This window comes from Rattus norvegicus, chromosome 9 (assembly GCF_036323735.1).
Source record: "Rattus norvegicus strain BN/NHsdMcwi chromosome 9, GRCr8, whole genome shotgun sequence".
Classification (NCBI taxonomy): domain Eukaryota; kingdom Metazoa; phylum Chordata; class Mammalia; order Rodentia; family Muridae; genus Rattus; species Rattus norvegicus.
In genome coordinates, this window is record NC_086027.1 from 93,577,909 (window position 1) to 93,638,856 (window position 60,948).

The 60,948-nt window shown below is 44.8% G+C and overlaps 2 protein-coding genes and 2 long non-coding RNA genes across 7 annotated transcripts in view; 2 read left to right on the forward strand and 2 right to left on the reverse strand.

Annotated features, from left to right (window-relative positions):
- The window catches only part of Slc16a14 (solute carrier family 16, member 14), a 27,253-nt gene extending 19,765 nt beyond the window's left edge, over positions 1-7,488 (reverse strand). Inside the window, exons 1-2 of one of the 2 annotated variants that reach the window (NM_001108229.2) lie at positions 7,127-7,488; positions 1,013-1,290 (exon numbers count right to left, since the gene is read on the reverse strand). In NM_001108229.2, the coding sequence (NP_001101699.2) occupies positions 1,013-1,277 (265 nt within the window). In that variant the 5' untranslated portion in view covers positions 1,278-1,290; positions 7,127-7,488. The other variant, XM_006245389.5, reaches the window with a different exon arrangement.
- Positions 7,484-12,704, forward strand: LOC120094727 (uncharacterized). Of its 2 annotated transcripts, none has more exons than XR_005489253.1 (2): positions 7,484-7,621; positions 7,711-7,961. It is a non-coding gene; the product is annotated as an uncharacterized LOC120094727 (long non-coding RNA). The 2 variants fall into 2 exon arrangements; XR_005489252.2 differs by lacking the exon at positions 7,711-7,961 and adding an exon at positions 8,051-12,704 and having other exon boundaries at positions 7,487-7,621.
- An 11,408-nt stretch (positions 12,705-24,112) lies between these two features.
- Positions 24,113-42,647, reverse strand: LOC134480599 (uncharacterized). The gene is made up of 2 exons (XR_010055043.1): positions 42,514-42,647; positions 24,113-24,289 (listed from the first exon to the last, which is right to left on the reverse strand). It is a non-coding gene; the product is annotated as an uncharacterized LOC134480599 (long non-coding RNA).
- Csprs (component of Sp100-rs) lies at positions 35,926-43,056 on the forward strand. 2 transcript variants are annotated; one of them, XM_006245490.4, is made up of 2 exons: positions 35,926-36,387; positions 42,143-43,056. In XM_006245490.4, the coding sequence occupies exon 2, from the start codon at positions 42,166-42,168 to the stop codon at positions 43,054-43,056; it is 891 nt and encodes a 296-aa protein (XP_006245552.1). In that variant the 5' UTR covers positions 35,926-36,387; positions 42,143-42,165. The 2 variants fall into 2 exon arrangements, with proteins under 2 accessions (XP_006245552.1, XP_006245551.1); XM_006245489.4 differs by lacking the exon at positions 35,926-36,387 and adding an exon at positions 36,396-36,604.
- Positions 43,057-60,948: the final 17,892 nt, after the last annotated feature.

Consider the following 60,948-nt stretch of genomic DNA (forward strand, 5'->3'; position numbering starts at 1 on the left):
CAGCTGGTGTTCTTAACCGCTGGCATCACTCCAGCATCATTAATGTGTTTTTAGGTATGTGTGTTTGTGAATGGATGTGTGCATGTGAGCGCAGGGGCCTGTGAAGGCCAGAAGTGTCAGCTATTGCAGGAGCTAGAGTTAAGGCAGTTGTGAGCCACCGTAGATGGGTGCTGGGAACTGAATCTAGATTCCCTGCAGGAGCAGCACATGTTCTCAACCACGGGCCACTTCTTCAGCCCCTTGTCTAGAAGTGCATAGTTCAAAACACGAATATAAAGACTTAATAAGTTCTGACATTAGAGACAGCAATTCAGTTAACTTCTTATAACAGACTTACTACATACTAAATATATTTACATAGCACATGCCATATATTAAATATGTATACTATATAAATAACATATAAAGTAAGGCCATTGGTATGGGCATCTCAGAGAATTCTGGAAGTAACTGAAACTGAGATATCATAAGTTTGAAGATATCTCTCTACATACATTAAAGAATAAAATGCTCCTAACCACAGAGCCATATCTCCAGCCTCACATTTTAATTCTTATATATTCACACTCACGCCACCATGCCATAGTTGGGCGAACAAGTGACCCAAAATGGAACAAGCTACACACACACACACACACACACACACACACACAAGTGACATGAAACACACACACACTCATACACACACACTCACATGTAAGTGCCATTACACACACACGTGACATGACACACACAAACACAGTCTCTCACTCACACACATACATACAAATGCCATGACACACATATGCACACAAGTGCTATGACACATACACACACACACACACACACAAGTGCCATGAAACACACATACACAAACACACACAAATGGCTAAATGGTAAATTTCGTGTTCTGAATATCAATTTTAAAAGTTGATACCCAATTCCTAAGGTTACAAGAATGGATGCCTTGCTCACAACAGGGACTCGCCATTTTGTAACCACCCAGTCTTAGAACAGGTGCCAGCAAACGTACCCACGATCAAGGTGATGCCCATGCTTAGGGAGCTGACCCAAGCGGTCAGGCCACGGCTCTGGTGGAATTCTTCAAGCCACTCCACGTTGAGGACTCCTAGGGCCATCTGTGAGCCCATGATGAGGATGTGAACAAAAAAGGAAGAGAGGACCATCATCCAGGCCCACCCACCATCGATATCCGGGTGGGGCTTCAGGGTCTTCTTATTCTTAGCTTTTCGGTCATCCTCAAGGTCATACCCGATATCTTCATGACTTGTATACATTTTCTAAGGTTTTCTGAAATAGACACAGTAAATAATTTATCACACATGGAAACAAAAAACAGCTTCCCCCTACCCTGCCCGGACAGTTCTATCTCAGATCAAAGTCGCTTCAGGGTCAAATGATGCTCAAGTTAGGGTAGATTAGTGTTTGATACTTGTGGATACATGCTTATCACTTTAAAGCCCCGTCTTCATAATCACCTCACAGGTATTAGAAAAGGATTTGTTTATTATATTTATATAAGTACACTGTAGCTATCTTCAGACACACCAGAAGAGGGCATCGGATCCCATAACGGATGGTTTTGAGCCACCATGTGGTTGTTGGGACTTGAACTCAGGACCTCTTTTTTTTTTTCTTTTTTCTTTTTTCTTTTTTTTTCGGAGTTGGGGACCGAACCCAGGGCCTTGCGCTTGCTAGGCAAGCGCTCTACCGAACTCAGGACCTCTTGAAGAGCAGTCAGTGCTCTTAGCTGCTGAGCCATCTCTCCAGCCTGGGTTTTATAAACTTAAAGAAATGGGGGGAGAGGGTAGGGAGAGACAGGGAAGAAAGGAGGAAGAAGGAGATGGACAGAGGGAGAACACACATCCTGGATGTGATGGGTTAAGACAGACCAGTCTCGGGGTTGGGGATTTAGCTCAGTGGTAGAGCACTTGCCTAGCAAACGCAAGGCCCTGGGTTCGGTCCCCAGCTCCGAAAAAAAGAAAAAGAAAAAAAAAAAAGAATGGAGAGTGTGGAGAGTGTAAAGGGGTCTAAATGTGCAGGATAACAGAAGCGATTGCTGTCTACCCATAGAAATGGCTGCTGGGTCGTTCCTTAAGTCAAGTGGTACCATAGCAGGCTAGAAGCTAGGACACATCAGGGGTGCCTGCTACCCCAGAGCCTGTATAGGTGGAGTATATTATAGACAGATTGGACATGGACAGAGAGAAACTAAAATGACACCAAATGACTATAAATAATTTGATTTAATTTATTGGAACTGATTGCCAAAATTTCTAGGCAAAAACCTTAATAACTTTCCCTGGCCTGAGTTCCAAGCGACTCTGGGTTTTCATGTTATAGGCGTGCGTGTTTCAAATTTGCCTGTTTTGGTTACTCGTGTGTGTGTGTGTGTGTGTGTGTGTGTTCAGACATGCATGAAAACATGCGTGTATTCAGTTGTATACATGTCTAGGTGTTAGTGCATATGTTTGTGAATTTGTGAATGCATACAGAGAATGCATACAAGATGGCTGGAGGTGGCCATCTTGGATTTTAAGATGTCTCCCTGGCCTGGAACCCACAAATTCAGCTGTACTAAGTGGCCAGTGATCCCCACGGGTCCACCGGTCTCTGTCTCCCTGAGAGTTGGGATCACAAACATGTGCTGTCATGTTTCGCTGTTGCGGGTGCATGGAGTGTGTATAGTGTACACCTGTGGGTGTGTGAGCATTCGGAGTTCACAGCAGGCTACTCCTCTATTTCTGCCTTGCACTTTGAGGCAGCCTCTCATCGAACAGGAAGCTAGCTAGTGAGCTAATGCCGGGTGACAGGCACATGTTGCCATGCCTGGCTCTTCATATGGGCTAGGGATTGAACTCAGATCCTAGGCTTGTAGGAATGGCTTTATTGAGTAAACCATCTCCCCAGCCCCCTTATTGTGCCCCCAACCTTTACCATAAACTTATCCGGCAGTTACTTCAGAGACCCTCTAGCTCGACTTCACATACAAGTGGCCCTGACTCCCATGTTACTTGGGGAGTAAGCTCTTCCTTCCTTCCTTTCTTTCTTTCTTTCTTTCTTTCTTTCTTTCTTTCTTTCTTTTTCTCTTTCTTCCTTTCTTTCTTAAAGATTTATTTATTATTATATTTATATGAGTACACTGTAGCTGTCTTCAGACACACCAGAAGAGGGCATTGGATCCCAATACAGATGGATGTGAGCTACCATGTGGTTGTTGGAAATTGAACTCAGGACCTCCGGACCCACTGAGCCATCTCTCCAGCCCCCAGGCGTAAGCTCTTAAGAGTTTGGGCTGTGGGATCTCACCCTGAGTGACCTGTGACTATAGCCCATAAACTCTTGAGGTGAAGAGTATCTATCAGTCTGTTTGTGGCTGAGACAAAGAACCAGAGTGACTACACATCATCTATCACCCTACATGTCTGTGTGGAGATTTTATTTCTGTTTAAAATAGTGAGTGGAACTCCAGATGTGGTGGCTTGTGCCTTTAATCTCAGCACCCAGGAGGCAGACACAGGAGGATCTTCGTGAGTTCAAAGCCAGCCTGAGCTACAAAGTGAGTTCCTCAACAGCCAAGGCTACAGAGGAACCCTGTCTCAAAAAACAAAACAAACAACAATGAAAAAGAGAGCAGGGTGGAGCGGTGGGGAAGTGAGGGCAGGTGAGGGAGGTGAGAGGCTGGTTTGGAGAGTGGCATTTTCAGTTGATTCACACAAAAAGTGTTTCACTTACTTTGACTATGATCTTTGAAACTGAAATTTGCTTTTATTTATTTCAGAACAGAAGAAGGGATGCAGCTCAGTGGAAGTGCACTGACCTAGTGTGAGTGAAGCCCTGGGTCCCACCGCCAACGCCACAAAAATTAAATATATGAAGGAAAGCCAGGGTCTGGACAGATGGCTCAGTGGTAAGAGCACGGCCGTTCTTCCAGAGGACTCAGGTTCAGTTCCTAACACCCACATCACGAGGCTCACAACCGCCTGTAACTCCAGGTCCTTCCTCTGGCTTCTGCAGGTACCTCCTGCACACAGCACACGTAGGCATTTAGGCCCACCCACATACGTACAGGATAAATCTTGTTTTTAATACTAATAAAAAAACCCTAAAAGCATAACAAGTGAAAAAGGTAGAGAGCAATTAAGGAAAACACTGGACACTGATTTATGATCTCCATGACCAAAAGTGCGCACACTACACACATGGACACAAACATACACAACATAAAATGAGTTTAGACTCCACAGAAAAGTGCTTGAAATATTAAGCACTAATATTTAGCAGCTAAGAACTTTATATCCTTACTGAATTATTTATTTTATGGATTAAAAGATGTGGTTGCCATCTGCCTACTCTGGGCATTTCCAGTTTATCTGATCATAAATAAATGTATTAGCGTGTAATGGACACGTGTATGCAAGCGTGTAATGGACACCTGTATGCAAGAGGCCAAGTGCGAATGCAGACGATGGTACTGCATGCAGATGCCGCAATGCAGGTGGGGTTCATAGCTTACTAAGGCCCTCAAGGGCTCATCCGACTTTTCCCTAAAGAGTAAATGGAGAGGTATGGAGGAGCGTGCGTGTAATTACAGAAAATGGTAGGCTGAGACAGGAGGATTGCTGGGAATTTGAGACCCGCCTGGGGTACACAGTGAGTATTGGTCCAGGCAGGGCTATGTGTGCTGCTAACACTAGCATGTGAGAAGTGGAGGCAGAAGGATCAGGAGTTCGAGGCCAGCCTCAGCTATATGGCAGGTTTGAAGACAGCCTGGGTCTCAAGAGGTCTCTTTTCAAGAAACACACACACACACACACACACACACACACACACACACACACACACTGAGAGAGAGAGAGAGAGAAAGAGAAAGAGAGAGAGAGAGAGAAACAAACCCCCAAACAAACAGAAAGAAAAACAAGTATTTGCATTTTATCCTTCTATCTTTCTAAAAGCAATCATTCCTTGGTTTCACAATTCACTGTCTACCATGGTCTCTAAAGCAGAAGTCTACAGAAGAGCAAGTCTGATATGATATGACTTGACTGTTTCCTCCACAGGTCACATTGAAACCCAACTGCCACTGTAACCATAGTAACAGATGGACCCACTAGAAGTGTATGTCACAAGGGCTCTAACTTCAGGAATGGATTAAGGCCATTGTCCCCAGAGTGGGTTAGTTGTCTTGGGAATGATAAAAAGGGGATGGAAGTGACTTGATATCTATCCTGATGCCCTTTTCTGGTCCCTCTGACACTGCATGTGCAGTGTGCAAACATTCATGTGGGCAAAACACTCATACATATAAAATACATAATTTTTTCTTAAGGAGGCTGGAGAGCACTTGTGCCTTGTACAGAGGGCTGGTATTTACTTCCCGACACCCAGATAGAGCAGCTCACAACTATCTGTAGTTCTACAGGACCTGATGAGACCTTCTGGCCTCAGAGGAGCATGGTGCACACATGGACAAGCAGATACACACACACACACACACACACACACACACAAACTTAAAAACTGTGAAAGCTTTTTAAAAAATTTTAAAGTAAATAAAAAAAATAAAAGTCACAAATAAGAGAAGGGTGGCTACATGTCAAAATGTAAGTACGTAACTATGTAACAGAAAATGGAAATGTCAGTTTTTTCTGGAGTGTATTATAGATTAAAATATAATTAACATTTTTTTTTACAGTTCCGCCATGGAATGAATTTTTACAAGCAATTTATTTATCTTTAATTGGACTGTCACTATGTCGCACCCAATAAACTAATTATAATGAAAAGCAAGAAGGAGGTTGGGGTGGTGCGTGCAAGTTAAAACTAAAATTGCAATCTCTTCCCAAAGAGCTAGGTGAGTTCTTCAGCTGAACTCAGGGAATTTCAGGCCGGTAGAGGGCGCGCTCGAGGCCATGAGGCTGCAGAGCTGAAGAGGGTAGCAAGTGACTGGACAGTGAGTTCCAGCTGGCCTCATAATGTGTTAGGGGGTCGGGTGGGGAGAAGAAGATAAGGCCAATGGGTTAGGGCTGTGCTTAGTGGCTTTTGCCATGATGGTCTTGGCCTGTTGGTATTAAGGTCCTAAATTACCCCACTTTACAGATAAGACAACTGAGACATCTGTCTGTGTCTGACAAGTTCTCACTTAGCCTATGATGGCCTCAGACTTGGAGGATGACCTTGAATTCACGAACTCATCCTCCAACCCCCACTGCGAGAAAAGGGTATTGTATTACAGTGCTGGATTTAGGCAGTGCTGGGGGAATTGAACCCAGAACTTCATGCATCCTAGGCAGGTACCCTACAACCCGAGGTACATCCACGAAGCCCTGAAAGTGAGCCAGCTGCTTAATGGGTGCCCTGTGAAGTCCCAATATGAAGAGCATGGTCAGTTTCAATTTCTTCTTCACATTGCCCCCCCACCCCCACCCCTTCCCCTCTCTCCACTGACAAGGCGAAAGGGAGTCTTTTTAATCCCTTATGAGCATCCCCAGTCATCCTTGCTAATGAACCTAAGCCTGAACCAACTTTTCTGCAGGAAGAAAGGGCTTAATTGGTAAGCAGAGTTGAGCTCATAAAACCTTGTCAAGCTGTGGCAGCCTCTGCCCTTTAATGGCTGTGCTGGGTCCTCACTGTCCCCCTTTCCTCTCTGGAGATGCTGGAGCGGCTCCCGGGGGCTCAGCATTCATTGCCCTGGTCCAGCCGTGAGTGATGCCGCACTCTCCAATCCTCCATCTCCAACAGGGGACCCCGACACAGACATCCGCAACCACGGAGGTCACTAACTGTAGCCCCATCACTGCCTGATTCAAGTCATGAACTGGGGGCCTGGAAAGCACCCGAGCGCGAGGCCGGGCGACGGGGCGACGCGCGCTCTGTTGCCCTGGGGGCGCGCGCCACCCTGGACCGCGCGCATCCCCGCCTGCAGTTCGGGGGGACAAGGGAGCACCGCCGCCCTGCCCAGGCCCCTCTCTTCTCATACCCTATCCCCGGCTCTCAGCTCGCAAGGGTCTCAGGAAGAGCCGCGACCGCCAGTATCGACCGGTATCTACCAGTATTCGCTGGCTCGGAGATGCTCCAACCCTGCGGTAGCCTCCGGCCGCCAATCAACACAGCCCAGAGTACTCACTGCACGCAGCCCGAGAGGCTACGGTCTCACTCGGCTCCCAGTCTCGACCTGTGAACTTGCAGGTCCGCTCGGAGAACCCGGGTTCGCTGGGCATGGGGATTGGTGACAATGTCGACCAGCATCCTGCAGATACAGTGCCCGGGGCTCGGTTCTTCGCCTGCGCTCGTTGTGGGGGCTCCCGGACTCGCCCTGTGTTCACTGTCTGGCCAGGTGAACCTTCTGGAGCCTAAGGCTCGATGCTTCCGTCCCGGAGCCTTTAAAAAGGGTGCGTTTGGAAGGATCCGAGCCTACCCAGAGCTTCCTTCCAATCCGTGCAATTTCAGGTCTCCGCGTTGGTATATTCCTATACCGGCTAATTCTGGTTTGGCAGGGGAAAAAAAAATCTGCGGGCTCCTCACAGGCACACTCTTGTGGCCGGTTGAAGTTTATCGCCTTGGCTGAGATTCGTCAATGCTGTGCACATTTGCGACCATAGGAAATGTCCAGAAATCTCAGGTGTGTGTTTGGGAGGGGTGCCGGGGGAAGGGGACTCTTCCATTTCCTTTCCTTTCCCTTTCTTTTTTCTTTTTTTCTTTTTTGAGTAGGAGGGAAGTAACGAATCAGACCGTCATCTGAGTCTCAGCCAAAAAGAGAGCAGTTTGAAGAGTGATTTCAACACTCGTAGTCACTTTGGACTCAAAAATCTCTCATCTTTGTCCCAGTCTGGGTACTACGTCTTCCCATCTTTCTGAAGTACCTGTTATTTACACCCATAGGCAGGCAACATATTACTTTGTGCCCTTGGAGAGTTTTTAGTATTTTGTTAAATACATGAAACAAACATTCTTTTACCTAACCTGACCGGCTCTGTTTGTTCCTGTCATTGTTGCTATAAACTACCACAAACATAGTGACTGAAAGCAGCACAAATTCATTATTTTACAGTTCTGGCAGCCAGAACCTGAAATGGGCCTCACCGGACTAAGAGTCAGCGCGTTGGCACACTGAAGGCTGTGTTCTTCCTGGCAGCTCTAGCTGAGCCACCAGCTTCTGCACGCTGCCCACACGCCTTGGCCGGCAGCCACTTCCTCATCTTCAAAACCATCGACATTGCATCATTCCGTCTGTCTTGGGTACTCAGGGCACACTTTCTCCATTGTTTGCTTTTCTCTTCCCTTTTAACTTAAATTATTTCAAACATGTAGTGTGTGTGTGTGTGTGTGTGTGTGTGTGTGTGTGTGTGTGTGTGTGCACGCTTGCATGTGACAGCATGTGTGTGGAAGTCCCTCGGAAGGCAGTTTTCCTTGAACCTTGTGTGTTCTGAGGATTGGTCAGCATGGTAGTAAGCACCCTTTACTGTTGAGCGTTCTTTCTAGCCCCTTCTCTTCCATTTCCATGGACCCCACCCCCTGGGTTATCTTGGTCCTTCCTGGATAATTCACACATCTATTTTAAGGCCAGCTGACTAGCAATGTACTCCCATCTGCTACCTTGATTCTCTTCCTGCCATTTAAGGTCACATAGTCCCGGGTTCCTGGTTAGGATATAGATGTCGTTGGAGGAGCCATTTATGCTACCCACCATGGGTTTCTTTTCCTTTCTCCTTTCTTTCCAAAAGACATTCATGTGTATTTTATTGTCATTGGCTTTATTGGTTTCTTTAAAAAAAAAGATTTATTTTATTTTATTATTTATTTTGTCTGCATGTATGTCTATGTGTGAGTGTCAGATCCCCTGGAACTGAAGTTACAGACAGTTGTGAGCTGTTATGTGGTTGCTGGGAATTGAACTCAGGAGCTCAGGAAGAGCAGCCAGTGCTCTTAACCCCTGAGCCATCTCTCCAGTTCCCTCCCCCAACCACATGCCCCCCCCCTTTTTTTTAATTTTTGAGAGACAGTAGCTCACATGCCCCCATCCCCCCGGTGCCCTGGAAGTAGCTATGTGGCTGAAGATGGCTTTGAACTTCCGATCTACCTGCTTCCCTCTCCCAAGTGCTGGGGTTACAGCCATATACCAACAGTCAGTTTTTGTAGTGCTGGGAATAAGAGTTGGAGCTCGGTGCATGCTAGGCAAAGGCTCCCTGGACTGAGCCACAACCCCAGCCTTCCTTAGTCATCTTAATAACAGATGATTGTGGAGGACGACGAGATGACATTTGCAGGACCACTTTTCCGATGAAGATGGCAGAGCAAATGGACTTGTTGAGTACTTCCTCAGGCTGTTCTTCTCAGACACCGTGCGTTCCAAACACGCTTTTGTCAGTCAGTCAAGACTGGGAACTCAGGTGTGGTGGATCACACCAATTTTTCTAGCACTTGGGAGATTGGGGGGTTCAAGGCCAGTCTGCTGGGCTACAAGACAGCTTGTTTGTTCTCTTTCTCTGTCTCTCTCTGTCTCTCTCCCTGACTCTCTGTCTCTCTCTGTCTCTCTCTGTCTCGCTCGCTCTCTCCTTTCTTTAGGAATAGAGTCCCACACAAGTATCTCAAGAACAGATGATCCTTCTGTTTTTAAAAGAGGTGTTATGGATTGAGTTTAGTGTGAGGCATCCCCCATAGGCTCATGATTCTGGAGGCTTGGTCTCCAGCCATCCGTGATATCTGGGCAGGTTCTGGAACATTCGGGACACGTGGTGTGTGTGGCTAGCAGAAGTGAGTGGGCTGTGGGCAGGCTTTGAGGATTCCGTCTGCTTCTGGTGCTGTCCTGAGCACTCTACTTTCTGATCCATAAGAAACAAAGGGTTACTGACACGGGCCGCTACTGTCATGGGTAGAACCTCTCCGTGTGGAGCCTTCTTTGTCACTGAAGATGGACCTGTGAGACCTTAAGCCAAAGTAAATCCTTCCTCCTTTAAGCTGCTCCTGTTGGAATTTTGTCAGTGAGAAGAAAACGAATACAAGAGGTCTGTAAGATCAAGATCCTCTCTTGACCTCCCAGGCCTGCAATCTTGCAGATCTCTAAGAGCATGATTTATCATAAATATGGGGAACCATCGCCTTAGTCAGATAACTCCCAAAAACTCCCTGTGCCTCCTTGGCATTTGGGCTTCATTCCTTCTAATGTCCTCAGGCAGCCTCTCACCCATCTACTAAATCTATTTTTTCTTATTTTACTTTATTTCATGTTTGAGTGTTTTCCTTCCATGTATGTCTGTGTACCAGGCATGCGCCTGGTGTCCCCAGAGAAGAAGGCATTGGAACTACAGTTATATAGATAGTTGAGAGCTGTCACATGGGTGTGGGAAACAGAATCTGGGTCCTCTGCAAGATCAGCAAATGCTCTTAACAGCTCTCCAGTACCCAAGTCCTTTTTTTCCCCCCGAGACAAGAGTTTCTCTGTGTAGCCCTGCCTGACCTGGAACTCACTTTGTTACTAGATTGACTTCGCCTGCCTCTGCCTCCTGAGTGCTGGAATTAAAGATGCTTCCAGGCTCTAAATCTGTTTTTTTTTTTTTTTTTGATGTAAAAAAAAAATTGCAATGCAAGCCGGACACATTGTCAGGAGGCCGAGGCAAGCAGATCTCTGTGAGTTGGAAGCCACCTTTATATACACAGTGAGTTACAGATAACCAGGGCTACACCGTGGGTTCCTGTCTGAAAAAAAAAGTGAAAAATTAGAAAATACAATAAAGTCTCCATACTGGGAAGGGAAATGTAAAATTATCTCTTATTCAGGTGATACGATTATATATATAGAAAAATAATGGAAACCCCAGAAAATGTTAGGACTGGCCACTGAAGTGCAGTTTCATTTTCAATAGCATCAAAAGGAACTTTTAAGGTTGGAAATGAAGTTCAGTGAAGTACTGAACTGTGTGAATGTAACTTTTATTCTCCTGGTGTGTGGGGTCCAGGAGTCGTCCCACAGACTGCACGGACACTGATCTCAGTTAAACAGGGATGGTCCAAGACTGATCGACCAGGGCGACAGCTTAAAGCTGTGTCCTGGACATTTCCCAGGGCCAGCTTGTAAAGGCTAAAACTGCAAAAAACGCAATGAGCTCATAAGCAGGTACTCGAGTATTGCCTGGTGGTTGCCCCTGACATAAGCCATTTTAGACAGAACAATCCATATTGACCTTTAATTTGGTGAGTCCTACATGAAGATCATGGTTGTGGAATTTCTTAAGATTAACAAACCTCAGAACATACCAAACATAATGTATGTGGTCAGCACGACCCTGCTCTGAGTCAAGTCATTTTTCTGCGTCAATGACTGTAGGAATATTACAGCAACAATATGAAGTGACTGACAGCAGGCACGGAACAAAATGGCTACAGCTATGCTAGGGGGACAGGCTTCAACAGATGAAAGTGTCATCTCTGAGGCTTACTGCCTCTGTCTGCTAACCTAGGCCTAGTCCTGGAAGCTTCTAGCCTATGTACAACCTAACTTAGGGCCTAGAATGTTCTCAGCCTCTGGGATTTACTGGTGAATAAGCTCACCCCTTCCTTGTTCTTTCTGATCTCTGGCTGCCTGGTCAACTCAGCTGTCCTGGCTTAAACTCCTCTCCAAGCTGACTGATTCAATCTCTCTCTCTCTCTCTCTCTCTCTCTCTCTCTCTCTCTCTCTCTCTCTCTCCCCCATCCTCCTCCCTCCTTCCCTCCCTCCCTCCCTCAGATTCTCCTGAACTGCTCTGCTTGGCCTCCAACTAACCCTGGCAATCTGTTCTGATCTTCTGGGTCCTTCTCATTCTCTGGCTTGTTCTGTCTTCACTGGTGTCTAGCTTGTTCTTGCTTCAACCTGTCTATTAAACTCATCAGCAAAACTGCCTCCTCTCTCATTCTCTCTGCACTGCTCTCTTAAGTAGCTTCCCTTTCCTCTTTCTTCTCGTTGGAGTTGTGCATGTCCTATTCTGTATACTCTTTCTCTGATGTGTCACTTTGCCACTTAATTAGGCATTACTTCAAGCACAGGCACTTCCTTCTACAAGTGCTGGGATTGAAGGTGTGTGCTAGGACTGAGCCACACCAAAACTAGAAACAGGTTTTTCCACCCATAAGTAACACAATCTTGGGGTTCAGTGTGATCAAATACCCTGCAATAGAACTCTGAAAAGTGTCATGAGGTCATTGAAAGGAATGGAAGGAAAATCAAATAAATGCATAGATCTCTTTGGGTACTGGCAGCCTCCAGACCCAGGATGTTTCTGTAAGTGGCTTGTCAGGTTGGGTGCCCTGCAAGAGAAGGTCACAGAGTTTCAATATATTGTACAGGAAGAATGTCGGTATTGGGAAACTGTTAGCACTGTGTGGTCTAGCACGATGTAACCAAGGAACTGTCCTGTTCCTGGTAAGGCAGTAGAGCATGCACACAGAAGCCAGCAGTACATGGTTGTGGAGGTTCTGCCCTGACCTGCAAAGCAGGAGTTGCCGCATCAGCTGTTTTTGCTATCACAGCACTTGGTGGAATTTCCTTTCCCGAGTTGGGAGTTCCACTTTTGGCCTGCTAAGAGAGACCTGTGTGGAGAAATGGAAACCTATAACATCGGCTGCTGGCATGAGGTGATTCACGTCATCAGTCACGTCTGGGGGTCGGGCTTATGGTTTTTGCCTTTATATGCCTTCTGCTTTGCAATAAAGTTGAGCCTTGATCAGAACTTTATCTTGACTCCATTCTTCTCTCGTCCTTGTCCTTTAATTCCCAAAGTCCCATTCAATGTACCTACATTGACTAGTAGTCTCGGGTTGACTACAGGTGGCACCCAACGTGGGACTTGAAGACGGGGGACCCTCTGAGGAACACTGTAAGCACGTCACGTACAAAGTGAAAGTAAGTGTTGCACCCTCGAGTACCCGTTGTCACTCATCCTCGAGGGTTTAGCAGTGCAAGGGGACAGGGCAACAGCAAGCAGGCTTTTACGCGCACCCTGAAAGGGTTATAAATGAGAGGAGTGGGGTTTAAACGACACTCCTTAGAAAAATTTTTAGCCCAGGTGGATTTATACTGTCCTTGGTTTCCATATGAGGGGACTTTGGATACAGGCTACTTGGGAAAGAATGGGAGAAGTGCTAAAAAATGCACTGGCTGATCCTACTACCTTCTGTCTTTGGGCACTGGTAAAAGATGTCATTGATGATAATAAAGATAGGAAAATTTCTCGGGCTTTGGTGACAGCACATGAACAGATACTTGAATGCAAGGAGGAGCGTTTGTCTGAGAAAGCTCCTTCCAAAGCTAATTCAGTCAAGGATGGGCCCTATAAACATCTAGGGGCAGCATTAGAGGATTTGAAATTAACTGATGATGAATTAGATCCAGAGGAGGAAGCCAATCTGGAAGAAGCAGCAGCTAAATATCATAATGAAAATTGGCCTTCTTATGCTCCTTCTGCGCTGCCCCCTATGGCTTTCCCCGTAGTCCCAGCAGGGCAAAAAGACTTTGCCAAAGATGAAATGCAGGTTTGCAAATTAGAGTTAGAAATCCAATTACAAAAATTAACTAAAGAATTGCAGGAGTGGAAAAGTCTATCCAAGGTAAGAAAAGAAGGAAATGAGGCTCTTGTTTGCCACTCCCTGCTGTAATTGGCACTAGTTCAGGCCCGTAAAGAAGACAGGATACTTCCAAAGTCCTAGCCTTTCCTGTGGTTGAAGTAGTTGATTAACAGGGCAATAGAGTTAGACAGTATCAACAATTGGAATTTAAAGTAATCAAGGAACTTGAAAGCAACAGTTGCACACTATGGACCCACTGCTCCTTTTACTCAAACACTGTTAAACACAGTGGTAGAAGCAAATTTAACCCCATTAGATTGGAAAATCATATGTAAAGCCACTTTGTCCAGTGAGGACTATCTATTATGGAGTTCTGAGTGGTGAGAAGCCAGCAAATGCACTGCCATGATGAACACACAAGATGGAAATGCTAGTTGGGATCTTAATAGGCTCCTGGGAGAAGGCCCATATGAGGGTAATGCCAATCAGATTGGCCTGCCTGTCATTAGAATATATGCTCAAATTGCAGTGGCTGTGCGCTGTGCCTGGACTCAGTTACCTACGAAAGGGGATTTAAGTGGTAGTCTATCTAATATAAAACAAGGCCCTACTGAGCCTTTTCAATAATTTGTGGATTGCTTGTTAAAGGCAGCTGGCAAGATTCACAAACAGGTGTTCCTTTTGTCAAACAATTAGTTTATGAAAATGCAAATGCTGCTTGTAGAGCAGTAAGAGCCCTTAGAGGACTAAGATTTATCAAGCTACACTTGCCTTTATGCAGAAATTAGACCACCTTATACCAAGGCCTGGTCATGGCTGCTGCCCTTCAAGGGACAACAGAGCAGGCAATGGTCTCACAGCACAGAGGAGATAGAACTGCTTCAGAGGTGGTGGATTGGGATATTTTAAGAGAGATTGTCCTAAAAATAGAGGAACAGAAAAACAACAGAATCGCTTTCCCAGATTATGCCCCTGTTGTAAGAAAGGGAGCCATTGGGCCAATGAATATAGATTAAAACAGATAATCAGGGTCACCCATTTTATAAAGAATCAGGATGAGGTAGGAGAAGTCAGCCTTAGACCCACAAACATCCTTAAGCAGCTTATGGGCCACAAAGCTGCTGCCAAGCCAAGGAAATCCATTTCTGAACTTATCAGAGCAATTCCAGGAAGTGCAGGACTGGACCTCGGTTCTACCACCAGCACTAAATTCCAGAGATGGGGGTACAGACCTTGCCAAAAGGAGTTTTTGGCCCTTTGCCATCAGTGACTTGAGGACTATTAATTGGCCAAAGTAGTGCCATAGTTAAAGTGTTACAGATATATCCAGGGTAGTGGACAATGATTTTCCTGGAGAAATAAAAATTACAGACGCTTCCCCTTTGGGGGTCACTGTCATACCATCAATTAATTGCACAAATTGCCCTTTTACCTTTACATCCTTTGCCGTCTAAATTTGCAAAAAGAGAAAGAGGACAGGGTGGTTTCCATTCCTCTGACGCCTATGGGGTACAAACTATCTCATAAGAATGACCCACTCTAAGTTTAAAGTCGGATGGGAAAACTTTTAGTGAACTCATTGATACTGGTGCAGATGTCACCATAATAAAAGGATTGGATTGGCCATCTACCTGTCCTCTCAGAGCCTCCACTACCTATTTGCAAGGTATTGGACAATCTCAACACCCCCCAACAAAGTTCTAAAATGTTAACCTGGGAAGACGAGGAAGGGAACAAAGGCCAGGTATGTCCTTATGTTACAGCCCAACTACCAGTTACATTGTGGGGCAGGGATGTGCTGTCTCAAATGGGAATGAATATGTGTATCCTGAATGAAGTTATTACCAAGCAGATGCTGAATAAAGGGTATTTACCCCATAGAGGGTTGGGAAAAAAATAATCAAGGTATGACTCAACCAGCACAACCTAAAATGAAACTTGATAGGGTGGGTTTGGGACATTTTCAGTGGTGGCCACTGTCATTCCTGCCCCCCATGCAGATAAAATCCAATGGTTATCCAGTGATCCTGTGTGAGTTGATCAGTGGCCATTATCCTCAGGAAAAAAAATTCAGGCAGCCACCTCACTAGTGCAGGAGCAATTGGAGGCTGATCACCTTGTAGAATCCAATTCCCCCTGGAACTGTTATAAAAAAGAAGTCAGGAAAATGGCAACTGCTGCAAGATCATAGAAAGGTTAATTTCACCATGATGAATATGGGAACTTTGCAGCCTGGCTTACCCTCTCCTACAGCTATACCTAGAGGATACTATAAAGTGTTGTAGATCTTAAAGACTGCTTTTTTAACTATTCCATTACGTCCTAAGGACCATGAGTGTCTTTCACTGTGCCTTCCAACAACTTCAGGAAGCACATGAAATGGTATCATTGGGTGGTGTTGTCCCAAGGAGTGGCTAATAATCCTACTTTATGCCAGAAGTTCATGGCATCAGCTATTTTGTCAGTTAGAAAAGCATGGCCACAGTTGAACCTAGGGTTCATGTTAGGTGATAAGGCCATCCCTCACCAAAAAGTAGCCATAAGACGAGATCAACTAAAAACATTAAATGACTTTCAAAAATTATTAGGAGATATTAATTGGCTTAAACCCTATTTGAAATTAACTGCAGGACAGTTGAGGCCTTTGTTTGATATTTTGAGAGGTGATTCACATCCCAACTCAGCCAGAAATTTAACCTCTGAAGGACTGGCTGCTTTACAGCTTGTGGAACAGGCTATTCAACAGTAATTTGTGTCCTCTTGATTGTAATCGGTCTTTATAATTGCTTGTATTTCCTACTCTGTATCTGCCCACTGGATTGTTATGGCAGAATGTTCCCCTTGTGTGGGTTCATCTTAGGGCCTCATTTAAGAAATATGTAGTTTCTTATTATGAAGCCTTTGCTGAAGTGATTGTGCAGGGAAATGTTACTCTCTTGCTTATTTTGGAAAGGAGCCTGATTTTCTTGAGCAACCTAATAATGTAGAACAGAATGAATGGTTGAAACAGCACAGTGATGCTTGCTTCTCAAGTTGGCTTTCCAGCACAGATAGGTAATCATTACCCTCAAGATAAATTAATAAAATTCTTGACATTTCATGAGGTTCTTTTTCCTAAAGTGACCTCTTTAGCTCCTCTTAATAATGCCACTCTGGTGTTTTCTGATAGAACCTCTAAGGGTAGAGGTTATTATGCTGAAGATACGATAGCGATGATCAGTACTCCTGGATTGTCTGCCCAATTAGCTGAATTATTGGCCAGTTTATTAATGTTTTATAATATATCAGAAGTCTTTGATCTTCATACTGATAGTTTGTATGTGGCTACATCCATATCTCTCTTAGAAACCTGTGGGAGTCTTAATGTTCATATCCCTGCTGGACCCTTGTTTGCTAAAGTCCAGGCCTGTATTTTGGCAAGAAAAGCACCATTCCATATTGGTCATCTGAGGGCCCATTCGGGATTGCCAGGCTTCCTGGTCAAAGGCAATGCCACTATAAATCAAACATTAGTGGGAGAAATAGTGCAACAGGATCCTGTTTCATTGACTTTAAAAGATCATGGGAAATTTCTTTGGTCTAACCACACACTTCGACAAAGAACAGGCCGGGATCCTAGGACAGCAATGGCCTGAACATAGACTGCTCGCTCCTGGTCCCACCTGGGAGTCAATCCTAGAGGATTAGTCCCAAATCAAATTTGGCAAATGGATGTTACTCATTATCCAGACTTTGGCAAACTAAAGTATGTGTAACTTTGCATGGACACCTGCTCAGGGTTCATTTCCGCTCCCTGTACACTGAAGAAGCCTCCCAAAATGTTATAGATCATTGTCTACAGCCAATAACGTTATAGGGTTACCAAATTTGACTAAAACAGATAATGGACCAGCATACACTGGCAAGGGATTCGATGCCTTTTGTAAAGAGTTTGGCATCCAACATAAAACTGGAGTTCCTGATAATCCAATGGGACAAGGAACAGTGGAACAGGCCAATGGCACCTAGAAAACTTGGTTGAATAAAACAAAAAAAAGGGGGGGGGGGAGTTATACCCCTAAGTCTCCCAAAGCCAATCTTACTTTTACCCTTTTTATTTTAATTTTTTTCAAGTTGATAAGCATGGGTGTTCTGTGGCTGATCCGACATTGGCATCCTGAATCATATAAGAGTTGTGCTATGGTCAGATGGAGAGACACTCTAACCAATTCCTGGAATGGACCGACCCTGTACTCATATGGGGAAGAGGGCATGTCTGTGCTTTTTCACGGGAAGAGAATGGGGCACGGTGGTTGCCAGAAAGGCTGGTGCGACAAATGGAACAATTCCACAGAACTGCTGATTCCCTTACTGGTGATGAGGAGGAGGAGGGCTCCCGCACACAGTGAAGTCTAACGGGCCATGTTCCTGGTACATCCAGCAGTGTGGTCCAGACTAGAGATTCTTATGCTTGGATCTCCCTGGACAGAAGAGCAAAGATAACTCTCATAGATGCTGTTAGTCTTTGGATCCTGAGTAGAGATCATTTATTTGAGAGAGAGAGGGGGTTTCAGAAAAGCAGTCATGCCCCTGTCTGGGACACTTTGGCCCATCTAGTTCTCTTCCCTCTCTATTGTCTGTCCTTGGCACTCCAATCTGTCCATGTCTGTCAGTTTATGTGTGTGTTTTCGTTTTCCTTCGTGATTGTCGCTCTGTGCTTCATGTTCAAAAGAAAAATGGTTAAAACTTTACCCGCTGGCTACCGGAGCATTTGGTCCGACAGATAGGTGATGTGGCTGGTGAAGGTCCTGATCCTGATGCAACCTCCAATGACGATGACTGAAGATTTGTGGGCCCTGGTGCCTCCTCCCCCAATTTTAGGTTAGGTTTCCTTCTCCTGTTCTGCTGCGTGTGGAACATACAGTGTAGACAATGGGTGTCTCATCAGAAGGCCATTAATGTCATGATTGTCCTCAGAGATCGATGTCTGAATATGGACCAAATGCAGCTGAACGTGTGGCTTGTTCAGTTGAAGCATTCGACCCAATAATGCGTGGAAGGGTTCAGCAGTTGGTGACTTGATAGTTGATGGCAGGTAAGAGCTCACAAGGGTGGGCCAACCTAAGACAGGCAGAGTTGCCCCTATGCTGCTCTCTTGAATAGACGGGATAAGGAAAACGGCCTGATAAGAGAGACCTGTGCTGAGGATTGGAAACCTATAACGTCAGCTGCTGGCATGAGGTGATTTATGTCATCAGTCACATCTAGGGGTGGGGCTTACGACTTTTGCCTTTATAAGCCTGCTGCTTTGCAATAAGTTTGAGCCTTGGTCAGAACCAAACTTTGTCCTTTAATTCCCAGACTCCCATTCGAGGTACCTACGTTGATTAGTGGTTGAGGGTCAACTACACATGGTGTTTAGGTGTTTAAATCAACCAGACCTGAGTGCGAAACAAACTCTTCCACTGTGCATTTCTGTAGCTTGCCCATCAGCCCCAAAATGGAGATAGTCACACACTTACATTGTAGAGTTATTGCAAAGGTTAAATGATTTTGTGTGCTGAGTACGCTGTTCCTATATTGTTAAGAAATATGTTTGTTTATCTTTTTTACTTTTAAGTGTGTGTGCACGCGCGCCTGTGTGCACATGTGCGTGGGAGCAGGCACTCACAGATGCTGGAGGCATCAGATCTCCTGGAGCTGGAGTTACGAGCAGTTTTAAGCCAGCTGTGGTAGATGCTGGGAACCCAACCTGGTTTTTTTTGCAAGAGTTGTAGGTGCTCTTAACTACTGGATCATCTTTCCCACCCCTGGGTTGTGGTTTGTTTGTTTTGTTTGTTTGTTTGTTTTTAAGTAAGAATGGCCTACAAACCTCATGAATAAAACTGTCCAACGCTGGTGTCTATTTTTCCCCCTTTTAGACAGGGTCTGGCTATGTAGTACAAGCCAGTCTGAAACTCACGATCGTCTTGTTTCAGCCTGCGTTCTAGGATTCCAGACACTTCCCACCATGCCCAAGCACATTCCTTTGCTACCATCATCCTTTCAAGAGGCAGCATAAATTAAAAGGGAGGTCCAAAAACTTGGAGATTCAGCTGGGCATGGTAGACATTCTTTAAATCTCAACACTCAGGAGTCTCTGTGAATCTGAGGCCAGCCTAGTCTGGAACATAGCAAATTCCAGGACAGCCAGGGATATACAGTGAAACCCTATCTTAAAACCAAAAAAACCCACAAACAAACAAACAAACAAACAAACAAACAAAAACCCCCAGAGACACTTTGGACTCAATGAGATATCAGTTGTTATCATTTACTTTGGACTCTATGAGATAACAGTGCAATCCTTGGTGTGGGGGTAGGGGGTGTCACAGGGGGCAGGAGTGTGTTGTGTTCAATGTTGACCTTAGAGATGAGAATAAACTTCAGGAGCTGCAAAAGCATGCAAAAGACAGGAAAGCAACTGAGGTGCCCAGCTAGGCTAAAGTCAGCTTGCTTTGCCAGAAGCTAAAGACTCTTAGCAAGGTTGACAAAGGTGAGATTGCTGACTGGGATTTACACACCAGTGGGAAGTATTAAAAAAAAAGCAATTTAAAGAACATTGGTACATTGGCTACCACTGACCCCTTCGGCAGGCAATATAGGCCAGGAGCCATCAGTGAATGCCTTAAGTCTCCACAAATGCACAGGTTTCAAAAAAGAAGCCTAAAAACAAGACTCTTGGCCCTGCTGAAATTTGCTCTTGGGAGAAAAAAGCCCTTCATTTTCTGTTTAAGCCCCCTTTCTCCAACTGCAGTTTCATTTCAGGGAAAAGTAATTTTTCTCTTCATATTAGTTTTCAATTTTTATTTGTCTCACTTCAGCTCTGACAAGCCTTGATGAAAAGAAACACTGTAGACTGGAGGGCTCATGCAAGGCTGCATCTGGCTGAGTCTGCTTGCCTCGCCAAATCTTTTAATGATTCTTTTTAGGCAAGGTATAGTGGTATGTGCCTTTAATCCCAGCACTTGGGAGGCAGAGGCAGGTGGATCTCTGTGAGTTTGAGGCTAGCCTGGTCTACAGAGTGGAAGGAACAGCCAGGGCTATGCAGAAAGACCCTGTTTCAAAAAGCCAACATCTGTCTGGCTGTCATTTTAAATTTTAGGCTTATTTATGCTTATGTGTAGACATGTGTTACCTATAGGTAGTATATTTGTGTAACCATGTGTGTGCCTAGTACCTAAAAGACCAGAAACTGCACTTACAGGTGATTGTTAGCCACCATACGGGTGCTGGGAGTTGAACCTGGGTCCTTTGAAAGAGCAGCCAGTGCTCTTAGCCACTGAGCTAGCTCTCCAGTGCCCTTTGTACAATCCTTAACAAAAATTATGTAACATAACATCTGATAATTTATCTATCTATCTATCTATCTATCTATCTATCTATCTATCTTACTATGAGGTACCATCAGATAAACCAAGTTCATTGATATTTTTAGAACAGTTGCCCAGTACTCTTCCATAAGGCCAGTGTCAAGGGGATGAAACCGGTGACTCATAGAGGAACACTTGGCCAGCACACAGGCGGCCAGCACTGTGAAACAAAATCCGCAGAAATGAAAAAGTCTGAAGGACCACTTATTTGGGAATAGTCCAGATTAAAGGAGGCAGAAAACATGACATTTAGTGGAAGAGCTTGACCTGGGTCAGTTTAACCAATAATAATGAACTTGGTGGCTTCATCTGTCTGGGGTCTAGATGCTGGCTAATGATGCTATTGCTCTGTTTGACTTTGGACCTGTCAGAGTGGTGACAATAGTGCTGGGGTACATAAGAAGACACCTGTTGTGTCTCTTCAAAATTCTCCCCAAAGTGTAGAAAGTACATAAAGTTTTTGCAACAATGCTGGGCAGCAGGTCTCCATGAGACTTGGCAGTTGTTTTTAACATTTTTTTTCCCCACTCTTAACGTTGAATTCCCTGTAGCAAGCCCATGGTTCCCTGCTGACCTTCATTAACAATGTTCAGGAAACCAGTCCTCGTCTGACTGCTTTGCCTTTCCTGTTTTCCAGCCTTTGCTTCTCCATCTTGTGCGGTTCCAGAAAACACTGGGAAGCTCTTGGTTCCTCCTCATCGTGATAAGACTTCTGGTATTTATTACTCACTTTTCTGTTGCTGTGAAAAAAACACCATGACCAAAACCAACTTAGGGAAGAGAGAGGGTCTTTTTGGCTTATGGTCCACAGGAAAGAGAGTCCATCATGGTGGAACTGAGGGAAGACATAGAAGAAAGCAACAGGCCTGGTGGTAAGTCGGAGCATGATGTTGAGAGGTTACATCTTCAGGAGCAAGCATGAAACAAAAGCAGACTGAAATTGAGGCAAGGCTGTGAACTCTCAAAGCCTGCCCCCCAGTGATGTGCATCCTCCAGCAGGGCCACACCCCCTAAACTTCCCAAACAGCACCACCACCTGAGGACCAGGTGATCAGATACTTGTGCCCATGGGGGACATTTTGTTTCTTCTGGATTGAACTGCCCTTGCTGGTTCATGTGTGGTGTCTGTGGAGAGGACTGGACTGCAGCTGCTGATTCGTATTTTGTGTTTGCTATTGGACTGGACTGCTGATATCCTGACAACGAAGATTGGACTCACTCCCAAAGAACTATGCCTACTTCCCCCGTGTCCTAATAACTTTTCTTTTGCACGACCTCTGGTGGGTGGTGGGCTAGAGGGGAACCTGAATGCTTACTAAAATAGGTTGAGAAAAATGTATGACTACCTTTCGTGCCTTGGGCATCTAGAAGAGTCTTCTCATGTGTTACTTAGAGCTAGACTAAATGGATGAGACTCTGTGGTCCTGGCAGAGCAACCCTGTGCCCAGTATGGAGAAGGTTGCTTATAGAGAGAACCAATTATGGAGATTCCTTTCTGTGGTTGCCCTTTCCCCTGTGGGATGGGGCAATTGGATGGGATATGAGAATCAAGAAAAAGTGCGGCTTTCGAGTTCCTTGTATAAAAGCTCCCTGGGACCCAGGGCAAAAGAGCATAGCTGACAATAATGGCACACACCTCTAATGCCAGCCTTTGGGAGCCCAAGGCAGGAAGCTCACAAGTTTCAGACTGAAGTACAGTGTACATTTCAGGCCAGCTTAGAGCTCAAAGCAAGATTCCATCTCAAAGTCAATAAATAACGCTCTTCCTCTTCTTGTCCTCTTCTTGTCACCTTGGGGGCTGTGGTTGACTGTGAAATCATGGCACAGTCCTGAAAATAGCACAGGAGTTACATGAAGACATACCAGTCTCCAAGCTAGGAGTCTCTTGGGAGTCTCTCATTTTGCCAAGAACCTGAAGAAGATACAGCCAAGTGATGCCAAGCACTAGTCAAAGAGAACGTGTTTGAAGTTAAAAGCTCTCTCTCTCTTTTTTATTTTTTTCCAGTCAGGGTTTCTATGTGTATTCCTGGCTGTCCTGGAACTAGCTCTCTAGACCAGGTTGGCCTTAAACTCAAGAGATCCACCTGCCTCTGCCTACTGAGGGCTGGGATTAAAGATGTGTGCCACCTCTGCCTGGCAAGGTCTCTTTTTTCCTCCTAAGATTGATTTATTTTATTTTTTGTATATGAGTATTTGCCTACACGCATGTCTGTGTACTGTGTGCATGGCGTATGATGCTTGTGCAGGCTAGAAGAAGGTATGGGGTGCTCTGGAACTGGAGTTATAGACAATTATGAGACGCCATGTGGATGCTGGGAAGCAAACACAGGTCCTCTGCAAAAGCAACCAGTGCTAGTGCTTTTAACATCAAAGCTATGTCTCCAGCCCCCCCACCCCAGTTCCTGCATTTTAAAAGGCAAACATACTACTTTTCTGCAAGTTAAACTTCAGAGCAATTTATAGAACTTAGGACTAAGGGAAGTATGTGGGAATGGCGTATGATGAGACCTAGCTTATATAAGGGCACATTCCTGCCTGTAGGCACAGAGTTTGGGGATGCTGATACAGGATGATCCAGAGTTCAAGGACAGCCCTGGTCACAGTGCCAGCCCAAGCTACAGAACAAGACTCCAGCTGAAAAAGAAACAAAGGGTCCTGCCTGGTTCTGTAAATCTAAACGATTTAGCAGTGAGTTTTGTTTTGTAGTTATTTCCGTGAGTCGTCCCTGTCACGTTTAGAATGCGGGTCCAAAGGAATGGGGAGCAAGGAGGAGCAGGGGGAGTGAGAGAACAGAAAGTTCCTGTAAGGGACAAAGTCCCGAAGAAGTTGCCCCGCTGTATTTGCTGAGCTTGTCTCTTCTACTTTCTTTTCTGGGAACCAACTTCTCCCAATTGCAGGTGGAAAACAGCTGCTCCGGACAAACACCTTTTCGCCTCCTCAGTGTGGAAGTTAGCTCCTCCATGCCCTGTTTCTTGAGGGACTCCATCCCAGGGACTAGAAAGGCACGTGTTTTCCTCTAAGTTCTCAGACTGTTTAAAACACCATCACAGATGTTGTGAGTGGCTTAGTCAGAAGCAGGCGAACACGTTTGTGTCCTTTCACGGTGTCAGAACTTAACAGTAACAATACATTCATGAGATATGTTTGATTTTGTCGGGAGGAGTTTGCCAAGGATTACCCTGATAGTCAGCCAAGACAAGCAACAGGTTCTTTTATTCCAACCTTAACTATTAATATCAGTTCTCAGATCACACATCACACTGTAAATACGTCTGTTCGGATGGACGGATGTTACAAGAGCCACAGTAGAGTTCAGGGACTTTGAAGAGGCTGGATACAGTGGAAGCCAGAAGCCGATGGATCTGCAAAAGAGAGTGGAGTAGGAATGGTCAGATGACTGAGCCTGGGGAGATCTGGTTAAACACACTGCTGTGGGGCCCGGCCTTAGACTCAGAGTTGATTGGTCCAGTCTGGCTACAGAAATGAAGTGTGGGCTATGAAAGTCATAGAGGTAGCGTCCAGGTGGATTAACAGGCAGATGGATGGATGGCAGTTTGAATAGACCCTCCGAGCAGTTGGGACTGAGCTAAGCTGAGCTAAGGCCCTTGGGAGAGTTGAGAGTTCTTTACCTGTTGGTCCTTGGTGACCCTGTGGTGAGAGACAGGCTGGTGGGGCCACTGCTGTGGCAGAGTCAAGTGTAGGGAGTTCCACCCTTTCTTCAGTCTGGTGTACCTGGTAGGCTTAGGCCTGTTTGCCTGACATGACTTTACTATGTCTATGTGCTCCTATCAGCTCGATCTACTCTGATGGATTGATAAGGTAGCACCCTTTCCACTTAGGAAGGGGTTATCTATCAACCTGTGACTGGGGGTGGTAACAGAAAGACAGTGTTACATCATGTGTCCAACAAGGTGCAGAGTCAGCCTGCTGCTCTATCATACTAAAATATCAAGTCAAAAGGTGCTTGTAAAATGAAGTCACGAGGGGCATGGCGCGGCCTGGAACGCCATTGTTTTATATAATATGGAGTGACTGAGGGCAAGTGTTCTGGTTAGTTTTACTTTATCAGCTTGAATAAGCTAGAGTCATCTGGGAAGAAGGAACACCAATTGAGAATATGCCTCCATCAGACCTGCCTGTGGCAAGTCAGCGAGACATTTTCTTGATTAATGATTGACAGGGGAGGGCTTGACCCTGGGTGTCGAGGACACTCTGACCTCAGTCTGCCTCTCAGCAGGAGAGTTCTCATTACGTCCTGAACTGACCTGTCCCTTTGTCTGTACCTACTCATGTATCTGACACAGTCTAGCCTATGCTCCGCTGTTCTCCATCAAGGATGTCTCTGCAAGGGACCAGGGTTTATCCGTCATTGCAGAGCAGTGCAATAGAGTAGCTATGATCCTGGCTCCAGCTTGCGTGGCCTGGCCGTTCACTAGCTGTGCGATCTTGGGCACTTCACCAACATTTCTGGTTTTAGGTTGTGGGTTTTGTTGCTGTTGTTGTTGTTGTTTGTCTTTTTTTGAGTAAATTAGAATGAAAATAGCGTTTGTCTCATTGCATTGTTGGGAGGAGTAAGTACCATATGTAAAGATACGAGTAGTGGAACAGTGCCTGGTTCACAGTACCTACACATAGCATCTGCTCTCAGCGTCTACATCGGCACCAGCGTCAGCATCTTTCTCACCATCCTCTGCTCTCGTTCAACTGCGCCCGCAGAATGCTGCCGTGAGCCAGGCACTGCTCTAAATGGTGGGATTACAGTAATGAAACAGGGCAGGTCTCTAGCCTTGTGATGTCCATGCTGAGAGAGAAGGAAATGGAGATACACCAACAAACCTGACAATGGGTTAAATACAGAGACGACAAAATGACAGACACATCATGTGACAGTGAGGGCTCAGAGCTTCTTTGAGGTATCTTCAAGTTTTGTTTGTTTTGTTTTTTTTTTTTTTGTTGTTGTTGTTCTTAAAGACATTTAGAAAAAGCTTTAAAATGACATTTGTGTTCTGGTGTGTGTGTGTGTGTGTGTGTGTGTGTGTGTGTGTGTGTGTTTGTGTGTGTGTGTGTGTGTTTGTCTGTCTATAGTAACATGTGCTTGTGTACATTCATATCCCATGCCCCAAAACGTGCCTTGGTGCATGTGTGGAGGCCAGAGGACAGCTTGGCAGGAATTAGTTCTCTCTCTCCACAATTTGGGTCTCAGGAATTAAACTCAGGCCATCAGACTTGGCTGCAAATATTTTTACTGAGGCATGTCGAGAGGGCTTTAGAAGGACAACAGCACCACTTTCCTTGTCTTGTTTCTTCCTTAAACACCTCCCCCAACACACACACATACACATGGACTGTTTGAAAGCCATGAGAAACAGTGTTGACTGCTCACTTAAAGGGCAATCTAACCACGTAGGAGACAGACCTCTGGGCAGGCCTGTGAGGGAGCTTCTAGATTAGATTAATTAGGGAGATCCATCCTAAATGTGGGCTGCAGCATTTCATGGCCTGGGTCCCAGACTGAATAGAAAGGCGAAAATGAGTTGAACACCAGCATTCTTCCTCTGTGTGCCTTCTGACTGCAGACCTCATGACATGACAAGCTACCTCATGCTCCTGATGCCTTCTCTGCCATGATAGACTCCATACCCAGAAACTCTGGGCCAGAATAATCCTCTCCTTCCCTAAGTTTCTTTTGCTGGGTATTTTGTCACAGAAACAGTAAAAATGATGGCTACAAAGCTTGCCTCTTGGGACATTCCCAATAGTTCTTACTGATAGGTGCTAAGGAGAGGGGCCCTTATCCAGCTGAAAAAGTCCAACTACATCAGCTTCTCGATTCCTTGGCAAAGAGTAGGGAGCTGATTGCAGTGTGGGCGACAGAGTGTTTTCATGGAGGATGGATACGGCTAGAGATGCTTCGGGGTAGCTCCATGAGGAAGCTGCATGCCTGAACAGAGTGCCAGGGCTAAAGGGAGTCAAGCCAGGAAAGAGTGAGCGTGGAGGAAGGGGGAGCCAAAGAGCAGTCCAGGCAGGCTCAATCACATTCTGTCTCACATGAGTCTGGTCATGTTGTGAGTCTAAGTAGATTTAGGACTGACAGATTCATGAGTTCCAGTAAACGTCAAACAAAGCAGCTTGTTACCTATTGGGAGCAGGGATAAAATATTACTGGACTGATGTGCGTTCACTTTCGTATTGTCTTGAAAAGCTGACTTTATTGGCAATAAAGAGGAATAGGATGATGATGATGATGATGATGATGATGATGATGATGATGGTGGTGGTGGTGATGATGATTACTTTTCTTTATAAGTAGCCTGCTTCAGACAAAAAACTATCTAATACAGTAGGACAGTATTCCCAGGTAAAGGGAAGGGACTATGAAGGATTGTTAAATCAGGTTGACCTGTACCCTTGGCTTTGGAAGGGATTATCTTGATTGTGCTAATTGAAGTGGGAAGACTTGCCCACAGTGGGTGGCACCATTCCCTAGACAGGAACTGTATAAAAATAGAGAAATCCAGCTAGCTGCAGGCACACATGCATTAGCTCATTGCTCCCTATTCTTGACAGTAGATGTGACTTGCTGCTTCAATTTCCTGGTGCCTTGACTCCTCCACAGTAAAGAACTATAACTTACACTTATGAGTGAAATAAACCCTGTCTTTCTTTCTTTCCTTCTTTCTTTTTTTTTTTTGGTTCTTTTTTTTCGGAGCTGGGGACCGAACCCAGGGCCTTGCGCTTCCTAGGCAAGCGCTCTACCACTGAGCTAAATCCCCAACAAACCCTGTCTTTCTTAAAATTGCTTGTTTCAGGGTGTCTTGCCACCACAACAGGAAACAAAACTAAGACAACTATTGTCTTGGGAAATAAAAGATAGAAAATGCCTCATAAACATATGATTTTAACACATTATGTGTATATATATGTATATGTATATAAATATTTATCCCTAATAGCCTACTAGATATTTCTACCATTACATTTCCTCAGCACCTCCAGTTTAGTCTAATTCATTCCCTTTCAAAGTTTGGCAACACTTATTCTAACTGAATTCTATTTATTTTTTGATATAAGTGACCATCAACTCTTGGTTAACCTACAACAGATTGTTCACTTCCTATAACCACAAGATTTTTAATTCTAGAAGGTTTAGTTGAATTTTTTCCTTTTTCTTTTTCTTTTTTTCTTTTTTTTTCCGGAGCTGGGGACCGAACCCAGGGCCTTGCGTTTGCTAGGCAAGCGCTCTACCGCTGAGCTAAATCCCCAACCCCTGAATTTTTGATGAATTAAATTATTTTAATTAATTCTTTCTTTTCTTGGGTTGTTTTCATTTTCTTGTTTTTCTTTTGTTTTCTTACTTTGTTGGAAATCTAAAAAAAAAGTCTAGATTACCCTAGAGAGGTAATTTCTGGCGAGAGGACGATAAATATCTTCATGGACCAGGGAAGAGACTAAGGAGGAGGAAAGGAATTGACCACCTTTGAAAACACGCACTTCTAACATTCAGGTTTTTTGTTTGTTTGTTTTGCTTTTTTTTAAAGATTTACCTCTGTTACTTTGTAAATATCTATAGGGTATGACTGTGTGGATAGGTACATGTGAGTGCAGTGCCCATAGAGGCCAGAAGAGGGCATCAGATTCCCCTGGAGCTGGAGTTACAGATGGTTGTGAGCCTCTGTGTGGGTGCTCAGAATTGAACCCTGGTCCTTTAAGAGAGCAGCCAGTGCTCTTAACCATTGAACCATCTCTGCAGCCTTTTTGATTCAGTTTTAATTTTTGTTCCCACTATTAATCATAGATTATGTGGAATTTGACTCACTTGGCTAGTTATATCTTGTGGTGTCTTAGGTGGGCATAGTCAGATGTCAAGGGTTAGACCTGAAGGATGAAGCACTTCATGGTTCTCTGCTAGCTGGGGCTCAGCTGAGTTGTCAGCTGGTGCTCCTACTCATGACTCAAGCACGGTACCAGGGTTGGGGACACTGGACCACTTACAAGGGTATTCAGGGATCCCCATGCAAAGTTCTAAAACACAACAGACCTCTCTTTTGGTAGAGGCAGTCACTGACCTATTCAAGAGAGATGGAGTGTGTGTGGATCCCACCTTTTGATGATCAGAATGGAGAGGTTCCACTTCAGAAGAGCAGGTGGGAATGGCAGATACTTGTGTGACCGTCTCAGGAGCCTACAGTCTGGTACATAGATGGTTTTTATTCCCCGCCTCCTCAGCCATGTCCCAATCCAAACACCACCTGGGTAGGAGTAGCTTTGAAAGGTGCTTTCTGCCTATTCTATTCTTCAGTCTTTCTCTTCTCTATTGCTTCCCATACCTTGTGCACAATGAAGGCAGAAATGGGTCGCCTGGCACACGGCCAAAGCAGGGCCATTTGGCCTATTGATATTAAATTTATGTCTTTGCAGAATCAGCTCCATTCTCCACAGCATATGCTCAACAGCCTTGGCTTCCTGATGTTATGTCAAGTTGGATGGCAACAGAGAGCAATTAATCATTGTCTGGAAGGTCTCTTGGAGAATCTCCAGAAGGGCTTGAAGATCCATTTCCCATTCTCAACAGAAGTGGTCTCTACACACTAAGAAAGTCAGGCAGCTCTGGACTCCAGGATGACATGGCCCAGGACAATGTGCATGAGGCCTGCACAGGCCTTGACAAATTTTGTTTTGTTCTATTTTTGTTTGATTTTTGACAAGATTTCCCTATGTAGCCTTGGCTGTCATAGACCAGGCTGGCCTTGAACCTACAGAAACCCACTTACTTCTGCTTCCTCAGTGCTGGGATTAAAGGCAAACACCATCACACCTAGCCTAAAGACCATTTTTATTTAATTGATTCTCAGATTTTTGGAGGAATTGTTGGGGGGGTGCATTTCATGAAGAACATGTAAATTCACAAATCATATTTTTACTGTACCAGCAGTTTTAGTGTTCAGCAAGTTGTTTAGATCATGGATATAAGAACTTGGGGCTGGGAGTGGGTAGATGGTTGACTGATAAGTAAGTCATCACTTACACATTATTAAGCCGTGTTGTAATTTGACATAATTTAGATGTAAATCAGAAAAGAGAAAGTTTGCAAGGCCATATTTTATGAAGACATCCAACAAAGGTACGTGTGGGTGCAATAGACCCAAACCCTAGGATTCTCCCATGAGTTATGAATTCTTCCTGTTTGCTCACTACTGAGTGTTGGAATGCCTGCTTGCCATGTCAGCAAGACCAGCTTCTCCTTGATTTTCAGCCAAACATTTTGCACTAAGTCTTTCCCCCTGGCCTGTGCTAGTCCTGGCTGGTGTCAGAAAGTCTTGAGAACGGAAGAAGATATGGTTTGGCAGTGTATTAACTAACACCCAGCACCTGGTTTTTCCAACCTGGAGTTGAAGAGTCACTTCCTTATGCCCTAAATTCACCCAAACATTATCTGCACGAATATCACTACACACATTCTTAAACAGCATCCTGACGGGCTGGAGAGATGGCTCAGGGTTTAAGAGAACTGGCTGCTCTTCCACAGGATCCAGGCTTGATTTCCAGTACCCACATGGCAGCTCATGACCATCTGTAACTCCAGTTCTAGGGGATCCAATGCGTTTCTTCTGGCGTCCCTGGGCACCAGGAGTGCATATGTGCACAAACATATACCTAGGCAAAACACTCATATGCATAAAAATATAATTAAGTAAATAAATAAACAAATATCTAAGTGCCACCATACCTAGACTTAAAAAAATAAAATAAAATAAAAGGGCTTCCCAAGCCCCACCCTTGGAGACTGTCCATTTAGGAGTTTGGCTTGGCACCCAGGAAATCTTTCCCTCAGCCCTAAGTCATGTTTGGCTCAGAGTTCTGTTGAGCATAGCACCACACCCCTTTTCCTTAATGTCTTCTCTTTTTCTACTGATTGCTTCAAACTGAAAGTGTTGGGGTGGGGTTGGGGGGGTTACTGAGCAGCCCTGGGGGACAAAGACTGACCTAAGTCTCCTTCTCCAAAATACCTTCATCCCATTTAGCATGGGCCTGATTTTTTAGTTCAAAGATTATCCGGCCAGGAGTAGAACTCCACCCAAATGAGCAGTTTGGCAGTCCTCTGTCTTCATCCTGCCAGTGTTTTGTTCGGCAGGTTTTGTGGGGCGCAATCTGGCAATGCCGATTCAGTTCTTTCAGGGACAGTGAGAGGTGAGAGCTCTCTTGTCTCCCCAGCTAGGAGACTCCCCCCCTTTTGTTTTGTTTTTTTTGAAACAGGGTTTCTCTGTGTGGCTCTGGCTATCCTGGAACTCATATGTAGAACAGGCTAGCCTCCAACTCCCAGAGACCCGCCTGCCTCTGCCTTCTGAGTGCTGGGACTAAAGGTGTGAGCCACCGTGATCAGGCAATCGACTCAAAACTCAAGACACACTTCTCATTATTCCAGTTTTTCATCTTCATCTTCATATTATTTACTACCACCACCACCACCACCGCCACCGCCACCGCCGCCGCCGCCACCACCACCACCACCACTACTACTGACAGAATTTTACTCTGTAGCCCAGTTCAGCCTGTTACCCTCTATCTGAGCCTAGCTTTGAACTTGTGCCACTCCTTCTGTCTCAGCTTCCTGCGGCTGCCTGGCTGACTAACCGTCTTTTTGAAGGTTGATTCACTGCCACCAAGACAAAGTGAGCAACAAGCCCCTGATGTTTGATCTGTGGCGGTGCAAGAGCCTGGCTTTCTCTTGTTTCCAAAAGAATTTATTTTTTATTTTTTTTATGATTTTGGACTTCCTTGTTTAACTCTAAAAATGGATCAAGTCTCTTAGTCACATACATACTGAAGGTAAAGTTATCAGGGCTATATACACATATCTCTCTCCATTTTCTCTCTCTCTCTCTCTCTCTCTTTCTCTCTCTCTCTCTCTCTCTCTCTCTCTCTCTCTCTCTCTCTCTCTCTCTGCTTATAAGGGATTTTAACAGTCTCGTGTTGTTGGTTTTAAAGCAGTCAGTAAATCAATAATCATGAAATGAACCCGGTAACAGCAGTGAGGTCGATGTAGACTAAACTCTCACAGTTGTTTGGCTTAGTTCCTAGTTTTCTTTTCCCCCTCATAGCTGACACTTCGGTTTTAGTCAAATGTGGTAGCTTCCTTCCTCCTGCCCTGGCTGCCTAAGAAAAAGACTGTGCCCATTCTAGCCAGTGAGGCTGGAGGGGCTTAGTTTTCAAGAGCTCTGGAGCTCAGTCCCTGTTCTCCCTCTCTTCTCTCCCTCTCTTCCCTCTCTGTTCTCCTTCGCTCCCCTCCTCCCTCCCCTCCTCTCTCCCCGCCTCCCTCCCCTCCTCCCTCCCTCCCTCCCTCCCTAGCTCTCTCCTTATCTTCTTTCCTTTATAAGATTGCATTAATTGCTGGTGTGTGTGTATGCACATGCGTGTGCTCGCACATGCATGCCTCATGCATGCTCACATGTGTGTCATCGTATGTGGAGGTCAGAGGATAACTTTCAGGACTTGGTTCTCTCCTATCACATGGCATTCAGGTCATCAAGGTTGGCAGCAAGTACCCTTACCTATCTCCCTATTTATGTTCTCTTTCCTCCTTTCTCCTTCCCTCCCTCCCTCCCTGCCTTCTTTCTTTTTAAACATGTTTTCATACAATATATTTTGATCATGTTCTTTCCCATTTCCCAACTCCTCCCTGCCTCCCTACCCACTCAACTTATTGTTCTTTTTCTATCTTAACCCCTCAACATCCCCACCCCAGAAAAACAAAAAAACCATGGAGTCTGATTTGTATCAGCCAACTGCACTGACAGTTCCAAAGTTCTTCCCTCACCCCCGCATGGCAATGCTGGTGACAATTTGTCCTAAACAGAAAGACATCGGCCAGGGAAACAGAAAGGTTGTTTCTCTGTAAACAGGTTTCCTAAAGCAGGTTTCTGTTTGCCAGGAAGCATCCTTAATCCTTCTTCCTACAAACGTCAACCACCTCAGGTCGGGGCACCTAGCTCCCAGTCAGTCTGGAGGGGTTGGATCCACTCAGACCCCCACCCTGCTGACAGCCATGTAAAATCTGCTTGCTTTTCTGTCATTTGCTCTTCTTTCTGCCTACTCCCACCCTTCACCTACCCTGCAGTTTGAGCTCCAATAAATCATCCCTCCCCCCATGCCCCATCAGAGCATTGTAGTTTGGTAGTTTCTTTGTGCCAAAGCTTTTACTGCTAACCTGACAGGATGTGACTAAGATGACGACCACGATTTTTTTAGCCACATTCCATGCAAGCTTTATTATTGGCCAGGAAGATGGAGAGTGGCCAGGGTTCCCACAGAATGGCCAAGAATTACATTAGCTAGGTGCTTATAAAGGCAGAGCCCACAAGGGTACACACTTTCTGCCTTTAGCCAATAGGGGGCAAGCATACGTTCTGACATACTTCCTGCCTTCGTGGGATCAACCACATCCTGTGCAGTTGGGGCAACCAACCTTGTTTCCAGAAGTGAAAACATGTGGCTTGCTGTCTTACACGAACAACAGCTCCCAGCATTCCAGGAAGTCACCTGTCCTTGGGCAAGTGGGGTTGACAGGTTAGAGGCATTTCTGTTTTATAGATCTTTTAACCATGATAATGTAAACTTAAAACATAACTTTAGCTCTCCCAGTATGCATGAAGGTTCACATGTGTGCATGTGTGTGTATGTGTGCCAAATGTTAGCTGTTCTTGCTAACCATCTGGAGACAGCTCACAGAGGGCTTCTGCAGGAGCAGAACCGGCTTTTAATTGCTGAGCCATCTTTCCAGCCCCAGAAGTTGTTTTTGTTTCTCTTTGTTTCAGTTTCTTTTGAGGCAGAGTCTTGTTACTGGCTTAGGCTTGCTTCAGGCTGATGATTCTGCTGCTTCAGTTTCTTGAGATGCTCAGATTACAGGTATGTGCCATTGTGCCCAGCTGGAGAAAATCCTTCTTTCCTCTCATTTTAGATTTTTTTCTGTTTATTTTATGTGTATGAGTGTTTTGTCTGCATATATGTATGTGCACCATGAATGTGCAGTACCTGAGAAGACCAGAAGAGGGAGCTGAATACCCTGGAACTAGAATAGCATACTGTTGCTAACTGTCATGGAGGCATTAGAAATCAAATGTGAGTCCCCTAGAACAGCAGTGTTCTTAATCATGGAGCCATCTCTCCAGCCCCCTCCAGAAAGCTTCTCAAGGTCTTAATCCCATCTTTTTTCCCCTCTCTCTCCCTCTGTTCCTCTCCCCCTCACCACCTAAAGCTAGTTCTTCTGTGTTGTCAAGATGCTGACCAATAGTGTTGAGGACAGCCTTTTCCAGACCTAGAACCATGTCTCTCCTCATCCAGCAAGTCCTCTGATTGGACCACCTTGATCATGTACTTGCTTGTTTTGCTCAACTTGGGATCAAACCCAGTCTTTATGAAAGCGAAGCAAATTCCCTACCATAGGGTCATTGCCCTCTTCCCTTTCCCAGCCTCCTTTTCTTTTTCCTCTTCGTGTGTATGTGTATGTGTGTGTGTGTGTGTGTGTGTGTGTGTGTGTGTGTGTGTGTGTGTGTGTGTATTGAGACAGGGTTTTCTCTGTGTAGCTCTGGCTGCCCTGGAACTCTCTTTCTGTAGACCAGGCTGGCCTTGAACTCAGAGATCTGCCTGCCTTTGCCTTCTGAGTGCTGGGATTAAAGGCTTGTGCCAGCACCACCACTCTTTCCCTTTCTTTTTTTTTTTTTTTTTTTTGGTTCTTTTTTTTGGAGCTGGGGACCGAACCCAGGGCCTTGCGCTTCCTAGGCAAGCGCTCTACCACTGAGCTAAATCCCCAACCCCACTCTTCCCCTTTCTTATTTGAGTCAGAATCCCATTGTACAGCTTAGGTCAGGCTGACCTTGAATTTAAGATCCTTTTGTATAAGCACCAGTGCTTATTTACCAGGTCAAGGTTGCCCGATATGGCCAATGAGAAATAAATTTTGACCAGGCACAGGTTGGAGGAGTTACAGCAAGAATGAGGCTCTGACACGTTTATTGCAAGTAATCAGACTCTTTATACCCTTATCAGGAACAAAATATAATGCCAGCAGAGAGGACGAATACCATGATAGTTGCTAAGATACAATGGCATTTGCAAGCTATACAGAGCACACAGAATTAGGGTCTGAGACCAATTGTCCTGTCATTCGGTCTATGCTTCATTGACTTCTAAGGAACACAAATGTCTTAGTTTGGGTTGTATTGCTGTAAAGAGATACCATGACCATGTCAACGCTTATAAAAGAAAACATCTAAGAGGGTCTGGCTTACAGTTTCAGAGGTTCTGGCCATTATCATCATGGTGGGAAACAGCAGTGTGCAGGCAGACCTGGTGCTGGAGGTAGAGCTGAGAGTTCTACATCTTGATATGCAGGTGGCAAGGAGAGTCTCTGTGCTACACTGGGCATAGCTAGAGCATGGGAGATCTCTGCCCCCCAACAGTGACACACTTCCTCCAACAAGGCCACACCCACTCAAACCAGGCCACACCTCCTAACAGTGTCACTTTCTATGGGCCAAGCATTCAAACCTATTAGTCATACCTATTCAAACCATGATGACGGAGAAACACAGAGGTGGCCTGAATGCATCACTGCGTGAGGGAATGCCCCCGTTTCAGGAACTGAAAGGCACACGGTGCCCCGGGAGCCACAGAGTCCAACCCGAACAACCTATGACACATGCACCTCTTGCCAACTAGACCAGGCTAACTCCATGATTCCTTGCACTCTTGCTCAGTCTCCTAGGATTATAGAAACACATCACTGGAGCTGGTTAATCATGTATTTTTTTTTACATAATTTATAGATTGGCTTAGGTCTAGTTCATTCTGGTCCCCCAAACAAATAATGTCTCCATACCATATCCTTTACTGGAAATGGGATGGGAAAATTATAGCAAGACCCCTGTGTGTTCACTGGTGGATGCGAAGGATGCTGAGACAGTCACATGCTTATCTAAAAGCTAGCAAGCAGGCAAACACCACAGGAAGTTATGTCACCTGCCTTCGGTGTTCATTGTCAAATGGGGACTTGGGGGAGGGTGGATCTTTTTCTTTAAAAAAATGCTTATTATCTATATTTTACATTGTTTTGGACAACATGTTACTTGAACAACTTCAGAGAGAAAGGCCATGCCTCTGAGGGAAAGCTGCTAACAAATGCTGGTGGGTTTCTAGCAGAGGTGTTGGCAAGAGAGAAGTACTGGCCATGTTTTACAGAAGCCAGAACTGCCTTTCTCTTGCCCCTGTTACAACATCTCCATTGTAGTTCCCTTGTGGGGAAGTCATTTCAGCCTTCCCCAGGGACACCTTTCTTGTTCTTTATACACCACGGAGTGTGTCTGGAGCCTGGAAAGGACACAGAGGCCGTGTACATCATCAGAGGGACAGGAATGCAGAAGTTAAGTGAAGGAGGGGCTCGGTCTGCCACTTCCTTGGACAGAAGGTGAGGAGTGTTCTGTGCGTTCTTAGATGCCTCTGCGTGACATTGGCTGCAGACCTGTGGAAGGTCTCCTGGGTCTGATGGTTCAGGGAACTTGGATCCAACTGTGAGGCCCTGGCCACTGGGAGTTCTTCCTAGGATTCCTGCCGTTTCTAATACCTCTTCCCGGAAAACACACTTACTGGTGGCTGGATCGGTGGAAAGGATCTCTGTCCGTAAGGTAAGGTGTCTCTTGACTGACCCGGCACTGGACGTGTCATTTTGATTTCTACTGGAAGCGGTGTCTCAGCTCTGAGATTTTCAGAGCTGACCAGACCCTTCTAGAGTCACAGATCGAACAAAATTCTGATCAGAAGAGAAGGTGGTGTTCATGAGAAAGGGCACATGCCTGGGGAGATGCTTGTGAGGGAATGTAATTTTTCTTTTTTAAATACACTTGGACCTCATGCTACTCTATGAGCTGTCTCCAGCTAATGTTTGGTGCTTAGCAAATGCTAGCTCCCTCCCTCCCCTCCTGTTTCCTGCAAGACAGAAGCTTCATGGTGGGATGAATGACTTTTTATTTTTTTCCATTACAAACCAGGACTCACTTGTACACTTTAGACTGTCCTTGAACTCTCCTCTGTCCTCTTGGCTCAGCCCCCTGAGTGCTGTGATTGTACCAGGAGTGATTTTCAAGCCCTGTGTGATAGTACTTGCTTGGATTCCCAGCTCTCAAGAGTCAGGTGGGAGGATGGATGCAAGTTCAAGGCTAGCCTGTGCGGTACAGCAAACACTGTCTCAAAGAACAAACAAAACAAAACAAACAAAAACACAAAGCAAGACAGAGACCAAAGAAGGAAGAAAGTGTAGAACCAGAGAGATATACTTAAAGGGAAGGGGCATGCTGACTATGGAAGAAGATTCCAGGAATCATTCTAGAAGGATCCATTCTCTTCATTGGTCTTCTGCCAAAAGATTTGAGCAAGGAGAATCACTTCTGTCCTAGCTCCTCTGCACATGGGCTCTCCCTGGTGATGAGTCAGATACTGGTCCTAACCTTGGTGGCAGGCACTGTCCAACTGCTCTTAAAGAAAGCCCCCCAACCCTTTCTCTCAGAGTTCACAGTGTTTGTGTCTTCAGGACTCCCCACGTGTAGGTTCCAGGAGGTAGACATTTGTTTATTTACTAAGTGTAGGTATGCCATAGTACAAATGTAGAGGTCAAAGGACAACTTGGAAGAGTCAGTTCTCTCCTTCCGCCATGTTGGTCCTGGGATTGAACTCAAGTCTTCTGGCTTTGATGGCAAGCTCCCTCACCCACTGAGCCCTCTTGGTTGCCTGAATTCTAGAAGGCTAACCAACCTTGGGAAGCCACTCTCTACAGATAGGTGGAAGCTACATTGTTGCTAACAACCCGACCCCCACATCACGTCTCCTGCTAGATGGAAGGGCCTCAGGGCTGGTGTCCTCTGAGTCTGCTCTCCTTGGCTTGCAGATGGCTACCTTCTTCCTATCTCTTTATATGCTTATTTCTCCCAATGGGGGCACCCCTGGACTCTCTTCATGTCCTAGTCACCTGTTCTTGAAAGAATCAAAGACTGCATCCAGATTGGACCAGGCACTGGAGGATTCAATATATGAATTGTGGAGGAGTGTAAACCAGGGTACAATACCTACTCAGACACTCAGCATTTTTTAAAATTGTATTTATTTTGTGTGTGTGTGTGTGTGTGTGTGTGTGTGTGTGTGTGGTGTATGTGTGTGTGTATGTGTGTGTGTGTAGATGCTTGTGCACTTGTGCTGCCACATACATGTGGAGGTCAAAGGGAAGCTTTCAGGAACCTGTTCTCTCCCTCTTCTGTGTGGGTCTGTGGCTTGAACTCACATTACAAGGCTTGTCAATGAGCGCTTTTACCCAAGAAGCCATCTCGTTGGCCCTCAGTTTTTCTTTCTAGGCATATAATGAACTACAGTGACATTTTGAGAAAAACAAAAAGGAACAACAAACAAACAAACAAACAAACCAGAAAACCAAAACTAAAGAAGTCACAGTAACCCATGGTCTCAGAAACCAGAAGGGGCTGAGTTAAAAGCTCCCTTCCCTGTCAGACATCAAGTCTCCTTTACATCAGCACAGCATCTCTCCTGACAGGGGACTGGAGTCCCACTGGTCTCGGTCCCGGCAGTCTGTTGGGAAAATGAAGTGACAGTGTGTGAGGGGCGCACTTCAAATCTGTTAAATGCCATTGCCTGTGCTGTGGGGCACCAGGTGCTGGAGTAGGTCCTAGAGTTACACTGTCACCTGCAAATCCTAAAATCACTGTCGGGACCTGACTACCCTCAGCCTGCTTTTCTTCTTCCTTCTCTTTTTAAAGAAATATGAGCAAGGATCATATTAGCATAACAGGTTTGCTGTGTGGATTGGGGAGCTAGTGCTTCCCAGAGCTGCCTCATAGGAAACAATAGGCAGGGTATCATCAGCTACAGTGTTTCAGTGGGGTATCATTGGCTACAGTGTTTTGTACATGGCATTGCCCCTTTCTTCTTTCTAGTCTTGTCTTTCATTTTTTAAAAAGAATTATTTAGTTATGTACTATATGAGTACACCGTAGCTGTCTTCAGACATACCAGAAGAGGGCATCGGATCCCATTAGAGATGGTTGTGAGGGACTTCCCAGCAACCCCATTGAATTGAATGGCCTCTAGAAAAGCAGCTAGTGCTCTTAACCACTCAGCCCCTCTCCAGTCTAGTCTTTACCCTGGGTTTCATCTGAAGCCCATTATCCAATGGGAACTAGCTTCTGTTCAGAGGTCCAAGGAGCGGGAAATCCTCTCAGCTCAATGCCCAGGGCCTGTGAGGAGAACAAGGCAGTGGCTGCCAACTGTGGAAGGAAGGACCTGTGTCATCTACTCCAGTTCCCTGGCATACCCTTTGAATCCTGCTGCACAGATCTCTTTATCTATGCCTTACTTGAATGGCACCTAGGTTGAGGGTGCTATTTGCTCTGTACCAGGACAGAGGCTCTGAGTCACATCCCTAGGATGCTCCTTCTCCAGTCAGTGCCTTAACTTAGCCATCTCAAATCACGGATCAGTAAACACAGAGACACAGGCATCTCAGCAGTAATGCTGACTTAGGGGTCACTTGAAGATATATTTATTTACTTTTTTTTGAGGCAGAATTTTATGTAACCCAGATTGGCTTCCAACTTACTGTATGGCTGAGGACAACCTTGAGCATAAGATCTTCCTGCCTTCATTTCCTAGGCGCTGGGGTTACAATTACATGTCGAGAGGGTTTTATATAGCACAGGGATGGAGCCCAGGACTTGGTGCTTACCCAGCAGACTCAGCTCTACCAACTAAGCTACACAGTCTTTCAGTTTTTTTTAAAAGATTATTTTATTTATATGAATACACTGTCGCTGTCTTCAGACACAGCAGAAGACGGCATCGGACCCCATTATAGATGATTGTGATGCTGGGATTTGAACTCAGGACCTCTAGAAGAGCAGTCAGTGCTCTTAACCACTGTGCCATCTCTCCAGTCCCTTCCGTTCTTTATATAGTCTAGACAGACAGACATCTCTGGCCAGATGTTCTGTGGGACCTTTTTTTTTTTTTTTTTTTTTTTTTTTTTTTTTTTTTTGGTATAACAGTGGCTGCTTCTGATTTTGTCAGGGAATTTGTAGCCAAAAAGAATTTACTCACGTCTTTTAGCTCCAAAGGCTTATTTCAAAACTGAAGCTGTGGGCTGGAAGGCAGCAGGTGTCTTTTTCAGGAAAAGGACAAGGCCCTAGGAGCTGCCACTAAGCAGGCGAATCGATGAAGCTGATTATTTGGGCCTGGTTGCCAGAGCTCTTGGTGTGCAAATGCACTTCAGAGAAGGCATGCAAATCAAGGCAGGGGAAATGGCTGATCTTCCCAGAGTCTCACAGTAAGAGCAATAAAGACTTCCTTCCTTCCTTCTGCAAATTCCCAGCTCCAATCTCATAAAGTGTGCTCAGTCACTTGCTCTGGTGGCGGCATCCACATGGCCTGTTCCCACTTTGCTGGGCTGCCCGTCTGCCTCATCTTTATCTGGTCTGCACCTCAGACATGTACTGTGTTTTATTTTACTCACGAGTGTCTCCTTGCTTATAAAATGGAGGCACATTAGCGTCTGGAAGTTGTAGGTGTTACTTTACCTCAGCTCCGGCTGTTTTAGTTGGAATCTGCATTGTTCTTCCTGCCTTGCCCACCCTCCTGCCCTGCTTCACTCTAGACATAACCCCTGAGAGGCTTGATTCAAACTTTCCTTCAAGCCCAGAACCGTTCTCTGACTGCCCGCAGCCAGCCAATCAGAGCAGTTTGCTTTGGTTTCCCACGCTGCCCCTGACTTTCTTACTGATTGAGTAAATAAATAAAGCTGCACACGGTGTCTTCGGTGCCTCATTATTTGATTAAGCTGGAATCAGCACCAGTCTTTGAACAAGAAGTTTCAGTTGGCCCGGTGACTGTTTTGCCATCTGTCCCCTGCACCATTGAGGGTTAGGCATTGTCTTGCGTCTGTGCTCACTCAAGGCTGGCTGGGAACAGCGACAGAACAGTTCGTCGTGTTGATTCATGCACTAAATGTATCAGACAAGTGAAGAAACCTGCCACCACTTGGTCTCACCAACAGCAGTTTCCCAGAAGCTAGTTTGGATCAGGGGTGGGGAGATGGGCAGCTCAACCTTGACGGCAGCTGCAACTCCATCCAAGAACCATTCTTGAGAATCTCATTCTATGGAGTGTACAGTGACTGGGCTTGGAGTCTTGGAACACACTTGGCTAGCGCCCTGATCATGGCTGACTGCCTGGCTCATATGGAGCAGGTGTGTGCCCAACATGGGATACCCCAGGCAGGGACGGGAAGGCCTGCTGAGTAGGATGGAGGCATCCCGGAGGGCTGGCTGGGATTCTAGGCAAAACGAAGGGTGGCAAGTAGGATCAAATACAGAGAATGTAGCTCTTTAGCTGGCGATGGCGAGCCCCGGTGCATGTGCGGTGCTGGGATCAAACCTAGGGCTTTGTACATGCTAGGTGAGCGCTCTGCTAACCAAGCTCCAGTCACAGCCCCGGGCCTCGTGGGTTCCACCATCTCCTAAGAGGGACATCCTGGGGTACCAAGCCTAAAGCGCATAGGCCTCTGAGGGGCTCTCAAGCTTTAAGCTTTCCTAAGCTTCGTTTCCTCACCTGGAAAAGATGCATGATAAAGCCACTTGATGAGCCATGAAACACCCACCGGGGAATGGAGAGAATACTATGAGAATAGTTTGCTTCCTAGAGAGCACTCAGTCAGTGTTACCTGTGACCACAGTCCACCACTGTTCGCCTCCTCGTGTCTTGGGGACCAACAAACAAGTGAAGGCCCTGGCGTTGCTTACCTTCCTCCCACCATGACCTTAACCCTGGCCTTGGACCTTTGTACATACTATTTTAACACACGGCTAACAAACCATTTGACCTCGTGCTCCTGATGGAAAAGGACACACAGGCATTAGCTCTCCACATTAGATCTTGGCCCAAACTCGAGCCATTTGATTACTCAGGCTGATACATCTTCCACCTTCCTTTTCATGGCTCACCCAGATGCCCCTTCCCTAATTAAAGGGAAACCTGCACGATGCCATCTAACGTCATTGTCCCCTTGCAGAGGGCACTGTCTAGTCCTTGTGCCCGAACACAGATCAGAGCCGGAAAGCACACAAGGAGCTTCAGGCAGAGTCACCCATTTCGATCTTTCTCTCTTCCAGGAGCCAAGCCAGCCCGGAAGACCATGAACTCATCTTCTGAGCATTGCAACATATCTGACTGGCTGAGGCTAGAGGCAACCGTGAAGGCCTCTGTGTACGTGGTGGCTTTCTCAGTCGCCACATCGATCACCGTTGTCATTATCGCAACGGTGTCACAGAGTCTGCAGCTGAGGGAAGAGGTGCGGCTGGTCCTCCTCTGCCATCACTCGCTTTGTGTCTCCTCCTACTGTGGCCTGGGGGTTGTCTTCCAAGGAATGCGGGCCTTCCTAGCCAACAGCCCCCTCCTGCTGTGCTGGCTGGTATTTGGGGCACAGCTAAGTGTGGGAGAAGGGATCCTCCTCACTCTGACCCTGATGGCTCTGAATACTTACCTCGGTATTTGTTATCCGCTGAGGTCTCCATCCTTGGTGGATTCTGCTAAGTACAGGATTCTAGCTGGGACGTGGACCACGGTTATACTCAAGAATGCTGGTTTATTCCTCATAGAGGGTACAAGCCCTCCGCCAGCTTCTGTTTTCCAGTCTGCCCCGCTCTGTCCCGTGATTTTGAATGGGACGCCTGCCAGAGTCATCGGCATGTTTTCCCTCGCCTTTCCTTTATCCGTCATTCTTGTGAGTTACTGCCTGATATACCGAGAAGGGAAGCGGGCTGGCCATTTTAACAGGTCAAACGTCAAGGCCCGGAGAACTGTCCTTGTTCATCTACTGCAGATAAGCTTACACGTGATACCCACCCTGATCTTTGTAGGTTTGGGAAAACGGTGCGGGGTGTTTTTCTTTGCTTTAAATCTGGTGCTTTTTGGTATCTTCGCTTTTGCGCAATGTTTCAACCCTCTGGTCTACGGGCTCCACAACAGAGACCTGCGGAGCAGACTGTACCCTTGGCTATGCTGCCAGAAGAAGCTGCTGGCTTAAAAAGGAGGGGCTGGCTTAAACAAAAATTCAGCTCTTCGGAGTAACTCCAGGCTTAATGGGTGTGTTAGTTAGGACTGGGGACTTATATTAAACTCAAAACCGTTGCCTTGATTTGATTTTGAAAGTGCTGCAGACTTCTCTGTTGTGCCTCAGTAAGATCAGTTAGTGCCTTTAACTCTAAACCCAGATGAGTCTGCCTTACTGCAGACAAAGCACAAAGTACAGGAATCACGTGGTTATGAAGTCACTGGATAGGCTAGAGGAAACGGAAGTCAGGGATCCTGCTGATTGGCATCAAGGACAGACCCAGCAGCCATGGACTGTGGAGGTCACATGGGCCAAGTAGCTGTAGGCACTGGACGCTCACATCTTGTCAACTTTGTCGGCCAGGAGAAACAGCAACATGATGTCTTCTACCTCCTTCCAACGTCTGTATGTTACATATTCGCCTGTAATTGGTGGAACCTAACTGCCTACTGGGACCCTTAAAAGCAAAGGAGTCTGGGAAATGTAGTTCTTAGTGTTACTGATTTGGCACTGTGGAAAGTTGCCTTACTAGGGGAAATGAGTGAGAACTGAATGAGCAACCCAAGGGCCCCTCTTATTACACATAGTTTTCTTTTGTTTTTTCCTCTTTTTTCTTTTTTTTTTTCCGGAGCTGGGGACCGAACCCAGGGCCTTGCTCTTGCTAGGCAAGCGCTCTACCACTGAGCTAAATCCCCAACCCCACACATAGTTTTATTTACAGATTATAATTATATCAGAGATGGTAGGCACTATTGGGCATTGCATTCCCCACACTCTGAAGCCATTTACACTACAACAAATCCTCACAACAATTTTACAATTGCTCTTGATTTACAAATGGGAAAAAGTGGGGTTGAGAAAAGACTTACATGAGCTTAGGAGGCTCTAAATCTTACAATTCTCATAACTTTCTTTGTATTTTTTTGGTACAGAATAACCACTTATCTTAAAAAATCATACTTTTAATATGGGTTCTTAATTTAACCTCCCTTCTAGCCCACCACCACCCATCAGAGATAGTGGAAAAGAACGGTTATTGGGATACGAGGGCAGTGGACTTGTTTAGAAATTGTTCTTTGGAGCAAATCTCATTTACGTTGTCAGGAAATCAGCAGTTCAATTCACAGGAATCAGCAGCGGCGGCTTGATCCATTCGCAAACACTTCATGAACTACCTACCAGTCGGTAGTGTCAGGAAAACAAACATGACCCAGCACTGGTGGCATAACCTAGCAGAGACAGCCAGTCCTCAGATGAATTGGCACAAGTCAGAAGGAGGAACCAGGACTACCAGAGACACCAGGAGAAGTTCTTTGCTGTGCCTCTTTCAATGAAACTAAGAACAGTGAAGACTCAAGACCAAGAAGTGTTGCAAAGCTGGCTGTGCAAGCAAGCCAAGCCCCCGTCACTGTCTGTTGAGTCCTATTTATGCTCCCTCCAAACATTATGTGCCCTCCACGGGTCTTGCCTCACCATGTATCTTACCTCAGCATGTGCGTCTGTCTTAGCAAAAATCCACATGAGTATGTATCAGCTGACATCACTCTGCCAGTTGGCTGGAGTCCACAGAAGTAGCAAGAAGCTTCTAGCACACCACTAGAAGTTTTCTGGTGTGTTTTTCTCTATGGAGTCTGGACAGTGATCAATAAACAATGGCAAGGTGTACCAATACCATCCAGCTTCATCTATTGTCTGTTGGGTTCTTCTTAACATTATACCTTTCACCTGTGTCTGCTTCAGGAAAACACTCCTTCACGTGTTTGCCCCAGCAAAACACCATCTGACACAACTGACTTTGCAAAGAAATCAGAAGTTTCCACTTCAATAATTATTTGTGTGTGTGTGTGTGTGTGTGTGTGTGTGTGTGTGTGTGTGTGTGTGTGTGTGTGTAGGCCAGAGGATAACTTTTAGGATGTGGTTCTGTCTTCCTCTTTTAGTTGGGTTTCTTTATGAGGTCATTAGGCTTTCATGGCGAATACTTTACCTGCTGAGCTACCTTGCCAGCTCAACCTTTTCATTTGAAGAGCAAAACCTGATCACTTTACTTTGGGTCTGGACACCAGACTATGGAGGAAGTCCTCTTTCTTTTCTTTTTTTCTTTTCTTTTTTTTTTTTTTTTTTTGGTTCTTTTTTTCGGAGCTGGGGACCGAACCCAGGGCCTTGCGCTTCCTAGGTAAGCGCTCTACCACTGAGCTAAATCCCCAGCCCCGGAAGTCCTCTTTCTTATTCATCACTTTGTCCACATTCTAATGTCCTTGGGCCATCCTTACCATCAGATTCTAGAGCTTCTGTGTCCTGCCTACACTCTCCAGTGGTTTCAAGTTCTCCTCTTCCCTCCTCCATCTTCTCCTCTCAGTTTGAGAGACAGAGCACTTGTACATGCTAAGCTGGTATTCTGAACTACACCCCCAGTCCTCAGTTGCTTGTCTCTTCTCTAAGTGTTTAGACTAGGTTTGCCTCTTCCTGCAACCCCAACCCTAAGAATCAAAGCTTCACCATTTCTTCAAGGGCAGGCTCTAGATCTTATTTCCTTTGCCTAAGGCAGCAGTACTCAGCAGTACTCAGCAGCACTCAGCAGTACTCAGCAGTACTCAGCAGATCTCAGCAGTACTCAGCAGTATTTAATGCAGTGCCTGGTAGACTTCAGGCACTCATGATGAAAGAGAACCATCACCTGGAAAGAGGTGCTTTTCTATAAACTCCTGCACAACAAAAGTCAGGTCTTTTGCACCGACACAGTAAGAATCCTTTAGGGCTGGAGGAAAGGCTCGGCAGTTTAGAAGTACACACTGCACTTCCACAGGAGCCATGGGTTCGTATCAGGCAGCTCTAGAGGACCCAATACATGGGCCTATATTCACAGGCACCCATATCCACTTACACACACTTATATAAACATAATTAAAAATTGTTTCTGGATTTTCTTTGCGACCATCAGCTCCCAAATAATGACATGGAGACGTGTATTTACTATGAGTGCCTAGGCTTTACAGCTAGGCCTGTTCCCAAATGGTTCCTAACTTATTAACCAGTTTATTCGATTCTGAGGTCTGCCACATAGCTTATTAATTACCACTCCTTCTTAGTCTCAGCCTGCTTCTTCCTCCGTGTCTCCCTGGTAAATCCTCCCATATCTGACTCTCTCCCAGAGTTCCTCTTTCCAGGAGTTCCTCTTTCTCCTTCCTGCCTTTGCTATAGGCCATTACCTTACTTTTTTTTTTTTTAAAGAATTGATTTATTTATTTTATGTATATGAGTACACAGTAGCTGTCTTCAGACACACCAGAAGAGGGCAACAGACCCCATTATAGATGGTTGTGAACCACCTGAATTGAACTCAGGACCTCTGGAAGAGCAGTCAGTGCTCTTAGACACTGAGCCATCTCTCCAGCCCCTGGCCATCAGTTTTTTAATAATACAATCAGAAGGTGAGAGAGGGAGTGTTTACAAAATGTTATGACAGGTGATGCTTAACAATTTCAAAGTCCCACCTGTAATTGGATCTCTGCTGGTTCAGAATTAGCATTTATATAATACAGGGACAACCTGTATATCTCTGGGTCAACCTGATGTAACAAAGCCCTAGAATAGGTAGGGCTTGGTTATGCAGAAAAACCCTGTCTTGAAAAGCCAATTTAAAAAAGTAGGTTTTGAAAGCATATACACACAAAAAATAAAAACAGACTCAGCAGGCTGTATTTCAATGTATTTAATCATATACTTACATGTTTTATACATGTACATATATGTACCTGTATGTATATTTATTAGTCAGTGTTATATTGCTGTGAAGAGACACCATGACCATGGCAACTCTTACAAAAGAAAACATTTAATTGGGGCTTATTTTTAGTTTCAAAATAATAGGTTTTCTCCACAAATGAAATAAGCTAATTCAAACCCAATTAAGAGTAAAAAAGGGCAGGTTTACCTTGGCAGGTTCACTGATCCCAAGGAAGGGGGCCAAAGAAATCGCCATGCAGACAGGGAGACAGAGAAGTGGGAACAGACAGAAAGTGTGCACACCCAGGGGAGAGCGGGTGGAGGAGGGGAGATTATATAGGGAAAAGCCTCTGAGGGAGGGGATGGAAAGTTCAGGGTAGAGGCAGAGTATGCCCGCCACACCTTGTAACAGGTAGGGACTGAGGGATGCTGGGAGAACCTGCAGGCCAGGTCTGTTATGTTAACTAGGCAACTCAGCTTCTTGTCCAGAGTCTAAAACCCAAGGTTTAGTTTATTATCAGCATGGCGGAAGCATGGCAGCAGGCAGGCAGACTTGGTGTAGGTGGAGCTGAGAATTTTACATCCGGATCCTCAGGCAACAGGACCAGAAAAAGACACTGTGCCTGGTTTGAATATTTGAAACTCCAAAGCCCACCCACAGTGACACATTTCCTCTAACAAGGCCACACCTACTCCAACGAGGCCACATCTCCTAATTCCTGTCATGGATCCCTAATGACCAAGCATTCAAATAGAAGAGCCTATGAGGACCATTCAAACAACCATTCAAATAACCACAGTATGTGACAACAATAAAGAAAAGGTATCAACTTGAAATGGGGGGAAACATGAGAGGAGTTTGAAGGAGGGTAGCTGTGAAGGGTTGGAGGAAGGAAAGGGAGGGGGGACTGATATCATTCCATTTAAATAAAAACATTAATAATGATGATGATGATGATGATGATGATAACAATAGCAACAGCAGCAGCACCAGCAGCAACAGCAACAACAACAACAGCCAAAGGAACAGGGAGTTGACTGTGAGATTGTATCTCCTAGGAATGTCAGAAACTATACCCATAAAGTCTCATCTCACCAACATGACTATCTAAACATGAGCTAAATCAGGACATTTGATATGTTAACATGCACAGGCAAAGCCGGGAGGCTTCAACCCCACACAAAGAACTACAGGCAACTAAGGAATTCTGGAAGCAAGAGAAATAGTCTTCTCTAGGAAGAGCACACCAAATGGTTATCCAACTTCAAATGGTCAACCTGAAAACATACAAGTGACATTATATCTGAATTTGAAAATGAGCAAAGAGGGGTATATGAGAGGGGCTGGAGGGAGCAAAGGGAAGAGGGAAATGAAGTAATTATATTATGATATAAAAATAGTTAAAAATAATAAAAATAAATATTTAAAAAATTCTCTCCCTCTCTCTGCTCAGAAAGTCAAAGAAGTAAAAGAGTTAACCACACTTAACTCAGTTGTAACTCTTAGATCTGATGACTTCTGCTTGTAACATTAGTTGGTAGTTTTATACCTCCAAATACAAATTTAATATTTTTCAAATTCGAAGTATGTGGTATAAAATTAAAAAACTTGACAATAGTGTTAGTGAAAATATATCTCCCCATTTGCCCAACTCCTAGGTTCTCTTCTCTAAGTCAATAACACATGGTTTTTTGTGTATGGCTTCCTTACTAGATCTTTAGAGAGCAAACTATTGGCAATTTGTCATTTGTAAGAGAATTTTGTTTTTATTTTCATTTTATTTTTGTTTCTTTTTGAGACAAGGTGCCACTGTGGACCCTTGGCTGGTGGGGAATTTGCTGTGTGGATTTAGATGGTCTGGGATTTATAGATCCTCAACTGCTACTGCCTCCTGAATCATTTGTAAGATAATTTTAGTCTTGATAACATGGTTTTGGACCAGAAATATCTTTACCTTGGTGATTATAATGGCAGCTTATGTTGTGAAACAGTGAAGCCCTGTCTCAGAGAGAGAGAGAGAGAGAGAGAGAGAGAGAGAGAGGGAATCCTTTACACTCCAAATTTAAGTTTGGGTAAGATGCAGAAGTAAGGAGAAGGGAGGAAGCGGTGGTTAAAGTCACTTGCAATTAACCAAGTTCCCGAGTTCCCTGTACCTTTGCCCTTCCCACATGATGTGGTGTTAATGAGACAGAAAGGGTAGGAGGTTGGGCAAATATTCAGAGAAGTTGGCTTTGCAAATAGCCCCAAGAAATTAAGTCACTGAAGGAAAAAAATGCGATTTATCTAAAAATTCCAACCTTGTATGCTCAGTCTGTTAACCCCAGTTGTAGCCACATCACCACTGCATGGGAAGTGTTGACCTCTGTTTAGCGTGTGAGCAGACGCTGACTAAAGTCAGACCAAACTTGGAAGCTCTCTAAAAGTGACAGGGGGGAAAAAGTCGACATTTTTATCCTTGTGAGAAAATATTGAATGAACTCAGGCCATTTAGAAGTTTCAGAAAATCAAACCACACTTAGAAACTTGCATTATTCTTTTCCTCTGAGAAGATCAACTATGGTTGGGAATGCCAGCCTGGCAGCCAAGCAATGGCATAAACTTACACTGGGGGAGAGAAAATTCCAAATCTTCCATTGATGGAGCTGGAGGGGAAGGAACCAGAATATTCTTTATTAAAAAAATTATTTTTGTTGTTTTGTGTGTGGGTTTTGCCTGCATGCATGTATGTGTATCTTGTGTGTGCAGTAACCCAGGGGACCAGGAGAGGGCGTTAGATCCCTTTGGACTGGAGTTACAGATGGTTGTAAGTTGTACTGTGGATTCTGTAGATTGAACTTGGGCCCTCTGTAAGAATAGCCAGTGCTCTTAACCACTGAGGTATCTCTCCTGCACCACCAGAGTATTCTTTTTTTTTTTTTTTTTTTTTTTGGTTCTTTTGTTTTCGGAGCTGGGGACCGAACCCAGGGCCTTGCGCTTCCTAGGCAAGCGCTCTACCACTGAGCTAAATCCCCAACCCCCAGAGAATTCTTAAGGAATAGGAGGACCAGGTGATAAATCTGGCCTTGAGGACATTGGAAAAGACTGTGTCATAAGGCTTCCTGCTTCAAAGTAAGGGGGTCTCAGATAAAAGGTTGGAGGATACTATAGGGGTACAGTTGAAGGAGAGGCTGGAGACGGAGAAACATCTGCCAGAGACAAGGATCCAAAGAGGTGAACTCTGATTGAGTTCTACAAGAGAGATTGAGTAATCACCAATTTTCCTACCCAACACACAAGTGTGTAGCTTAGATTTTTTTCAGAACCTTACTTTTAATATGGGCTCTGAAATGCTTTAACCTCCCTTCTAGCCCTCCACCCACTGGCGGCAGTGGAAAAGAAAGGTTATGAGGATACAGGGGAAGTGAACCTGTTTAGAAATTGTTCTTTGAGGGGTTGGGGATTTAGCTCAGCGGTAGCGCACTTGCCTAGCAAGAGCAAGGCCCTGGGTTCGGTCCCCAGCTCCGAAAAAAAGAAAAAAGAAAAAAAAAAAAAAGAAATTGTTCTTTGGAATAAATCTCATTTGCAACGTCAGGAAATCAGCAGTTCAGTTCATAGGTCAGCAGCAGCAGCTCAATCCATTTGAAAACACTTCACGAATATACCAGCAGTTCAGTTCAGTGATGTTGGGGTAGCAAACATGTATCACCAGCAGTGGCATGACATAGCAGAGACAGCCAGGCCTCTGTCACATCAGCAGGGGTCAGCAGGAGCAACCTGGATCAGCAGGAATGCTAGGAGAAGTTCTTTGCTGGGCCTCTCTCAATGAAGAGAAGATCGGCGAAGACACGAGGGCCAAGGAAGCGTTGCCTCTGGTCACTGTCTGTTGAGTCCTGTTTATACTCTCTCCAAACATCACATGTCCTCCCGAGGGTCTTGCCTCACCACATGAGTCTGTCTTAGCAAAACTCCACATGAGTTTGTATCAGCTGACATTACTCTTCCAATCAGCACAAATCCGAGGAAGCAGCAAGAACCACCAGAAATTTTTGGGTGCATTTCTGTTTATGAAGTCACAATGTCGGGTGAGCCAGTACATGGGTGTTGTTAGTAAAGAATCCTTCATCAAACATCCATTCTTTTTAACTGTCTTTCCTAAGAAACCATACATCTCCAGGTCACAAACACTGGCCTTTGTTACAGACAGTCTCGTCCTACCTCCTAACCCTAGAGGACTCAGTCAATCTGGAGGTGCAGGAACCAATTGGTGTATGATAAGAAAGCAAAAGCAGGAACTACCCGAAGAAGAAAGGAAGTCACTCAGAGGGTAGGGTCTTATATTGAGGTTCCTAGTGCTGTACTGAAACACCACGACCAAATCAACTCAGGGAGGAAAAGGCGTATTCAGTGTACACTCATCAGTCCATCACTGAGAGTCATCAGAGCAGGAACTCAAGTAGGGCAGGAATCTGAAGGCAGGAGCTGATGCAGACGTCATGGAGGGATGCTGCTTTGTGGCTTGCTCCTCTTGACTTTGTTCAGTTTGGTTTCTTGTAGAACCCAGAACCACCAGACCAGGGATGGCACCACCCACAATGGGTTGGGCTTTTCAGTATCAATGACTAATTGAAAAAATAGCTTACAGATTTATCTGCAGCCTGATATTATGGAGACATTTTCTCAAATGAGGCTCTCTCCTGTCTGAAGACTCTAGCTTGTGTCAAGTTGACATAAAAGTAGCCAGAATTGTAAGATCCTGACCCTGAGTCAGTGGTACTTACTTCAAGATGCCCCCTAGTGAGACACCAAGACACGGATCGATGCAAAAGCAAGAGGTTTATTATCTGTCGAGTTGGGATCGACTCTCAATTAGTCCCTCAAGGTGAGTGACTAGAAGGGGATCCAGAATGGCTACTACAAGCAGTTTTTATACTTTTTAGGGGTACAGGGTACATCAGTGAGGTTATGGTTCAAATTTATTGGCTAAGCATATTGACCTTTAAACCTATTGGCTAGCAAGCATGGGCATATCATGACTCGCATTTGAACTCTATCAGAGATTTTTCCAGACGGTCAGGCAACTATCAGTCAGTACATTCTGTGGTTTTTTCAAGAATGTTCCTGCTTCTTCTGAGAACTGTGGGTGGAGAATGGAATCTGGCCTAGCCTTGACCAGAGGCAGGTGGGTGTAAGGCTGGCAAAAGCTCCTAGGGTCCTTCCGTATATCTGGGATTTCTTGGACCCTCCAGCAGTGTAAATAATGACATGGAAGCTTCTATTATAGTTTAAAGCTCAGGTCGCAGGTCTTTTACTTGGGCAGCCTCCCATCTACTCTAAACTTAACCTGACTAGCCAATGACCCACCATGTGGCTGGCTCCATACCTTTCTCTGCTCCCTTCATGTCCTTCTTGAATCTCCTACTTCTGCTTTCTACCCTGTACCCCTAAAAAGTATAAAAACTGCTTGTAGTAGCCATTCTGGATCCCCTTCTAGTCACTCACCTTGAGGGACTAATTGAGAGTCGATCTCAACTCGACAGATAATAAACCTCTTGCTTTTGCATCGATCCGTGTCTTGGTGTCTCACTAGGGGGCATCTTGAAGTAAGTACCACTGACTCAGGGTCAGGATCTTACAATTCTGGCTACTTTTATGTCAAATATTCTCTCTGCCTGCAAGTTGTGCCCTCCATTTTCTTCTCCATCTATTGACTGTTGGGTCTTTATTACAACCAATCAGCCTCGAGAGAAAATCTCTGGTGCAATTCTAGATTGCCTCTAGGCATAGATGGCTGTCTGAACTTTGAGTATCTGAGAAGATGTGGAAGGACAAGTATTTACACATAGAAGGCTGGTGTTCGGCCATAGAAATGACAATACAAATATCCTGCCAACATTTAATCCTCTGCCCATACAGAATTAACAATGGAAAATACAGAGTCACACCTTTATACAATGTGAGGAAAACATTATCCTAACAAGCCAGGAGAGTATTAAGATGCTATAATAAAACTAATAATGAAAAAGAAACCTGCCAGCAAGCTTAATATCACCTGCAATCTTAATAATGTTGTAATTCTAATATAACCGACATACCCATTAACATACTCATGGGATGAGAACAGGTCACTGATAGACTTGCCTTGCATGCATAGGGCCATAGATTTAACTTCAAGCACTACAAAAACAAGCAAACAAACAGAACCTTAATAGTTCAGGACTTTTTTTTTTGTAGTAAGAAAACAAAAGAAAGTCATAAATCATAAGTTCCTGATGATTAGAAAAAGGATATATTTTGGGGAGTGTAGGATATTCCTGAATCTCATGTTTACTAAACAGAGTTGTTTTTTTTTTTAGTTTAGTTTATTGACTTTACAAACCAGTATCAACTCTTCCTCTCTTCTCAGGACCCCATCACATAAGTCCTTACCCCATCCCATTCTATCTTCTCCTCTTTTGAGGAGAGGAAGACCTCCTCTGGGTATAAGTCCCCTCTCCCCCACACATATCGAGTCACTGGGGGACTAGGTGCATTCTCTCCCACTGAGTCCAGACAAGGCATCTGTTTAGGGGCACTGGGTCCACAGGCAACCAGGCAACAGGCTTAAGGACAGCCTTTGCTCCAGTTTTTGGGGGATCTCTATGAAGATCATGCTTTTCATCTACTACATATGTGCAGGGGCCTAAGTTCAGCCTGTGCTCACTCTTTGGTTGATGGTTCAGTCCGTGGGAGCCCCCAACAGTCCAGGTCAGTTGACTCTGGTGGTCTTCCTGCAGAGTTTCTATCTCCTTTGGGGCCCTCAGTCCTTCTCTTAGTTCTTCCATAAGATTCCTCAAGCTCTATCCAATGTTTGGATGTGGGTCTCTACATCTCTTTCCATTGGTTGCTGTGTGGAGTCTCTCAGAGCACAGTTATGCTAGCTTCTTGCCTGTAAGCATAACAGAGTATCATTAATAGTATCAAGGATTAGTGCTTGCCCATGGGATGGGTCTCACGTTGGGCCAGTCATTGGTGGCCACTCCCTCAGTCTCTGCTCCATCTGTGTCCTTGCACATCCTGTAGGCGGGGCACATTTTGGGTCGAAGGTTTTGTGGACAGTTGCTGTCTTTATCCCTCCACTGGGAGTCCTGTTTGGCTTTTGAAAGTGTCCACTTCAGGATCCATATTCCATGCTGCTAGGAGTCTCAGCTAGAGTCACCCTCATCAGACTCTCTAGGGCTTCCCCCTATCCCAGGTCTCTGGCATGTCCTAAAAATTGCCTACTTCTACCGCTGATCTCCCTTCTTTCTCCCTTGCTCTCCCTACATATGATCCTCCCCTACCTCCCCTTTCCCCTTCCCATACCCTTTTCCAGTCAGTTCCCTCCTTCTAGTGACCTCCAATATCTATTTTGTTTCCCATTCTGAGAAAGATTCAATCATCCTTCCTTGTGCTGTCCTTGTTATTTTGGCTTCTTTGGGGCTGTCGACTACAACATGGTTATCCTGTACTCTATGGCTAATATCCACTTATAAGTGAGTACAGATTATGCATGTTTTTTTGGGTCTGGGTTACCTCATTCTAGTTCTATCCATTTGCCTGTGAAATTCATGATGTCCTTGTTTTTTAATGGCTGAGTAGTATTCCATTGTGTAAACGAACCACATTTTTGGTATCCATTCTTCAGTTGAGGGGCACCTAGGTTGTTTCCAGTTTCTGGCTACTATGAACAAAGCTGTTGTGAACATAGCTGAGCAGGTGTCCCTGTGATGGTTGTGCATCTTTTGGGTAAAAGTTCAGGTGTGGCATAGCTGGGTCTTCCCAATTTTCTGAGTAACTGCCAAGTTGACTTCCAGAGTGGTTGTACAAGTTTGCACTCCACCCAGCAGTGGAGGAGTATTTTCCTTTGCTCCACAACCTTACCAACATGTGTTGTCCTTTGAGTTTTTGATATTAGCCATTCTGATGGGTGTGAGATGGAATTTCAGAGTTGTTTTGATTTGCAGTTCCCTGATGAGTAAGGATGTTGAACTTTTCTTTAGATGCTTTCAGCCATTGTTTTGTTGAGAATTCTCTGTGTAACTCTGCACCCCGTTTCTTTAATTGGGTTATTTGGATTGTTAGTGTCTAACTTCTTGAGTTCTGCCAAGGACCAGACTCAGCTTGGAAAGGTTTCTGAGAAAGAGGTCCTCAGCAGCACCAAAAGAATGACTAAAAGTCAAATCATCGATACAAGCTGATAGATAGCCTTGTAGTCCACTCAAGATGGTTATCTAGACAGCCCTCTGTAGACAGCTCTTGGCTCTGTAGTCTGCTTGAGATAGCTCTCTGCTTGAGATTGTTCTCTCTGCCCAAGACAGCTGCTTTACTGTTTGTCTCTTTGGATAGCTCATGAGCTTCCTGACTAAAGTTAGAAAAGCTGCTAGGAAAAGTTCTAAAAGAGCTATATTTCCTCTCCAAGCAATTCTCTTTGGGTAGCTGCCAGAAAAAAACAAAAACTCTAAAAGAACTCTGGTCAGCTCATCCAGATTACTTAGCTCTTGTAGATCAAAGCTGAGTCTTTTATTTACATATCAATTCAGCTATTTACTTGAGGTTTCCTTTTGTTTATCCCACGAATCAACATTTTATGACCTTAGCCACTTGATTCTTAGAAAAGGACAGCAAATATATATATATATATATATATATATATATATATATGTGTGTGTGTGTATATATATTATTTTTTTTTAAACATGGCAAATGAATTCAGAGATCTGCCTGGTTCTATAAGCACAGACAATAAGATAACTGGGTGGGATCTCCACCATGCCTGGGCCTCAACTAGCTCTATTCAGGCTGACCTTGAACTCAGGAATCTGCTGCCTTTGTAAGCACAAACAATAAATTGAGCTGAGTGGGATCTTCTGCAATCACCACTCTCTAAATCTCTTTATTTCCTTCCTTAATATCTTTCTGACAAGATGGCTCATACTGTAGCTGCCTCTGTTTTTTAGGCCCATGAAGCCCCTCATATAATTCATATTGCACCCTTATACTTTGCATAGTTGAGAAAGTATATATTTTTGAACTCTTGTTGTTAGAGTTCTTTCCTACAGCCTTAATGGCTGTCCTAAAGGTCACACAGTATTCTACCATTCAAGACACACCTTCCCTTCCCAGAGTCATGCTGTCTCCAATTATCATGTGTGGTGTGGTGGGCTATGAAAGGTATCCTGGTTCCCGGTCGAGATAAGGTTGAAATCCTGGTGACCCTAAGGGATGGTAGTCATTTTCCTAAACTTCCAGGAGGCCAAGCCCTTCTCACTAGCTACAGCCCCCCAACAGCTCCTTGTAGAGAGGCTTATGGCCATCGGTCATGTAGAAACAGGACCACACACTCCTACATGTAGATAAGGGACTCCCAAGCTCTCAGGCCAAGCAGTAGGAAGTACCTGCTGTCAGACCCTGACCCACCCCAAAACTGTATATAAGAATCCTATCCAGAAGGATTAAATGTATGCGAGAACTACTCTGCGGTCTGAGAGCTTCTGTCATAAGAGCCGTAACACTGCTGCTTGGGGAAGAGATCTGCTCTCCCGAAATCACTTCCAGAAGCTCCCCTGCATCCCTTGCTGGCTTGCCAGCCTCCTGCTGACGTCTTGGAGCAACTGAGGCAGCAGCTGCTGAGACAGAGGTGGAGCAACTGCAGGAGCGGAGGCAGTGGAGGTGATTCCCCCTCCCTGCTCGAGTTCTCTCCCTTTTGCCTGAACCCTCACACCTGGCCGGGCCAGATACCTCCATGGAAAGCCTCTAGTACGAAGGCCAACATCAGGCACCCAACGTGGGGCAGTCGTTCCTCCAATGTCCTATCTCTCCAAGTTTGAAGCAGATTCCTTCTGTTTTTACTGCTGCTACAAATGCTTGAGCCACGGGTGTAATCTGGTGTGATGTGGTTCCTATATCTCAGGTTGCCACAAACCACCTAACGTGATGCTTCTCCTGGAGACCCTGGCAAACTAGTCTGGATTCAGAAGTCATGCCTTCCCGTATAATGGTTTTAAGAAGTAGGTCTCTGGCTGTGGGGTTGGGAATTTTTCTTTCTAGTATCATTTTAGTTCTGAGAATAAAATCAAATAGGGGTTCTCCAGGCTTTGATGGAAAGGCAGCAGGGAGGAGGCGGGGTCTTGTGACCCTGAGGGTGGGGTGAGCCTGTCCTAAGCTTGGGTTCCACAGAGGCATACCTGGTCCTAATACCCTGCCAGTTGAGTTGCCTGATGTGCTCCAGTAGAAAGGTCTTCCTGGCCGAAGAGTTCACTAAAACCCCTGGGGTGTCGCCTAAATCCCGATTTTACCTGACCTGATGAAGGCATTTGTCTCAAAGTAAGGCTTCCCGTTCCAAAAACATTGGGCCGGACAGGGAAGAACAGCAAATATCTCTCCAATCTTGGGGGGGTGTTTAGGTTGGCAATATGGCTCTGTAGGAGAGATTTTGTCCAGGGTGCATGATGCCGTCTTCCTTCACTGCCTGCCTGAGTTCTTTTAATTCTGAGACTTGGAATGGGCACCAGTTGAGTGAGTAACACTCGATATTAACAGGCAATGCTTGAGCACTTGGGGGTCATAGTTCTGTATCAGACTCCTGAGTTACGTGGGAGGCGGAGTTCGTTTTTGCAAGGGAATCTCAAAGGTTACAAAGTTGTTGGGTAGTAGATCGTTGGGCGTGAGGGACAGGAGGAGCAGTCAGTTTATTTAGCTTCTCCTCTGAAGCATAAGGAGGCAGGGGTGGGTAGAGGGGTTTTATTTCCCTTATTAGTTGGGTAAGGGCTGTGAGATCTGAAATAGGGTGGCTTTTAGGACCTTCGGGTTCATCTGACTGAGGGGGCTCAGGAACTGTGTTGCTATCAGACTGTCCTTTTAGATGGCCCTATGCATTGCTCAACTGTGGCTAAGAACAGCAAAAATCTCACGGGAAAGTGGTTTTCCTTCTTGGGTATCTCTGTTTTTGATGAGAGAAGCTGCTCGGGTCCATGAGTCTGGGCTGTAAATACAGTCATTGGTCATGCACGGCGCCATCTGAAGAAGGACTTCCTCCTAAAACAAAGGGACTGGTTTTTGGCTATTTTTATTTCGTGGGATTTTAGTAAGGCACGTATTTCCCTGGCCTAGGGGAAATTTTTGTGATGATGATGATGACCTATGACAGAAAGAGGAGAAATGCTTTGTCCAGTGGGAGCGTTCCCTTGGCCTATTGGCTTTGGGGGATTCCCCAGAGGTCCAAAACGCTAAGCCTTCCTGCAGATTTAAGAACTGGCAGCCGCCCTGTGGCTTTTAAGTGGCTGCTGAGTTACCCAGGTTTTCTTTTTGTTTTAAGGAGAGGTTAGATAGAGAGTCTTGGCCAACGCCCGTTGTGTGCTGCCGGGATTTAGACAGGGGCTAGAGGGCCCTTCAGCCAACACCAGAGAGGAGCCCAAGCCAGCAGGCTTCAGTTGCCCCTTCAGCTTGTCCAAATCCAAGGCTCTGACTGAAAACATCTCAGGGAAGGATAGGTTGCTGGTCTCCAGAGTTGGGAGAGGGGGGTCTCACCTTCTCCCAGCATCTGTTCCTGCAGTTGTGTCGCTGTTCGAGCCCCACATGGTCGCCATTAACCTTGGCAGAGAGGACATTGCAGATAAGATAACCTTGGCAGGGAGAATATTTCTCAAAGAAGGAACACGAATTAAAAGATATATATTTTGATACATACAAGGCTCATGCCCAGCAACCATCAACACTCATGGAGTGTTGCCTCCATTATTACCCTGCACAAAACTCAAGTCCAAATGGATCAAAGACATCAGCATGAAACCAGATACACTAAATCTAATAGATCAGAAAATGGGGAATAACCTTGAAATCTGCTGTTCTAGGGGCAGGAACCATGGCATGCTGTCCCTTCCATGACCATGCAGGACTTGGTAGAGTTCTTTATATATTTTGGATATTAGGCTTCTGTCAGATGTAAGGTTAGTGAAGATCTTTTCCAAATCTGTAGGCTGTCAGTTTGTCCTAATAACAGTGTGCTTTATCACTGTCCTTAAAGATATTGAATCTGTTGATTGCTTTTGGTAAAATGGCCATTTTCACTATGTTAATCCTACCAATCCATGAGCATGGGAGATCTTTTTATTTTCTGATATCTTCCTTAATTGCTTTCTTCAGGGACTTGAAGTTTTTGTCATATAGGTATTTCACTTGCTTGGTTAGAGTTACACCAAGATATTTTATATTGTTTGTGGCTATTGACGCCCTAACTTCTTTCTCATCCCATTTATCACTTGTGTAGAGGAGAGCTACTATTTCTTTGAGTTAATTTTGTGTCTAGCCACTATACATTAGGTGTTTATCAGCTGTAGGAGTTCCCTGGTAGAATTTAAAGGGTAATTTATATATATTATCATATCATCTGTGAATAGTAATACTTTGACTTCTTTCCAGTTTGTATTCGCTTGATCTCCTTTAGTTGTCTTTTTGCTCTAGCTAGAACTTCAAGCATTATATTAAAGAGATGAGGGAGAATGGACAGCCTTGTCTTGTCCCTAATTTTAGTGGAAATGCTTTAAGTTTCTCTGCATTTAATTTGATGCTGGCTATTAGCTTGCTGTATATTGCCTTTATTGTGTTTAGGTATGTACCTTGTATCCCTGCTCTCACCAATATTTTTATCATGACTAGGTGTTGGATTTTGTCAAACACTTTTTCAGCATCTAATGAGATGATCATTGGCTTTTTTTCTTTCGGTTTGTTTATATAGTGGATTATGTTGATTGGTTTATATATGTATATCTCTGGGATGAAGCCTACTTGATCATGGTGGATGATGTCTTTGATGTGTTCTTGGTTTTGGCTTGTAAGTATTTTATCGAGTATTTTTTGCATCAATGTTCATAAGGGAAATTGGTCTGAAATTCTCTTTTTTTTTTTTTTGTTGAGTCTTCATAGGTTAGGTATCAGTGAGATTGTGGTCTCATAGAATGAGTTTGAAAATATTCCTTCTGTTTCCATTTTATGGAATAGTTTGAAGAGTATTGGTGTTAGCTCTTCTTTGAAAGTCTGGAAAAATTTTGCACTAATACCATCTGGCTAGGGCTTTTTTGATTGGGAGACTTTTAATGACTGCTTTTACTTCATTGGGTGTTATAGGACTATTCAGATAGCTTACCTGATCTTGATTTAGCTTTGGTAATTGGTATATGTCTAGAAAATCATCCATTTCATTTAGATTTTAGACAGGCTTTTGAAGTAAGACCTAATAATTCTTTAAATTTTCTTAGTGCCTGTTGTCATCTCCCTTTTCATTTCTGATTTTGTTAATTTGGGTACTATCTCTCTGTCTTTTATTTAGCTTGGCTAAGGGTATGTTTATCTTGTTGATTTTCTTGAAGAATCAGCTCTTGGTTTTGTTGATTCATTGTCCTGTGTTCTTTGTTTCTAATTGATTGATTTTAGCCCTGAGTTTAATTATTTCCTGTTGTCTACTCCTCCTGGGTGTGTTTGCTTCTTCTTTTTTTCTAGACCCTTCAGATATACTTTTAAATCATTAGTATGAGTACTTTCCAATTTCTTTTTGAGAGCACTTAGTGCTATGAACTTTCTTCTTAGCACTGCTTTCATAGTGTCCCATAACTTTGGGTATGCTGTGCCCTCATTTTCATTGACTTCTAGGACATCTTTAATTTCTTTCTTCCTTTCTTCCCTGACCACTGATCACTGAGTAAAGAGTTGTTCAGTGTCTGTGAATATGTAGGCTTTCTGTTGTTGTTGAACTCCAGCTTTAATCCATGGTAATCTGAGAAAATGCATGGGGTTATTTCAATCTTCTTATATCTATTAAGACTTGCTTTGTGACCAGTTGTATGGTCTATTTTTGAGAAGGTTTCATGAGTTGCTGATAAGAATGTGTATTCCTTTGTGTTTTGATGAAATGTTCTATAGATATCTTTTATGTCCATTTGAATCATAACCTCTGTTAGTTTCATTATATCTCTGTTTAGTTTCTGTCTCAATGGTGACAATGGGGTATTGACGTCTTGTGTGGGGTTCAATATGTAATTTAAGCTTTTGTCATGTTTATTTTATCAATGTGTGTACCCTTGCATTTATGGCATAGATGTTCAGAATTGAGATGTCCTCTTGGTGGATTTTTCCTATGACACATATGAAGT

What these genes read in the sequence shown, in the direction of transcription:
- Csprs (XM_006245490.4), top strand. Translation starts at nt 42,166, where the DNA reads ATGAACTCATCTTCTGAGCATTGCAACATATCTGACTGGCTGAGGCTA.